General features: G+C 32.3%; 8 protein-coding genes across 10 annotated transcripts; 5 read left to right on the top strand and 3 right to left on the bottom strand.

Moving 5' to 3' along the window:
• The first annotated feature begins 7,634 nt into the window (after positions 1–7,634).
• On the top strand, positions 7,635–8,987 carry LOC106760541. The gene is made up of 3 exons (XM_014643963.1): positions 7,635–7,844; positions 8,123–8,267; positions 8,425–8,987. The coding sequence occupies exons 1-3, from the start codon at positions 7,635–7,637 to the stop codon at positions 8,985–8,987; spliced, it is 918 nt and encodes a 305-aa protein (XP_014499449.1).
• Positions 8,988–9,619: 632 nt separating this feature from the next.
• On the bottom strand, positions 9,620–17,836 carry LOC106762458 (tRNA-dihydrouridine(20/20a) synthase). The gene is made up of 13 exons (XM_014646380.2): positions 17,701–17,836; positions 17,286–17,346; positions 17,076–17,202; positions 16,093–16,220; positions 15,938–16,007; positions 15,736–15,838; positions 13,791–13,908; positions 13,630–13,711; positions 11,734–11,795; positions 11,276–11,348; positions 11,078–11,158; positions 10,618–10,698; positions 9,620–10,134 (listed from the first exon to the last, which is right to left on the bottom strand). The coding sequence occupies exons 2-13, from the start codon at positions 17,318–17,320 to the stop codon at positions 9,976–9,978; spliced, it is 1,119 nt and encodes a 372-aa protein (XP_014501866.1). The 5' UTR covers positions 17,321–17,346; positions 17,701–17,836; the 3' UTR covers positions 9,620–9,975.
• Positions 17,837–20,446: 2,610 nt separating this feature from the next.
• LOC106760889 (protein TAB2 homolog, chloroplastic) lies at positions 20,447–23,462 on the top strand. The gene is made up of 5 exons (XM_014644328.2): positions 20,447–20,975; positions 21,228–21,297; positions 21,788–21,959; positions 22,232–22,372; positions 23,117–23,462. The coding sequence occupies exons 1-5, from the start codon at positions 20,506–20,508 to the stop codon at positions 23,374–23,376; spliced, it is 1,113 nt and encodes a 370-aa protein (XP_014499814.1). The 5' UTR covers positions 20,447–20,505; the 3' UTR covers positions 23,377–23,462.
• A 3,276-nt stretch (positions 23,463–26,738) lies between these two features.
• On the top strand, positions 26,739–27,491 carry LOC106760540 (E3 ubiquitin ligase BIG BROTHER-like). Its single transcript, XM_014643961.1, has one exon. The coding sequence runs from the start codon at positions 26,739–26,741 to the stop codon at positions 27,489–27,491; it is 753 nt and encodes a 250-aa protein (XP_014499447.1).
• A 1,172-nt stretch (positions 27,492–28,663) lies between these two features.
• On the top strand, positions 28,664–32,320 carry LOC106761705 (cation/H(+) antiporter 28). Of its 3 annotated transcripts, XM_022780327.1 has the most exons (5): positions 28,986–29,058; positions 29,321–29,475; positions 29,559–30,319; positions 30,551–31,147; positions 31,546–32,320. In XM_022780327.1, the coding sequence occupies exons 2-5, from the start codon at positions 29,451–29,453 to the stop codon at positions 32,146–32,148; spliced, it is 1,986 nt and encodes a 661-aa protein (XP_022636048.1). In that variant the 5' UTR covers positions 28,986–29,058; positions 29,321–29,450; the 3' UTR covers positions 32,149–32,320. The 3 variants fall into 3 exon arrangements, with proteins under 3 accessions (XP_014500761.1, XP_022636048.1, XP_022636047.1); XM_014645275.2 differs by having other exon boundaries at positions 28,664–29,180; positions 29,321–30,319; XM_022780326.1 differs by having other exon boundaries at positions 29,321–30,319.
• Positions 32,321–32,773: 453 nt separating this feature from the next.
• LOC106762134 (DNA topoisomerase 2) lies at positions 32,774–39,912 on the bottom strand. The gene is made up of 19 exons (XM_014645869.2): positions 39,272–39,912; positions 38,478–38,770; positions 38,327–38,393; positions 37,962–38,232; positions 37,684–37,883; positions 37,166–37,375; positions 36,967–37,080; positions 36,758–36,865; positions 36,492–36,656; positions 36,043–36,384; positions 35,816–35,949; positions 35,379–35,727; positions 35,101–35,287; positions 34,966–35,015; positions 34,435–34,872; positions 34,166–34,349; positions 33,830–33,891; positions 33,672–33,750; positions 32,774–33,587 (listed from the first exon to the last, which is right to left on the bottom strand). The coding sequence occupies exons 1-19, from the start codon at positions 39,827–39,829 to the stop codon at positions 32,920–32,922; spliced, it is 4,479 nt and encodes a 1,492-aa protein (XP_014501355.1). The 5' UTR covers positions 39,830–39,912; the 3' UTR covers positions 32,774–32,919.
• Positions 39,913–43,737: 3,825 nt separating this feature from the next.
• Positions 43,738–46,174, bottom strand: LOC106762656. Its single transcript, XM_014646675.2, has 3 exons — positions 45,968–46,174; positions 45,045–45,539; positions 43,738–44,468 (listed from the first exon to the last, which is right to left on the bottom strand). The coding sequence occupies exons 1-3, from the start codon at positions 46,053–46,055 to the stop codon at positions 43,948–43,950; spliced, it is 1,104 nt and encodes a 367-aa protein (XP_014502161.1). The 5' UTR covers positions 46,056–46,174; the 3' UTR covers positions 43,738–43,947.
• A 14,205-nt stretch (positions 46,175–60,379) lies between these two features.
• Positions 60,380–61,301, top strand: LOC106761572. The gene has a single exon (XM_014645131.2). It carries the CDS (start codon positions 60,586–60,588, stop codon positions 61,210–61,212), a length of 627 nt encoding a protein of 208 aa, XP_014500617.2. The 5' UTR covers positions 60,380–60,585; the 3' UTR covers positions 61,213–61,301.
• Positions 61,302–62,592: the final 1,291 nt, after the last annotated feature.

Genomic DNA, 62,592 nt, shown 5'->3' with positions numbered 1-62,592 from the left:
CAGTGAAAAGGTTGAAGAATGAAAAATTTTTACGGGAAGTCAAAGTGAAAGTGAAAATGGGAAACCTGGTAGGTTAAAAGACATTTTCAAGTCTGTTAAAAAAGCAAAAGACTTAAAAATAATATATTTTTAAGTCTGTTAGAATAATAACATATGTAAAATTAATAGTTTAAGTCCGTTAAAAAAGTAACAGATGTAAAATTACTAATTTAAGTCTATTAGAAAAGTAACAGATGTAAAAATATTACTTTTATTTACAAAATTGCCACCACACATTTTTTAAGTCTGTTTTTCTCTAAACAGACTTAAATTCACAGACTTAAAAAGCATGTTTTATAGTAGTGAATCTTTCCAAATGTTCTCCATTGTCTGAAGACCACTGTCCTCTTCAAAGTTGTTCTTCTCTTCTGTTCTACCTTCACTTCACCATAACTCACATTTGAACCGTTTGTTTATTAATTAGGGAGTTCCTAAACAATCTGCAAGTTGAGAGCAACATTTATCTCCGATTAAGTTTTGTTTTCTTCAAGTGGTAAGTGAAGCCCTTTTTCTGTGCATCTTAGGGTTGTGATGCATGCATCAGATTTTGATTGCATGAACATTCTACTTCTCCTTTGCAATTTCCAACTCTGTCTAGATTCCTAATTCTGTCTCCCACCACCAATTTATGGTCTATAGGTGCTTCTAGAGTTTTTGAGCTGCACCGGGCAGTTAGGGTTCTTATGAGTTGGACTGCTTCAATTCGAGGTAAGGGAAGCTCGGTGATTTTTTATTTTTGTGAAATTTGTAGTGGGTGTGAGTTAGATTTTGTTATGATGGTATGATAATGCATGTTTAGACTGAGTAGTAAATTGTTTTACTGTTTGAACAACAATTTGATGAACCTATGTCCTAGAACATGTGATTAAACCTGTGTGAATCTTGAGTCTGTAAGTTTATGTTGATGGACTTGTATGATCAGAATGTGTGTTGTTGAATTGNAGTGTTTGGATATTGGAAATTTTATGGTGAAGGTTGTGAGATAACAAGTTAAGCTGATTATAGTATTTAAATCAAATTAGGGGAAGTGAGGTAGTGTTTTGAGATCTAGGGGTCATGAGCAGAATTAGACCTTTGGAATAGTTTAGATAGGTGATTTCTGACATATTAGGAGTGTCTAAATGACTAAAAANAGTTCCAAAGTGGTAAAATTTAATTGGAGGCTCTAGGTTGATGAAATAGAAGTTTTAGAGCATAAATTTATGTTTAATCGCTAGATAATGAGGTCAAGAAGTGTTATAATTGATTAGGCAAGTTTAATTCATCATATAAATCAAATTAGGAGTATTAGAAGTTCATCAAACTGCCTAAATCGAGTTTTGAGTGGATGAGTTATGCTAATCTGCAGAATTTCATTCTTCTGATTCTGCAGGTACTCACTATCTGGAGCGATTCGCATAGTGAAACCATGCGTTATGCGAATTGCTGCAAAGGGTTGCCCTTTGTTTGATGAGTTGCTCTGCGAGTCTGCTCGTTTTGCCACTGGTAGAGGTATGGGAATTTGTCCCAATAATTAGAATAGCTCAAGAAGGGCGCTCTACGAGAATGGGAGGCTTGGAGCCTCTGTGAGTAATTCGCATTGTGGGATTTCTCGCTATGCGAATGATTTAGGAGAGTTGCTCTCTGTTTAGAGGGATTCGCATAACGAGTTAGATTCGTTCTACAAAAGCCCTCTGGTCTCCCCTTGCAACCACTATGCGCTAAGCGAATTGTTTCATTGTAGTTGCTTGTTTTTCCTCTTTTGTCCTAAATGATGTATGAAATGTGATGTCTATGGATATAGTATAACCTTGAATATGATTATACATGCATGAGGTGGTATGCTTAGAATAAGAAGAAGGGGAAAACATGGTGATTATGATTTCAATAAAGATCTCTAGGTGATATTGATGTAGTGTTTAAAATGAATATACGATTATTAACTAAGTGGGAGTTTTATAAATTGTCGACATTTAAATGATTCGTGGTACTGTGATTGATTTCTTAATGGCTTACTCTAATGTTTGTTATTTATATGATAAATGCAGGAAGAAGTAGAAATGTTGGTATGAATATATTGGATAGATGAAGAGAAAGAAGTTGATATGAAACGGATTATAAAGTAATTATTGATAGATAGAAAGTTGATGTTATTAAGGAAAAGAGAAAAGGAGATGTTGTTCTATTTCTGACAACAACATTGGTTGCTAATACATTTACAAAGAGTAGCCTTTGGTTGTTGTTTAAGACAGTCTGCCTCAGTTGCACAAAACCTTTTCATGGAAATCCAATCCAATGGACAAATTGGTCCCTTTGATGCCTCATTTTTCTCAATTTCATCATTTCCTGAACACAAAACCAAAGCCATCATCACCAAAACTATCTTCACATTCATCATCTTCAATGCAATAATCTTTTCTTTTTCTTTTCTACACTTCTGTATGAGATAATAATGCAATACCAACAACCCTATTTATACACATTATTAATCTCTCCAACTCAATACCTATTCAATATTTAATTTATTACCACAAGTTTCATTTTCTACTAATATTATAAATTATTGGGTCAAACTTTTCTCCAACTCCTTAAAAATATTTTATTTTCCTCTTTTCATTATTTTCAATATTAAAAGAAAATCGTTATTAATATTTTATTAGAGTAAAAGAAAATTAATACGTTTTACCATAACTTAATAACTAATATCATATATAAGTCTTGAACGTTATATAGAACATGAACGTTAAGTCTTCAAATTATTTTCTAAGTTCAGCATATTTTGTTATTCGTATTATTGCTTTTCACCTAATATTTGACCAGTCTACCCATATGTTTTATTATGATATGTAGAAAGAAAAGGATAAAAATAATTTTTTTATAAATAATTTGTTAAACTGAAAAATAATATTGTATATTTTAGTTTAAAAAACCGATATCGATATGTAAAACTGAAAAGAGTAAACTAGAAAATTATATATATAGTTTAATACATATTCATTATTTTCGTTTTTATTTTTCAGTTTTATTCTTAAAAAATATAATTCTTTATTATATTTTTTATAATGAAATATTAGTTTCATATATTAATATATTTTTTAGACATGGGTTTTTTGTATAATTGTTTTTTTAATTAACATAAAACAAAAATTTAACTGTTTTGTGTTTTTTCATAACCTTTTACAAGTATTATTTAAAAAGTAAACCCTTTTATATCAATAACAAAGAGGGGTGAATTGATATAAAATTTGAAAACTTTTAATGTATAAAATTGTTTTCAATGAATCTTTCAATGCTTCAAAGATTTATCAAGTTAATAAGCAAGAATAATGAAAAAAATCAACAAAGATTTGTACTGATTAACTCTTTAAGAGTTTATATTTAGTCTTTTTCGAATAAACTGAGTTGAAAAGAAATTCACTAATAATAAATTAAGATTACAGAATATAAAATCTTAAGGGTGAGACTACACACATCCACACTAAGAATCAAGATTACACTTCTAAGGATGAGACCACACACACTCACATTAGGAACTTTGTCCACATAGCAAAGGTAATTACAATTTATAGAAAAATAAAACGTGGTACACCTCTAGTGTTATGAAGAAACCATAATTCAGATCATTCCTTAATTTTTTCTTTCACTCTTAGGGCTTTATAACTTGAATTTCCTCAATTGATGTTTGACTTCTTCAATAATTCTCCAAGACTTCTTAAAGAATATTTTTGTTTCACAATTAAAAGCTCTAAGTACTTTTTTGTCACTGAAAATGAATTAGAACACATATATATAGCCTACATGAAAAACTGATGCATTTAATCGATTAAGTTTTACTCATCGTTTTAATCGATTAAGTTTTACTCATCGTTTTAATCGATTAAGTTTTACTCATCGTTTTAATCGATTAAGTTAATTCCTTAATTGATTAAAACAGAAAACATATTCCTAGTGTGTCTCTAACTCATTTTAACTGACTATAGACTGTACTTAATCGATTAAGATATATAATAGCACCACACCAAATTTATGCAGTTTTTCTATTCTATGCAACGAAGAATCTATCTAACATGAATTTAATCTAATCTAACAATTTAATCACCTAAGAAAGAAGACTTAATAAGTTCATCATCAAAAAGCACGCTTTACCAAACTTGAGAAAACGCTTCCTCTCAATAATTTCTTCCTTTTTTATGATGAACAAGATTTCCATTTTAATCACATGTTCTTTTTGAACCTGCATCATTAAACACACACTTTCTCTCCGTTCGAAAATTAACATAAAACAAGGCAAGAGAAAGATAAACTATAAAGTATAGGCATATTAGTTATGTAATTCCTAAAAATATGAACTAACATCATAGGTTTAGGTCATATATGTTTAATACAACCATCCAACAAAAATTGACCATAATTGTTCAACAATTAATCCATCAAATTTGAAACAAAACATAGTAACTAAAAAACAGAATTCAGACACAGGAATTAAAGCACAAAATTTAGTCAGATTCGTCTTCTTCCTCTTTCCTTCATTTTCATCAATATTTTGGGCTTTAAGCATATGGAGTTGATGGTATTAGGTTTATTAATCGATTAGATAAGTGGTCTAATTGATTAGAACAAAGAACAATTGATTTTTGACAGCTTAACATATTAATCAATTATGAGATCAGTTAAAATATGCGGAGCCATGTTATTTCCACTTTTTAGGATGCAAATTCAACATCTAGATCCCTAATTCATTTTTAATAGTGTAAAATCTATCTTTAAGTAATAATTTGTCTGAAATATACTATTTTCTTGTAGTACGATTATGTTATTTTCATAATCGACTAAGTTCTATTAATTGTTTTAATCAGTTAAGTTAATTTCTTAATCACTTAAAATAAAGAACATATACCTAGTGTGTCTCTAATCTATTTTAACTAATTATGGATTATACTTAATCGATTAAGACACTAGCACCACATCTGATTTTTAAGAGTTTGAAAATTAATGATTTTTAAAATTTAAGAGGTTAAAAAGTGATTTTTAAAAATTTAAGAGAGTAAAAAGTGGAAAGCAACACTATTATTTTATGTGATTTTTAATCTCTTAAAATTTTAAAAACTTACTACTATTAATAATATATATGATAATGATATAAATAAATGTAATTATTAATTAAAATTAATAATATTAATGATAAAACCTAATAACAATAATAAAATAAATAATAATATAATACATTTATGTGATAATAATAAAAAATTAATAATATTAATAATATTAAAAAAATAGTTAATAATAATAATAATATAAAACGATTTATATTAATAATACATAGATTAATAATATTAACAATAATAGTAATAATATTTTTTATGAGAAGGTTTAAAGTTGTTGCAATTGTTCATTTTTATGAATGTTGAGAAGCATATCTTACTTTTCTTTTACGGTTTGTAGTGTGAGGGAGCTATTTTTTACCTTTAATTGTTATACATATGTTGATTTTACAATATGATTTTATTTACTACCTGAAATAAAAATGTTTTAATTTTTTATATTTCCATAAGTTTTTCCAATTTTATAAATACAACGTCGAATATTTTGGACTAATGATGAATTTGCGAACGGTGTCATATTAAAAGACGTTAAATTGATGTCTAATTTTAAAAAATTTGACGTTAAAATACTGTCGAATTTTGTCAATATATGACGTTAAATTAACGTTGATTTTTGTCAATATAAGAAGTTAATAATTTTTTTATTTTTTTTAATTAATTGTGATATTTTTTACAACTATGCTAGACTTAAAAAGTAAAAAAACAATAAATTTCAGTTTTTATATTTTATAAAGCATCTAATGGTTGACGACATGATTCGATGGCAGCATCGTGGTGGTCTAGTGTGATTAGGGTTTCTAGTTTGAGGTTAAAGACAATTACATGACTAAGGTTTCTGGTTCATTTATCTGATTAATTTGATTCCACATCATTGTTAACTGAGCAATATTACAATGTTTTTTTGATGTTGTTAAACCAATTTAACGATTGTTAAGCCAACTCAACAATAAAAGTCGCGTTATTTCAATTTAAAATTAAGAATCCAATTAAGAAAAACAAAAATTAAGAAATCGATTTGAGACTTATAAAAATGATCGATTTGAGATGTATATGAATTGGGATAAAATGAAGCATAAAAAGATAGTTATTGATTAGAAGAAAGAAGTAAAAAGGAGATGTTGTATTTATTTATGATGGCAACAACATTGGTGTTTAATACATTTACAAACTGCACCAGCTTGTTGGTGACACTGTGCGTCAGAGTCACAAAACATATCCATGGAAAACCATTCTTGCGGACAAATCTCTCCTTGCTTTGCTACCTTACCACTATTCTTAATTTCATTTCCTGAACACAAAACCAAACCAACCATCATAATAGCCACTAACACTATCTTCAAACCCATTCTACAAAATTCTTCTTTTCTTTTCTACTTCTATACTAATTCTATACATAATCTCATGCAATACCCATCCTATTTATACACTCTTCAATACATTAATTGCAATAACCATTCATCTTTATAACTCACAAAACATTTAATAATACACTATTAAATTCTTCAATTTATTACCACCCGTTTCAACTTTAAACTTATTAAATGTTTTCATTTTAAATTAAAGGTGACAATAACTAATGGATAGAGCAATATTAATGTAATTTACAAAATCATCAATAGACAACTTTTTTTAATAGATAACATTTTCTAAGTATTATCTACTGGAACATGGTTTATTAATATAAAATGTTTCCAAGCAAAAAAATGGTATCTAATGGTCACCAATAAACCACGTTTCTTTGAAAAAAAAATGTTTCCAAAATCAAATTGTGAAATGAAAGACATGAATGAAGCCAATGATTTTAGGTATTAGAATCATAAGGAAGGAAAATAGTATATTACTATCCCAAATACAATACATTAAGAAACTTCTAGAAGTTTGAGTTTTGTGACCTAAAACCAATGAGTATCTCTTATAATGCTAATTCTAAATTAATGAAAAATAAAGGAAAATTTATATCTCAACCTTAGTATGCCCAGATAATTGAGAGCTTACTACACTTGATGGCTTTTCTAGAACTAATATTGTTTATGCAGTACGTAAACTGAGTAGGTACACATAATATCTAAATCAGGAACATTGGGATGTACTTGCTAGACTTATGAGATACTTAAGAGGTTCAATGGATTATGACATTGAATATAGTGGACAAAATCCGCCATTGAATGTAATGGATTATCGCTGTACTAGAAGGGTACGGTTAAAGTTATGTTTTCTGTAACTGCCTTAATTTATTTTAATTTATTAGATATGACTGAGTAAATAAGTGGTTGCTACACTTTAGGAGCAAATCCCGTATTTTATCCACCTGAAAACTGTTAAGTGGATTTTTTTATTTTATTGTTGAATTTTTTGAATCATTATATATGTAATGATGGTATATTGAATAAATTATCTTTTTCCTGAATTCAGAAATTCTCCATCGTCTTCTATCTTTATTTCCCTGTTGCTTCATTTTTCTTCTAAAAACCAACAATTGGTATCGAGAGCTTTTTTCTTACGGGACCTGTGAAAATGAATGCTGAATCAAATTTCTCACAAATTGCACCTCCAGTCTTTGATGGAGAAAGCTACGATCTTTGGGCTGTCAAAATGGAAACTTATCTGGAGGTTCTAGATCTTTGGGAAGCTGTAGAAGAAGAGTATGAAGTTCTTCCGCTGCCGGAAAATCCTACCATGGCCCAGATCAAAATTCACAAGGAGAGAAAAACTAGAAAAGCAAAGGCAAAATAATGCCTATTTGCTGGTGTTTCTCACACCATCTTCACAAGAATTATGACTCTTAAATCAGCAAAAGAAATTTGGGATTATTTAAAGGAAGAGTACGCTGCGGATGAAAGAATAAGAAGCCGGTGCTTAATTTAATGAGGGAATTTGAATTAGAAAGGATGAAAGAGTCTGAAAAAATCAAAGAATACTCAGAAAAATTGTTGGGTATTGCCAACAAGATAAGGTTGCTAGGCAGCAATTTTCCTGATTCCAGAATTGTTGAGAAATTTCAGGTAATAGTGCTAGAAAAGTATGAAGCATTTATTGCTTACTTGGAGAACACAAGAGATTTGTCTAAAATCACATTTGCAGAAGTGCTACATGCATTCCAAGCCCAAGAGCAACGAAGTTTGATGAGGAAAGATCACGCTGTTGAAGGTGCTCTTCTAGTCTAAATCCAACAAGCCAGAAATTACAAGAAGAATCATCCAGCCAACAGTTAGAGCAATACAAATAATTACGATAAAGGAAAGGGTGGAAAGAAAAGTTACCCACCTTGTCAACATTGTGATAAAATGGGTCACCCTCCATTCAGATGTTGGCAAAGACCTGACGGTAAATGCACCAAGTGCAATCAACTTGGACATGAAGTTGTCATATGCAAAAACCAAAATCAACAAAGAGGAAGAAGCTAAGGTTGCTGATCAGGAGGAGGAGGAAGACCTGTTATTTGTAGCTACTTGTCACTTGAGCATTGAATCAAGTGAAAGTTGGCTGATAGATAACGGTTGTACCAACCACATGACCTTCAACAAGGCTCTTTCCAAAGATGTAAGGCCAACTGATGTCACCAAAGCCAGAATAGGTAATGGTGATTATATCTCAGTCAAAGGCAAGGGGACAGTCGCAATTACAAGCTGTGCAGACACAAAGTTTATTCCCGATGCTCTTTTTGTTCCTGAAATTGACCAAAATTTGTTAAGTGTTGGTGAACTGATTGAAAGAGAATTTAGAGTTATTTTTGAAGACAAAAATTGCTTGATTAAAGATGCAGCTGGTCAAGATATGTTCAAGGTAAAAATGAAAGGTAAAAGCTTTCCTCTAAAACAATTGAAGGAGGAGCAAACCATTTTCAAGGAAAATGTGACAGAAATCTAGCACAAGAAGCTAAGTCTGTAAAGAAAGAAAATAGAAAAAAAATTGTCTTATTAATTTTGAATAAAATATAAGAAATATATCCAAAAGAGAGAATCTATAATTATGCTATTTTAACACTATATCCAAAATCACTTTTTAACCTCTTATATTTTAAAAATCACGTAACTTTTAGACTCTTAAAATTTTAAACTAATGATGTTATTTCTTATTTTTAAAATTTTCATTCTAATTTTAAACAAATTCTAACCTAAAATTAAAAATATTTACTAAAATAAGAAATTTTAATATAAATATCAATATAAAAAATTAATTCGATCTCAATTTTAAAAGGAATAAAATTGTTTTATTTTAAAAAAATTAAAATTAAATTAGACAAAAGTAACAAATTTAAAAACTAAATTGAATATAAACCATTAAAAGACGTTTTTTCAATTAAAAAAAATCTGATTAAAAATAAATAAAAAAAACCTTTTCTAATTAAAAGAAAATAAATAAACCTTTTCTAATTAAAAATAAATAAATAAACCAAAAAGTTCACAACCTAAACGTGAAAAAGACTGGTCACTATTAGTTAATTATCTAAATGATATTAATAAAACAAACCAAATTAAATAAAATTGACAAAGTTAACGAAAATAAAGACTAAGTTAATATTTAAACTTAAAATTAGAATAATACATGTAGCAATTATGAGTTGCATGTTCAGAAAACCAACGACATGCGTTATTGGCCTAGAAGTCGAGGATGCTACATGAAATGCTTGCTAATAAGGATCAGAAAAATGACTATTTCCAAGTGCTTGTTTTTTTCTCAAATAATGCCATGTTGGTCTTACCTGTAATATGAACTACCCAACATTCATCTAAAGTGATGATGCTAACACATTACACTATTGATCAAAATCATTAGTAAAAAATCAAATCACAAAGAATTGCAGAATTGCAGTCTCCTAACAAGTTTCTCCATCCTAGATATCAGATCGATTTATTTATATGACATTCTCTTGTCTTGTTGTGTATGGTGGAGGTAGCAAGTTGTGTATGTCAGCAAAGAGATCTCCACGACCATATTGTGGTTCCGCAACAGGTGAATCCAAGACCGAGTCAGGAATTGCTACAAGGGTTTCTTCAAAAAATGATTTAATTGTCTGCATGGTTAAAAACTCAGTTAGTGTTTGAAGGAATGCAACGACTTAAGAATAAAATGTCAGTTACTGTACACAGAGAAGAGAGATGATTTAACCCTATCCAACAAGATCCTAATGAGATGACACAAAAGTACCTTGGATATAAAAGGATAAGAAGGAAGTTTAATACAAGAGTGAGAGATTTATTGCCTATTCCTTCAACAGTTTTGTTGACTCGTGTGCATGTAGACATGACCTATGAGCTAACTAATTACTTCCTAAATTATGGGCGTTTAAGTTTTTTTATAAGATAATTAACACAACAACATCTTTTCTTTCCATGAACGGAAAGCAGGGAAAACAAAAGTAAATTAAGAAGAATATGTAAGATTTGCTTGATGATTGAAGTTTCATTGTCCTGGACATTGACAACTTCATCTAAATACAAAGTAGAATATTGTCTAAGCATTCAAATAATATGAGGGTTTTCATAGTAAATTATACCGTGCAAGTTTGGACTGCTGAATCTGCTTTGCGCTTCCAAAGTCCATTCCCAGCCTCAGAATGGAAAAAACCAAGTAAAGGCTGCAACAAACATGACATTCATACGGTAACAGAAAATTATAAGTGGAGGTAAAAAATATAACTTGCTTCATGCTAATGAATGGGAGGAGGAAGAAAGAGTAAAGGGAAAAAAAAATCCTCCAGTGCATCTCTAGTCTTTTAACTCCCAAATCCCGATGTGAAACAGAACCCATAACTGAGTCAAAGCTATAAACCATGACAAGAAATCAAAAAACAAAAAAACATGTGGGTATAACTATAGTTACAAGCCATGTATATATATAAAAGAATATGGTTTTATTATGCCCCTATGTTAAATAAGTTTATATAATACTATAGAGAAACTCTCCTTAATATTATAAATTTTGCAATCAACTAATGGGTTATTGTCTGTTACCACCTTCACAATATCTCGCACGGTTGGGCCGAGTCCATATTGTCCTAATACTGAGTCCCCATATACTTGATATTTCTCAAGAACCTTTATGAAATAAGAAAAAGAATGAACATAAAAATTAGTATGCTCAATTCGTACCAAAAGTGATGTTAGTAAAATATCAGCTTAATCCATTCTAGTTCAAAATTTCAGTGACTGGACCTGACGACGTGTAAGATCACTACTTGGTGCACCATAAATTGCACTATCAACATGTCCCAAAATATGCCAAGGGCTGTTGAAATTATTAACAACGGTTATTCAAGCAACAAAGTATCCATTTATATAAGCCGCTTTAAGAAAGTTCAAACAACAGAAAAAACATTATTAGAAATAATCATTTCTACTGTCAACCTAATCTAGAAATTAGGATAAGTGGTTCTTTACATGATAACAGAACTGCACAACTCCTCAATATATTCCTGCCATTCCCCATACTTCATTAGAATTAGATCTCCACTGATAACAATTGCATTAACTTCAATGCAAATTTATATTCGTTCATCAGGGAATAAAACTTCTAGGCAGACTAAAATAAAAGACTACTGATGTTTGAAAGCATTTGAGATTTCACAGATGCAAAAGGGGCATTAGATGAATAATTTGTATTTGACACTTACTTATGGTATGCAGCACGTCCAACCATAACACCATGGGCCCCGGCCTTTAGAGCTCCATTGGCCTACAGTTGAATTTCACAAACAGAAGCAAGAGAATAATAAGCACCTTATAATTAGAACACCAATTTCAAAGCTACAAAATGCCTAATGATTCATTACATTCATGTCTACACTTAACCATCTGAAAAACTAGGAAGGAAGAAAAAAATTATTTGGTAGCTTAAACATCAGACATATCAAAACTATAAAATCCAGTTACAAGAATGTTAGCACAAAAAAAGCAGATCAAACTCATAAGAACCCAAATGATAGCTTGATCAATATAATATTGACATTTGTACATGGAATATTATATTGACTTTAAGGAGACATTAGCCTCGTCTCAAATGGCCTTATACTAATAGCAGCAGTCCACAAGTAGAATTCAAGAAGGTATAGCACTGAATTTATACAAGATAGTGACCGTTATAAAGCAACATCAAAGCAAAAGGGAATATAATTAATTATGCATATACTATATGCATCAAGATTTCTTTTTGTAATCATAAGTACCTATCAGACCCAAAGGCAAGTTTTATAATAACGTTATACATATGACTACTAAATTTTACTGATTGTTGAACTGTAAAAGGACAACATGAAAGAAAGATGAGTGTAGTAAAAATGAGCAAGTTCAGATGGATGTAAGTCTCACGAGAAAGAACAAAATATGAAATGTTTGGATTCTCATGCCTCAGCACCAACTAAGAAAAAATGACAGAAAAACTAATTAAAGTTATTTGAGCATGTATAAAGGTGACATGAGGCACTCGATGTACATCAAGACATGGGTGACTGTGTAATAAAGATGCGTGTGAATCAAGGGCTGACATAAGAAAAATCAAAGGAGACCCAGTCAGGCCATGGGCCAGTTGAACAGTGACGAAGTTGCCGATTAAAAGATGGTGACGGCATTAAATTGAAAAGGTCCTCGAGCAGATCCTTAATCATTTCCCATGTTCGCTCTCAAGCAACTTTCACATCCTCACAACCTTAATCCAAGCTTCTACTCATCAATATCTATTGAATATAGTGAAAAATAAGTATAGATTAATCAAGCTTGTGATTGTGTGCTCTAGGATTACTGGCAATGTTATTGATACCAGATAATTGGGACCCAAAATTCTAGTATGAAAATATACAGGAAGCCTAAACGGTTTATGGTGGAAACATCACAGACAAAAAAAATATAATATCTACATATACATAAAACAATATAAAAGAATACAATATATATAGATAACTTTAAAAAATCCAAAAATATAATTGTAATGCAAAAATAATGGAAGATAAGGTCAATGAGATTCAAACAGGGAAAGTGACACAAGTGTGGAAAATGAGACACAAGCATGGAGATGATCTTGACCCTTGATCTAGATCTAGGAATTTAATTTTTGAAATTTCCCTCTCATTTCTCTTTATAATTTTCGGCCAAGCTTATCTGAAGTGGCTGTATATAGCCACTCCCTCTCTTTGTAAATAACTTTTGAATCATAAATGAAAGTTGTCAGTTTGATACACTTGGGAGAATGGTCTTCTACCTTGGAGTCTTATCTTTACTTTTAGAAGTCAATTATTGATTTTTCCCTAGAGCTTATCTTGAAGATGGAGATGCTTCTTCAATGGGTTTATACATCAAGAATGTACAATACTGGTGACGTGTTTTCATATCAAACACATGCCCAACAATATGTGTGTGCAGGTGCCATGTCCTTTAATTTTCAGCGCCCATGCATCATAAAAATGTGAACTTTAAATACAGTGATGTATTTTAAATGATAATACATCGCAGAAAATTTCTCTATAATGAATACCAGCTCTCAGTGAAATAGAATGAACAATTAGATAACAACTCACCTCATCAATACTAGTAATACCCCCATTGATTGTAAATGTTAAGTCAGGGAAGTCTCGTAAGAGGCCATAAAAGTATTCATATCTGCATTAAAAAGTGTGTATCATCTCCAATCCTATATTAAATGACTACAAAAATCAAATCTCAATACTCCGGCACATACTTCAGTGGAGGAATACTCCGATTTTCAGCTGGGCTAAGGCCCTTAAGCAATGCCTTCCTTGAGTGAATTATGAAATGCTTGGCAGGTGACAGAGAAGAAACCTTGTAAATGAAATCACCTGAAAGACAACAAAAGTGATGGTATAAAGGTTAATATGTAACCGCAACAACAAATGCACAATTATTTTATAGATATCATGACCTAACATAAAAGTATTGCTTCTAAATCACATTCGTAGCAATTTGCTTTGAGGACAGTTGTTTCACAAAATGTGACCATCTTACTGAATAGCACTCAAACTCAAAACACAATAAAAAAGGTATAACAACCATTCAACCCTGAGATTCTAAGAGGGGCTTCCTTGTTATAAAAATAGTAAAATTAAAGTAGTATGACTCTTAAGAAAGTGGATTTTAAGTGCAACTCAATCTCAAAACCAATTTGTAAAGTGAGATTTGCACCCACTTATATTCTATAATTTGGATTTAATCTCTAATTGATGTGGACTCTTCAACACACCCCTTCATACTGAGGACGGCACATCTCAAGCTTGAGACTAAGAGGGAACCCTCAATAGTAGGTGACATGAGGCCTAACACATTGCTAGGTTTGATACCATCTTAAGAAAATTGAATTTAAGCCTAACTCAACCTCACAGGATTAGCTTGTAAAGAAAGGTTTGCGTTCACCTATATACTATAATTTGGTCTTATGTCTAGTCGATGTCTTCGACAATGACAAAATCTTAACTTCTCTCTCATAAACAGATTTGGAAGTCAAACACTTGAGCTGGAGTCATGTTTGTAATCTTGATAGATGCATATAACAAACATGACAAGGAAACTACTAACATTTGGCAGATGCAAAGTGGCAAGAGAGCTTAATGGAGGGAAGGATGAGGAACAATGTTAGGAGATATGTCAAAATTGGATCCAAGGATAAGTGCGAGAAAAAAATTTTGGCGGAAGCTCAACATTCCCTATTTTTGGAGGACACTTGGGATGGGTCCAAAAAGTGGAGTGTTATTTCAAGCTCAAGGGGAAGTTTGATGGGGAAAGATTACCAGTGGCGATGGTAGAAATGAATGGTCGAGCATTTTTGTTTTCAATGGTGGGAACTGGACAGAATTTCAAAAGGTTGGCATATGGAGATTCCAACTCTCAGATATGTACATCAAGAATGAGTAGACGTAGGGGTCAAAACATATTTTATCAAGAACTACTGCTGGCAATTTGATAACTAAACAATTTTTTTACCAAACACAAAACCAAAGTACCTTGGATATTTTCTTCAATGGGAAGAAATCCAGACCAAACTGAAGTTGAAAAGTTGTACCCCTATAGAATATTTAACTTAGAGAGTGGATTGTGCTCACTAACCAAATCAATAAGAATCCTCCAGCATCAAACAAAAGATGGTATTGCTAAGAAAAGTGATGGTGGGGTAACATAAAGGAGCTATCCATCCATCTTCCTAAACATTTCTATATGGAGATGGGTGTAGCCTACCTGTGCGGACTAACCAACCAATGGAAAACAGATTGATGAAAACGACTAGCTCAATGTCATTTTTAGAACCAAAGGAGGGTGATTCAAAATCCTTTCCTGTGCAGAATTATAGGAGAAAATCAAAGACCATCTTAAGGTATAATGAGAAATAGAATCCAGATCACTTATGCATATACAAGCAAAGAAGATGCTGGGCGACTAGAAGATCATGGCAGAAGGAGAATTTTACTAAATTTCACTCAGATTCCTGTCAGTGATTCCTAATGGTAGTGGTGGGTCATTTGAAAATACCACTACAAGCCCTATGGCCAAGGCTTGTGGTGTGCCATGATCTTTAAATCCTGCAAGCTTCCTCCTCAGGTATGAACACGATACAAAAGAATTTTTCATCGTTTAATTGTGAATAGACAAAAAATGTTGTTGAAAAAGGACCTTACACAATTCATTGTAGGAATCATGATCATCCACACCAATTCGACATTTAACAGTAACAGGTACATTTGTATTGGCAAAAATCAATGAAATAGCCTCTGCAACAAACTTTCCTTGTAAACATTAGAGTTCCACATCAGTGCATATATATTAAGAAAGTCTACATATTCAATCTGCTTTCACATCAAGTATGGATGATGTCCTAACCTTTGGATCAAGCATAAGACGTGCACCAAAGCATCCACGTCCAGCTACTCTAGGACTTGGGCATCCACAGCTGGTATAACTCAAAAATTAAATCTACCAGATAGTAATATAAAAATGAAACATTATGAATGAAGCTGATAAGAAAATAAACAAACTTGAAGTTGATCTCATCATAGCAATACGCATTTGCCAGTTCAGTTGCTTTTGCCAAATTATCTAAATTACTTCCACCAATTTGAAGCACAATAGGATGTTGATCTGGACAATATGCCAAGAATCTGTCCTGAGCAAAATTGACAAGAAGAATCAATAGTTTTTTGGAGACAAATTATCCAGAAATGGCTCCACCCACAAATTTGTGCTTTTCTGCACACACACAGATATACCTACTGCAATGAGATAATTAACAAAAATATATGAACCAAAGTTGAAGAACAACCTGTTAATCATTCAAAAACTGCACTTTGAATTTTATTGAGAAAGATTGTTTCTCTCAACCTTTCAAATAATATGAATCAAAAGCACGTAGATCCAATAAGACTAACGGAAACATCCCTATAGATCTAACAAACTTCAAAATAAAAATAAAAAAACCTCAGCAGTGACTAGCTGAGAACCATTTCACCACAGATATCTATGAAGACAATATTAGTTGTGCTAGAAATATAAAGCTATAGTCCCTACTTATAAGTTTAAACTTTTAGGAGGCTCCAACATGTGAAATGACTAGACTATGCATAATCCAAACTTAAAGCCAAAAGGATTCTTCCATTAAAAGTGTGCTAGATCTCTGATGACATAAATAGGTAGATAAACTACAACTGAACCAGAATATATCCACATAATACTGTGCATATTCACTGATGTTCGTGACTGACATCAGCATGATATCAATACAACGGTAGGTATATACAATACTCAAAAAGTAAAACCTTCTTCACTCCCTCCATACAACTTAGTTACTGTAGCATGAGCTGTGAGCTTACTAACAATAAATAACACTCTACCTAGAAGCTTAAGGTTTTAGCAGAACCGGTCCTTGACAAATTGCAACCATGAAATTATTATTCATAGCCATTCCTCCCAAATTATTTTCACCCTTTTCTTTCAATAAGAAGAAATACGTTTACAAGCTTACCAGATTTCCCTTTTGATAAACAATTGTTTCAGCAGCAAGCATCTCCGTGTAGAGCCATGTGTGCTTTGACAAGAGACGTGCAAGAGTCCTATAGTGATGATCTGTCCAGTCCATCATTGGGGCCACACTGAAAATCCAAGCGAACAGTAAATCGGATTGATGAAATATCACTAGTGCATATGCAGAAAGCAGAGATACACAGCTAAACACCTGAACAAAGGAGGAAAATAGCCATTTGCAACCATCACAGCTGTTCTTAGTGATTCTTCCCCTGAGAAAATGCAGAAAACAACCCGAATCAGCACAAATTCATCTATGATTTACCCTCACAATGATATTAGAACTTATGTGACTAAATGTTACAACTTACATCGAAAAAGTAAAAATGGTAGTTTTTACTCAAAGATACTATCACTTACAACAATAAAAACTTCGATCAAGAAAGAAACTTTGTTTTTTTTTTAATCATGGAACAGAACAAAATTTCTACTAAAACAAATAATTAAAAATAAAATGATCGGGACAAATTATTATGGTAACAATTCTGTATCAAGCGAAAGCGCTTTCGGACCAAAAAGAATGTGAAATAGGAAGGTTTAAAGGGAAGCACATAAGGGTTTATAACCTGTGCAATAAGGACGAAAAGTGGTGGAAGCGACAGGTCGCAGAATTCGGAGACAAATTAGTCTATATTCTCCGAAAGTATCGAAAATCCGAAAGTTCGTATGCTGTGCCCCCGCTTTTCCCCCTTTATGCTCGAAAGTATTTATACACACGAAATTAAGTTAATTTATCTAATGGGTTCAATACGAAATTAAAGATTTGAAGTGTAATGGGGAAATACGATTTCCGTTTTTTTTTTTTTTTATGTAAAATCTTTTTGTTTTTTTCGGCTTAATCCCCTGCTCTTGTTATCGTCCTCACATTTTTAGTTCTTGAGAGTGCCTTCATGTTTTGCAAAAATAGTATAAATTAGTCCTTTTTTTCTTTAGGGTGTTAGCAAAAATAGTTTAAGTTAGTCTTTTTTTTTTTTTTTTAAGGTGTTAAAAACTTTAACAATGTAATATCTCCTTTAGTCAATAATAAAATATCACAAGTTGTCATAATACTACAAGTTGTCACATCATCACATTTTTCCACGTCATCATCATCTTCCACTAGAAACCCTAATTTTCCTTGCCTTCCTCTTCTACCATCTTAGTTGACCACCACCTTTTTCACGGTTAGCCTTGCACCACTAACGTCCAACCTCACACCAGTAACCTCTTGCCATCACTTTCATTGTAGGGACTCAACTTCTCCACCCATTAGTCATCAGTCTTCGTCCACTTTCATATCACCACGAGTCTCGTCGTCAACCGTTGTTTCCACCATGGCCATGATCTCCATGTTCAACAAGTACCATGGTCTCATGTCTTCTTTTCCTTAAGCGACCACCACCAATCTTCTCGCGCAGCCATGGAAAACCCAGAAACCATCATCATTCCCTTCATCAAGAGCTCCACCGCGAAACATCCATGGCTACGACTTGCAAACCAGAAACACAGTGTTACCCAAAACACCATCGTAGACCACCTTCTTCCAAGTCAAGAAATCCCTTCTCGTGCTCCTTCGTCAAACCAAACCTCCACATCAAATCCTAAACCACAAAGAAATAGAAATCCCTAATTCGTTCAGAACCTTAATAGCGAAAAACCCCTAAAATCGCTAGTTCATCTTATCCTTTGCATAGAGTCCCTAAAACCTGAGGTTGCCATGTAATTCACACATGTAATGAAGGTCATTCAATATTGACTAAGGTGGATATTTCATTGTTAGTTTCAGCAAAAAGGACTAACTTGAACAATTTTTACAAAACATGATACTACTTGAACAACTCAAGAATAAGAGGACCACTTTGAACACAACTAACAAAATTATGAACCAAAATTAATATTAAGCATTTTTTTTTACTTAAAATCTTTATAGGAGTGACAACTTTTATGGTAAATTTTTTTGTCATTTTTAAAATTTTTATTTTATTATATTTTAATGATATTTATTTTTATTTTTTTTAATATAATATTTAAAATTAATTTGATTAATTAAGTTTATCATTTATTTTGAAATCATTTTTTCAGAATAGGAGTTATTAATTTTATTTTGTAACTCTTTTGTTGAAATTTCTTTCAAAACTTCCTTTGGAAGAGCATACAAAAAACAATGTATATTTGATAGTGTATTTAAAATAGTGTGACTTGATTATTTTAATAATAAAAATTTTAAAAATATAAATAAAATTTTTATAAATGAGTTTTATTATTTAAAAATACACATTCTCTCGTCAAGATCAACCAATCTGTTTCTTTAATATGATAAGTTGGTTTGTTTTTCCTTCCATGTGGCTTTTTTGGCTCACTTGTATTTATGTTTCTTTTGTTAGTTCTTGTTGATTAGTAGTCCTAATGAAGTGTCCTAATCGTGTTTGTGTTAAGTGTCCTAATTGTGTTTGTGTTGTTCAATGAGTGTTTAAACCTAAATTGGATTGTGTGGTTTGAGGATTGAATTGATTTTGTTTGTTGTTTTGGACTATTATGATAGAGTGAGCTGAAGAGTTGAACAATTAGGCAAATTAGTATAAGTTTTAAGATATAAAAACTATGTTAAATCAACTCTTTGAAAAGGAATACCATTTTTAGCAATTGACTAGGTCAAAGTTCACTTAAATCACAAACCAAGTTTTATAGCGTCGAGCGATATTTGTGGGTGTTGAGCAAAAGCTTAATTGTGCATGTCTAAAGTATGTTATTGAGAGTTTCAATGTGAAAATTTGTGTGGTAGTGATGTATAGTGTATGCATTGACATATGGAAGTTTAGAAATGAGGTATCATGATATTTTACTAACCATTCAACTCATACAGAGAGGAATGGGAAAAGAATTATAGGAGGTCCTAGCCATTGGACATTCGGTTCTAGGCGTAAAGAGGACTAATCTTGTGAGTAATAGCGTGATAACTCATATGTTAATGGGTCTACAAAATATAAATACTATTACAAGTGCATGACTATAATAAAATCCTATGTTAAAGGTGTATATTCGGATAATCAAGTCCAATGTCGATTAATTTTTATGTGTTTATTTTAGTAATTGTATTTTATCAATGTTTAGTTGATATTTAATATGATTTAATTATCTTATAAAATGATGATATGTCTTTAATAAACAAATGTGAGTTAAGTGATGATATGTCTTTAATAAATTTTGAGTAAATTTTTAATAAGGGTAAAATGGAGATATAAAATTTATGGGGGTGGAGGAAGATATGCCATGAATGACCCGTTACCGAAGGCCCATGGTGTCCGAATAAGATCATCGTGGCAGGATAACTACCTCAACAACCACACATAAACCTCTGTCTGAAACAACATCACTTTACACACATCACAGCCATGGCTACTCTGAACTTCAACCCCGCCAGAATAAGAACCTCATCTTTCAAACATTCCAAATTCACTTCTCCATCCAAACCCATCAGAATCCCATGCACCACTTTTCCCTTCCACAGCCACCCCAAACTGATCCACTTTCGAACCCATTCCGTGTCGGAGAGTACCCAGAAAGAAGCACCGGAAGCAATTCTCCAAGAAGAAGATGACCCAACTGCGGAACTCAGATACCTTGACCCAGAAACCGACCCTGCCACCATAACAGACTGGGAACTTGACTTCTGCTCCAGGCCCATTCTCGACGCCAGAGGGAAGAAGATTTGGGAGCTCGTTGTGTGCGACAAAACGCTGTCGTTGCAGTACACCAAATATTTTCCAAACAATGTCATTAACAGCATTACCTTGAAGGATGGTATTGTTGCTGTTAGCGATGAATTGGGTGTCCCGTTGCCCAGAAACATTCGCTTCTTCAGGTAGTTCACGAGTGAGTTTCGTTGTAGGAAAAATAGCAAAAGTGAAGCAACTTTCTAAATAAGCTTAAATTAGCTTATGCATGAATTGATATTAGATTTTTTAGAAGTTAATGAGAAATGAATTCTAATTTCAATTCACAAAAAAACTGATTTCACTTTTTTTTTCTTATTTTTCTATATAGTATATGAAGATGTTTCTCCAATTAGAAGTTGGAGTATGGAATGTTGGTTTAAGTGTTTGTTGCTTTGCAGGTCGCAGATGCAGACAATTATTACAAATGCATGTAATGAGCTTCGCATAAGGCCTGTTCCTAGCAAACGGGTATCTATGGAGAAATTACTTTATGCGTTTTAGACCATGTTAATGATCTTGCCTAATCTTCTTTACATGACATCTAGTGAAGTTTTATTAGCTTTCTTTTTGTAAATTCAAAAACTTGGTTGGTTACGAGTCATATGATTGACGAGAATTATATACCTGTGGTGGTCACTGACCCTACAAGAGTTTGTTTTTGCTTGTATGGTTTCAAATTCAACTTTTACTGTGGTGGCTGTGAAAAGAAATTTCTCTGCTTTCGATTTTCCCTTTCGATTTTCTTCTCACTCCCGTTTTGTGATTGATAATTCATTCAAATGGTTCAAAATAGTCCAGTATGGTCTGTGTGCAAGTTTTCCAATATCAATAGCACCCTTATGTCATATGTAGGTTCATAACAGAGAAATTTCATGGTATATTTAGCATCATATATTTGTATATTCTTGTCATTGGTGAACTGGCCTATATTTTATGTGGTTCATCTTATTCTTTTCAGTGTGTGTCAATTATTCTATGGCTAGAGGAGCGGTATGAGACCATATATAGGAGGCACCCTGGATTTCAAGAAGCATCCAAAACTCTTTTGGCACTAGATAATCCTTTTCCCACGGAACTTCCAGATATTCTTTATGGGCAAAGATGGGCTTTTGTCCAATTACCTTACTCAGGTATAGAGATAGAAGATTTCATGCAATTAGTTTCACAATTGCTTGACAAATGATGTCTGTCCCTTTTGCTTGACAAATGGGTCTGAAGCATATGTTTTTCATTTATCAATGTTCTTACTACTATGTTAAACTTTAACTGCTACCAACGTTACATGGATTATAATGGTCTCTTTTCTTTTTCTTTTGACACAAAATGATTAACAAGTAAGTTTAATGCTTTAAATTATTCTCCTAGAATATACATCTCTAACCTTGAATAACCTGTTTTAAAGCTGTCCGAGAAGAGGTGTCGAACTTTGAGAAAGGATTTTGTGGTTCTGGGCTAGATCTTGATTTGTTGGGTCTTGAAATTGATGACAACACATTAATCCCAGGACTGGCTGTTGCATCTTCTAGTGCTATGGCATTGGCAGGTACAAAACTGCAAATTTCATGTTTTCTGCTACTATATTTCATTTTTTGTCCCTCACAACAAACTCTTTTTATGCTTGGGATCAATTATTTAAATAGATGGTGACAATGTGTTTGATATCAGATCAAACAATTTGATTTGCTGCCCCTATATATTACAAAGCAACAGTGAAGTTGAGTTTTGACTTCTCCATAAACAATTAAAAGGAAATAAAAAGATCAAATTCATTAAGTTTTCCTCGGATGTTAAATTAACTCTTGCACTTCTACTTTTTATAGGAGTCCTCTTCTCTTACCTAGCTTCTCCCAAAACAAATGTAACAGAAGAAACTTTATTCATTTTACTTTTTATTTTCTTCTATACAAGTATTCCCTTTATGCTTAAAAAAAAGCAGAAGTATCAAATTTATGCAAGATAGTTGGTTAACATCATTTAATTTTTACTAATCTCATTTCAAGAAAATAAATTATCCTTTAGTGGAACTTAATTGATCATGCATCTTATATTCTAATTATGTTGATACTCTTAAATAAATGGATAGCAGAATGACAACTTGATTCACCAAGTGATTTTGAGACCTAAAACCTGGTTTCTTCTTTTGGTGTCTTGATTCTGAAAAGCTTTTGCATAATGCTTGTGATGTGCTGTATCATCAACAATAGCGTGCTTTGTCTGATTGTGAATATCTTTTATCCAATAAATTTGTTCTCTAAATTCTGAAAGCTTTCACCATTTATTGCCACAGCTGGTTTAAGTGGATTGGAGGTCTGTGCTGTCGAAGCAGATGCTGCTCGTGCTCGTCTGATTCTTTCTGTTGGAATTTCTACTCGATACATATTTTCCACCTTTAAGAAAACTCCCCAGACATCTAGTGAAGCTGAAGCTTGGGAAGCTGCTAAGAAAGCTTGTGGAGGTTTGCATTTCCTTGCAATCCAACCAGACTTGGATTCTGAAGATTGTGCTGGCTTCAATCTGTTGCTAGACTTGCCATTTCCACCTGTGTAATTGTACATATATTATGGATGATTTGAGTCTTCACCGAACAAATAATACTATAAAAGAATATATTAGAGATAAGACGATTGATAATATACAAATGAGCATAAATTTTATCTTACAATCTAGTTTTTTAAAGATAAACTAAACTTAAGTCCACTTCTCACTCTTTAACACTAACTGTGATTGAGCATAACACTTCAAAAGTTATAACTTTTCTTAATTTTCTTTCTGTTGAAGATCTGTGAGCATGTGCCGCTGCTGCAGCATGCAGAATTGAGTACTAATACCATTATCAAGCCTCGATTGGTTGTAATAATGAATTAAGCAATAAAAGAGGAAGAAAAAAGAGCAAAGAAACGTTTGGTGAGAGATTCTCATAAGGAGGATAACAAAAGTGTGTTTACCAGAGTCAAGAGACCTCGTTTATACAACAGAATAAAAAGAGAGCACCAAGTGCATTATGCAGATTTTGAATTTTGAGAACTTCGAAAAGGATGAATTTATCTATACATTTATCACTTACACTTACTCCAAACTAGATAATGACTTATAGATTACAGAAAACCCTTAACACAACCAGAAAAGGGTTATAACATGTTGGAATTTTGTGACACAAACAACATGATTGAAACAGTTAAATAAAAATATATTCTTATAATTTATACATTATTTAATTAATTAGTTTATGCGATATTTCTGTGAATTACAAATTTTGTAGTATAAATATTTATTGTTTATGTTTAATAAAAGATATCAGTTTTTCTTTTTCTTTTTGTCTCTTATATACTTTAAAACCTATAAAATCCAACATAACAAGAGAAGTAGTGAAATTATAAAAGATCCTTTGCACAAAAAGTAGAAGGTTATAACAAGAGAAACAATGAGGTTATAGAACACCTTTTGTACAAAACTGAAGATTATATAAAGAGAAGCAATGAGATTATAGAAGGCACTTTACACAAAACTGGAAGAAGGCTATAGCAAGGGAAACTATGATATTATAGATAGGACAATGATATTTTGGAAACACTTTTTGATAACTTTTTTGACAACAGGACATGTGTCATCATTTTATTGGTCTATTTGAACTTATGTATAAAAAATATTTAAAACGGACCAATCACAAACTGTCACGTATGCGTTGTCAAATAGTTATTAAAAAAGTGTTGTTAAAAGAAGTTTTTCTTTGTAGATATTGAAGACCCTTTACAACAAACTAGAAGATGGTTATAACAAGAGAAACAATGAGATTATAGGAGATCGTTTACACAAAACTATAAGATTGTAACAAGGGAAGCAATGAGATTATAGAAAATCTTTTACACAAAAACTAGAAAAGGTTTATAGCAAGGGAAACAATTATAGAAGACCGTTTTCTCATAACTAAGTAATTAAATTAAGTAAAGGTATACCTTTTAAATATGACTAAATTATTATGTTGTATATTTTATGTAAAAAAAAATAGATATTGATGTTGTTTGACATGTATTTTTTATATTCATTTGATATTATTTTATTTCTTTTAAAAGAATATAAATATTAGTTTTTATATTATTAATATTTTTTAATATGTATCAAATAAATATAAATATGTATTATTTTATCATTAATTTTGTCTTAATAAAAAAGATAGGTTATGGAGACCTAAATACTATACTATCCAAATTGAGATCTTTTTTTCATAAAAAAATAAATAAAACATATATTTTTAAAATGATTAGAAAAAAATAATTTAAGTTCCAACTTAACCTTTGCTATGTATGTTTATTCACTTTTCCTTATTATAACAATAATGTATTATTATAATTCTATAAAAATATAAGTAATTTATTTTTTCTTTATAATAATATAGATATAGATTATTATTATTATTATTATATTAGTTTTCAATCATCCACTATAAAGATTAACCAATTTCAAAACTTAATATTCGAAATAGTGATGATATCTTAAAGTATTGGTCCTTTTTTTTATATAAATTATAATTTTTATTTATAAAAAATATATTTCAATCATCTTAAATTTATAGTGTTACCGTGATCATGTTCTCTCGTAATTATATCCTTAAAAATACAAAATATATTTCATTTAAAAAAACTGATTTAAAATCTGTTTTATTTTGTAGCTTTCTTTTGTCAATCCTATATCTATAAATAATATAACAAATTTTGTTATAATTGTTGTCCTAAAATATTAACAAATTTTATGTTTACCCTCTTTTTTTTCTTAAAATTTAGACATAAAATTTATATTGTTTTGTATTTCGATATCATTATATCACTTGTATCCACACATCATCTTATTATATGAGAAAAAATGTAAAATTTATTTTGACAATAAATTAAAAATTTAAGAAAATATTTCAAAATCGTTTAAAGTGCCAACACTATCGTTGAAACAAAATATAAATAATAAATTTTATGAACCAAATATAAAATCTTTAAACATTCCATTAACAAAAGATAAAAACAAAATATATTGATCTAAATGTGAAATTCCTTTTGTATAAATATATCATTGAAAACATATATAATAAAATATAATAAATTTTTATTTATAAAAGAATATAAATATTTTTTATATTTTATTATAAATAACAATTATTTATTTAGTAGATAATATTTTATTAACAAATTTTATGTTTACCGTTTTTTGTTAAAATTTAGACCTAAAATTTATTTTGTCTTGTATTTCGATATATCGTTATATCACTTACTTCTATCCACATATCATCTTATTATATGAGGGGAAAAATATAATTTATTATGATAAAAAATTAAAAATTTTAAAAAATATTTCAAAAATCGTTTGAAGAGCCAACACAATGGTTGAAACCAAATATAAATAATAAATTTTACGAACCAAATATAAAATCTTCAAATATTCCATTAAAAAAAGATGAAAACAAAATATCTTGATCTAAATTCCTTTTATTTAAATATATCAGTGAAAACATATATAACAGAATATAATAAATTTATATTTATAAAAAAATATAAGTATTATTTATATTTTATCATAAATAACAATTACTTATTTGTAGGTAATATTTTATTATAAATAATTATATTAAATTTATAAAACGATTAAATTTAAAAAGTACTAAATTAAAAAAGATGGTTAAATTTAAAAAAGTATAATTATTTAAAGAATAAAATTGTTAAACAATTATTATAAATAGATAAATAGATATAGATATATTAATAAGTATTCCCCAATTCTTATAAATGCCAAAACCCTAGTGTAATTATTTTATATTATTTGGTGTTTCACTTTCTAATATTGTTGTTTCTTCTTCCTTCTTCCGCAGTTAGTCTCCATTATACCTTGTTTTTCTTTCTGATCATTCTTCTTTTCAAATGAATTCTATGGATGAATGCTACTGTAAAGCATACCCACTAGTGTCGTCAGAATCTCGACTTTGGCCCAATGATCAACAACACTTCAGTGTAGATTTTCAGTACTCAAACATGCAGGTTTTGAATGGAAGCAAATTAGAAGAAGCCTTTGACAACGGTTTACTCCACAACTTTCAAAACATTCCGAAGAATGAAATGTTGAATGAAACAACCATCGTGTCCTGTCTTTCCGACGTGGGTGTGCCTCAAAATGCTCACGGTGTCGTGGTCGCAGAAGTGTTACGGTGTGCACGTGACATGATTGGTGACACAGCTCACACACATACACCTGTTCTTCGTATGCGTGTGGAAATCGCCATTGCTCGTGCAAACCAAGATGAAATAAGTGTCAGTGGAAACCAAGATGGAATAACTGTCACTGAAATAAGTGTCAATGAAATTAGTGTCAGTGGAAACCAAGATGGAATAAGTGTGAGTGTTATCGACAGCGTTAGCGATGATGATAATTTTGAGGAAGCTCAGGAATATGGTTTCGACGAAGACGATGAGGATTATGGATTAATGCCTGCTGACAAGGCATTTGTTGAAGGTTTGGAGGATGTTCAACAAAAGGGTTCGTGTGCCATTTGTTTCGAGGATTTTCTTTTTGGTGTTCGTATGCCTTGCTTGCATGCGTTTCACAAAAGCTGCATCAGTGAGTGGTTGCACATAGGCAATTCTTGCCCTTTGTGTCGCTTTTATTTTCCTACTCAGAGTGATTGAATTCTTTATCCATGGAGGACTTCATCGATTTTATTTTATTCTTATTTGTATTCTTTGCAGTAATCTGCATAGATTGTAATTTTTCCAGTAATATTGCAATTTTTGGGTATGATTTACATTGATAATGTGCTTTTTTTTTTTTTAAATATAAAAGTGGTTTACAAAAACAATTTCCTGTCAGTTGCCGATCTGCGTCAGAATTCTCGTTCAAGATCTTAGAATTCTTTTTATTGTTGTGATTCTATGTTCATGTATTGACTGAGTTACTTAACAGTAAAGACAATGTCTAGTATACTGTGAAATGCTTAAGTATATTATGAATTGTTTTGTATCACTAGCTTATTCCTTTTTACGTGTTTTGTTGATATGTTTTTGTATATTGTTGTCTTGTTTACGATTATCCGGTAAGTGTGAATAGAGGAAGATGAGGTATTAATGGAAAAAGCTTTGGATAGAGAAAAGACAAATACTTAGTTTTATCTAAACTAGTCAGATGTATATAATTTTGTTCTAACGGACCTCTATAAAGTTAAATTTGTAGTTATATTTTGTATAACTAATGAAACTTTTATTTCCAATTTATTGTTCTATTTTATTAATTATTTGATAGTTTCATTATAGTTTAATACTATGTTAGAATTTAATACTACATAATTTAGATATTACACTTTTAAATAATTTTTTACTTAATTTTGTAAAATATTTTTCGTATGTTTCGATACCATGTCAGGAGTCATATTATTTATAATATTAATCATCTTACAAAATTATATTCGAAAAATGTATAACCACATTTAATCTATGGTGATGTTTATGTGTAATTATTGAAGATTACTTAAACTATAATGATCCGAAACAGTAGGATAATTTATTCATAAGAATGTTTTGCATGACGTTTGGAATTATTATAAATCTACTCACCAATCTCTTTCAACATTTTTATTGGATTTATACAATGATTAAGAAAGGCAAAACTCATGCAAGCAGTTGGTCAAATACTAACATGTAAACAAGTATCATAATTTTAACTAATGTGTTGGATTCAGAAGAATGATATATATAAATGGACTCACTGTATCTAAATTAATTTGGTTCATGTTATCATTTTTGTTTGCACAAAAAGATTTAAATAAAAGGGAGAAAATTGCAATTGGGTGTTGAGAAGGGGTGAAAGATGACATTTTTAAGATTTAAAGATGTATATGGAAGCATTTGTAAAATGAGGAGAATATTTGTGATTTATCCATGTTGTTCGGTTCATAATTCACAAGCCATATATGCCTTGTTATCCTAACAGTGCTCCTATATTGTCTCTATTTTCTCCTGAAAGAAAGCTACGAATCACAGCCACTGGTGTTAATCATTCATTAACAAAACAAAACTACGAACAAAAAATGTTGTTCTTGGTCATCAAGGCAAAGAAGAAGAAGAACAGGAAGAAGAAAAAGAAAGAAAAAGGAAGATAAGCAATCTATAGAAAAAGAGGGTGGAAATTTTTGGGTTGTAAAAATGGCTTTTGGCTTGCCAATGAAGTCCATGGAGCCAACTATCTGTGGAGACAAGTTAGGTAACCTCATAATGGAAGTAGCTAAAAACTTTGTTGTATATATTGGGATGGTGCTTGCCTGCAATGGTTTACATTTTCTACTAAAGCCTTATAAACAACCACGCATTACTTCAGACATAATTGTGAGCTTCTTTCTCCACGGCTAATGAATAGAGTAGATGTTTGGTTTGATTATTTGGAATCTCAGATCTTTATTCATATGGATGTGAATCATGGAAAATGTGAAAAATGAAATGATGTTGTTTTTGATGATGTTCTGCAGGTAGGACTGTTGGTGGGCAACATAGGGTTTGTACGTGAGCTGTTTGAGAAATTTAACTTGACGCTTGGATTCATCATTGATTTTGGAATGACATGTTACATGTTTACCCTGGGAATAGAGATGGATCCTCATGCACTATTTGCAAAACCAAATAGGTACACTAAAACTGCTTTAGCAGGAATCATATGCTCCTTCATTATGGGAGGTCTTGTAACCCCAATGTTCAGATATTTCCCAGATGAAAACAAGCTGCTGGAGTTCACCCTAGCCTTCTCCACAATGATTTCTAGCACGGACTCACCACTCTTGACCCGTTTAATAACCCATCTGAAAATAGGAAAATCAGATATTGGGAAGCTCATCATTGGAGCAGGGATGCACACAGATTTTGTGTGCTGTTTGATGCTTTCCATTGGCTACATAGTTGTGCCAATGCCAGCATATTGTCAAAATTTGCTAGGAAGGTTTGAGATTAAGAAGACTGTAAATGTAGTGTTTGCAGTGGTGGTGCAGGTAGGGTTTACGGCCATGGTGTCACCAATGCTCCTGAAATGGGTTAGCAATGAGAACCCTGAGGGTAGACCCATGAAAGGTCCACACTTGGTACTGTCCATTGCCTTCATGGTCTTAATGTGTGCCTCCACCACTATGTATAATTATAATCCAATTTTAAGTGCTTTTCTGGTAGGGCTTTGTGTTCCCAGGGAGGGTAGAGTTTCCAGATGGTTTATCACCAGAATCAACTACATGTTGACCACAATTTTCTTTCCCATCTTTTTCTTGTGGATGGGATATGAATCTAATTTCAGGCAGTTTGAACTACACCATCCTGCAACATGGGTAAGACTTAGTGTGGTTTTAGTAGTGGCAGTAGCTGGAAAAGTTGTTGGAGTAGTCGTCTATGGGGCCATGTCTGGCGTTCACTGGCCTGAATCGGTTGCAATAGGAATGCTCCTTGTCACTAAGGGCCATTTGCAGATCTACTTAGCTATGAAAGTGGTCAGTCTTCTAAATTCAAACTCTTGATTTTCTCACTTTGGCTTTATCACAGCACACATTCTTGGCTAACTTGACTCTTGTGCTTAAAAATTTTGAAAATTCAGTGTAACTTGAAGTAATTTCTATAATGAGACCATTTTACTGTCATAACACACATAGTAACTTAAATCATGTTTTTCATTGGGTTACTTGAAGCTCTTAGGCTCATATTGTTGTTTTGCTATTTACCAGATAGGTTGTGGTGGTGTAACTACTAGCACAGGCATTGTGTTGGTACTTGGAACCTTTTTAACAGCTTTACCTGCATCAAGAATTGTAGCAAGCATCATTAGACGAGCAAAGAAAAGAGCACCTACTCATCGTTTGGCACTTCAAATGCTTGACCCCTCAAGTGAGCTTAGGATCCTGCTGTGTGTTCAAGGGCCTCAAAATGCTCCTGCTTCCATCAACTTGGTGGAGATCACAAAAGGGACTGCTGACACCGGCATTGTGGTGTATGTCACTGACATGATTGAACTCACTGCTGAATTATCAGACTCATTGGAGAGGGATGAAGCATTGCAGACAGCAACAGTGAAAGACAGGGCAGTCATGGAGAGGAGAGACCAAGTAACCAACTCATTCCAAGCCTATGTGGCAGACAATGATGATGGCATTACGCTTAAAAGAACCATGACACTCTCAACAATCACTAACATGCCACAAGACATTTTCATTTTAGCAGAGGACTTGATGATTGCCCTCATCATATTGCCTTTCCACAGGAGCCAACGTGAAGATAAAAGATTGGATAGTGGTAATCCAGGATTCAGATACATGAACCGAAAGGTAACAATGTCTGCACAACTAGAACCTCAATACACCTTTGATACTGTTAACAAAAAGAAGACGGAAGATTGTCTTAACTCTGGGATAGGTCATTCCAATAAGCATCAAATTCTCATTAAGTTACACTGGCCTGACATTTTCTCATATTACATCCCCATTCTCAGTGTTCTGAAATTTCGACAAAGCTCAAACTTTTCTTAAGAACAGTGTATGTTCACTCATTTTTGTCCCTGACCCTTGAATTTTAAAAACATTACACTTACATCCCTTGATATAGAACACCATTGTAATATAGAAAAAACAAGATTGTAAGTATAACTTGATAAAAACTCAGAAGGTGTTCATTGTAATTTTCTCAACTTTTTCAACAGCAGTCAAACACATTTTTTGTTGAACAGGTTCTGAGAAGTGCCCCTTGTTCTGTTGGGATTCTAGTAGATAGAGGCCTTGGATCATTTGAAGGTATAACAAGATGTGAAGCAACAATAAATGTGGCAGTGATATTCATTGGTGGAAAAGATGATAGAGAAGCCCTTGCCTACGCTAGCCGTGTTGCGCAGCATTCACAAGTTAAGCTGACGGTTCTAAGATTCCTAGTAGATAACAGTGTGGAGTCTGCAGCATTGTACAGGATAATCTCTCCGGAGCAGGAGAAAGAGATGCAATTGGATGATGAATGCTTTACACATTTCTACGAAAGGCATGTGATTGGGGGTCGGATTTCCTACATGGAGAAACATTTTGCAAATGCTGCTGAGACATTCTCCACTCTGAGATCCTTTGAAGGGCAATACTCATTGGTGATTGTTGGAAGGGAAGGAGGAATGAACTCAGTTTTGACAAGGGGCATGAATGATTGGCAACAGTGCCCAGAATTGGGACCAATAGGGGATGTTCTTTCTGGAACAGACTTCTCAATGACAGTTTCTGTTTTGATCATCCAACAACATAGACTTAGAGGAGAAATAGATGGGTTGGATGAAGATTTCTCTATCATATAAGCTGAGTTAGGTAGATAGATGGATAGGTAGGGTAGAAGTAGATACTAATTGTAGCAAGGAAACAGATAACTACTAGAGTTACTTAGTCAAAACTGTAAAGATAACATCTTGTTTTTCCATTTAGCAATAGGAATGTACTATTTTTCATGTTTGCTCAGGCTTCTAAACCACATAACTTTCTTCTCCTTACACCTTGAATGTACATCATTAGTCCTTGAAAAGTTCATCATCTTGGTCTGCAATTCAATGTTTTCTTATAGTTATATAATTGGTAGGAATAATCCACTTACTTCATTGATGATTAATATCCACTAGACAACCTTGCTGGTCACCTCTGGTGGTAGTCAACATGATCGTTTTGAATAAGGTCTTAGGTTCAAACCTTTTGGATGAAAAAAAAAAAAAAACATTAGGAGACACCTTACTAGAAATGGTTAATCAGATTTTTCAACAAAGATTAATCATTGAGAAAGTGGGTAGACAGTTTGTAAAAATATCATGATTATATATATATATATATATATATATATATATATATATATATATATGCAGTTTGTAAAAATATCATGATTACTTGATCGGAGGATTTTAGACTTATTACGCAACTATGTCAGGTCAGGTGATATTGAGTGATAAACTCTTCTAAATCGAAAATCTTACACATAATTACGAATCCATTAATGAAGTAAGAAAGTCAAATTCACAATTATTCACTAACGAATCCACAAGACGCAGATCATGTTACTTCCTAGTAGTTAATAAGCACAAGGCCTAGTCCTCCTCCTGCTCCTCTTCCTCAAAATCAGAATAATCTTCATTTTGATCAGAATCGTTGTCACTTTCAGAATCACTTAGTACATACGTCATTGGCTTACGAATGACCCTTTGAGGTCTAGTTCTTGATGGAGGTGCTGCAACCTCAACCACCTCATCCTCTGCGGTGCCTGGAGAAGGGTTTGAACCAGCAGAACCACCACCAGACAAGTCTTCACTTACACTTTCTTCTATGTTGGCAGCAGCAGCAACCCTGCCCAACACGGAACTGCTTTTCTTGTTAAATGGAGAAGCCCTCATCTTCCTCACTTTCTTCTCAGGTGATATTCCTGTTTTCTCCATCATATCGGTTATGAGCTTTTGACCCAAAACCTGAGATTGCTTGCCACCTACGTTTCTCTTCCTGGTAGCAGCAGGTGCCTTTTTCGCATTTTGAGCGGCAGGTGCCTTTTTCGCATTTTGAGCAGCAGGTTTTCTCCCTCCTTTCTTTTTTCCTGATCCTGCGGACGGCTGCGTGATTTCAAAGTCATTGTCATTCGTATCATCATTATCATTATCACTATCTGTCTCATCCAACACTATGGCAGTTGACTTTTTTGCAGCAGGACCCCTTCTTTTTGGTGCTGTCTTCCCAGCAGGCGCAGGACGCTCTTCAGTTTCCATGCCTGTGCAGGTCAAGAAGTGCTCACATCAATGCTGCATGGGACTTAATCGGGGAGGATTCAGAATTGTGGTGCTAAAATGCTTACCTGTTGATTGATCACTAGATGGTGCAAAATTATATGCGGCTAGCCGTTCTTGAAGTGATGCAATTTCATCATCCCCAACCTGATAACAAAAATATTCAGTGCTCAACAAACATGCACCAAACAAACGGTACTCAAAGAAGATTTGGCAACTGGCATACCGTCTGAGTATTCTCAGAACCTGCTGCTCTGCCTTTTGGTTTAGTAACTTCCGCAACATTCTCTGATAAGAGACACAGGAAATAGGAATAGGAGATGTTACAACATTTTCAAAATTGGAAAGCCGTGTAATTATTTATGATCATAGTATTTTCAAAATAAATGTTACATAATAGACTATTTTCAAAATTCTCTTCGTTTGATTATATTTTATTATTAACAATAAAAGTAATCAGGAAATATAGATTTTCTTAAAATAAAATTAATATTAATACATAAAGGTAAATATTTTTTTGAATCCCAACGAAATGGTGATAAGTAACGTAATTCAGACTTACCGACTTCCATTGAAGAATTATCATTATCTGGCTCGACATTCTTGGCCTTCTTAGTATATTTCCGTGGTTGTGGTGGCGGCTTCTTAGCTGCTTTTGTTGCTGCTGAAACACCACGATTGGATGCCTTCCTAGTTGCCTGACTTGATCTTTTTAGTTCTTCCTCTGCCTCTTTGCTATCTATTTCCTGAAAAACGCGATACATGAGAATTAAAAGATAAGTAAACATACTATCATTATTCCAATACAGTAAATTAGTAAATTTCTCCTACATCAAGTTTCTTCTCGAGCTCATCTAGATCCTTCAACCACATAGACTTTGATGGCGTTGCTTTCAAAATCTCGAACTCCTTTTCCTTTTCAGCTTTCTCTGCTAGAAGCTTCTGAACACTTTCGAAGGTCAAAGTCCGAATAGACATGGCTAACAGATACTCATAGTCACCTCGTTTTGCTGCTTCAACACTTCCTGTTTCCTGTTCCGTAGAGTTGTCATCTTCCTGCTCTTCTTCATCATTGGCCCCAGCAACTACAGGTTCTGCAGATTTACCTTTCCTTGGCATGGGAGTGAAACCTTTCTGCTGCAGCTCTATCACCAAATCCGCATTCTTCCTGTTGTTCACGATAATTTCTCCACTCACAACCCCTAATATAAACCTAACTTTGTTGTCCAGCACCAGCAAAAGTCGTTCAAGGTTGTTCAGAATGTGATTCTGCATGCATACCCAAATTGCATTTCAGTTCTCACTAGTATAGGATTTTTTTGAGATTTAAAGACCCTCCCATTGCAAACACAACAAACTCACCTTTCTTCTTTCGTAATAATCAAGCCGAAGTGGGAAGAACTCTTCGAGAACTGCACAAAAAATCAAATATAAAAGGTTTGACACATTATCAGATAATAGATAGTATTGGGAACTTCGCTGAATAAAGGTGTATACTTTCTTCGGGACTGTCATATTTCTTAATTTTCCCTTCTGCATCAAAGAGATGCATGTTGTTTGTGCTTAAAGAGGTGGTCAGTTTAAACTTCTTAAGCAGACCCTCTTGCATGATGCCCGCTATTTTGTCTAGCTTCATCCTGACTTCTATGTCTACAATTGCATCATCACCGTTCTGTCGGAAATCCTGCAGAAAAAAAGAAATCACATGAAAAATTGACAGCCTGATAATAATTTATTGTACATATAGTAAAGAACTTAGGTTCGTGTTATATTACATCAATTAAAGGATCCTTCACATTAGGAGACCCATCAGTTATAGACTCAAGGAACTGCTTGTAATCTTGGGTCCATTTACGGACTGGCAGCTCAGAGATTCTGAATGTTTGTTCATCTATTTCTTCCGCTAAACCATTGACTACGTATCCACCTTCCTTTGGACTTCTCTCAATTGTCCCTTTGAATCCTTTGTACCATGGATTCATTGGCACCAGCGCCTCCCCACTCAACAAACGCCTAATGTTGGCAATTATCTCCCTTGGATTATAATTGGGAATGAATGAACTCCAGCCTGTCCCAATTCCCTCACTACCATTGACAAGAACCAACGGTATAACCGGCATGTACCTGTGAGGTAGGACAGAAATAATTTGAGAAAACCCCTTTACAGGTCATAAACTAAAGGGTCTAAAATGAAGGAATAAACAAAAAATACCAGTTGGGCTCAATGGACTTCCCATCCTCGCTCAAGTATTCAAGAAGCTTGTCATCATCTTCATGGAAGATGCACCGCGTAATATTGTTTAGTTCGGTGTAAATGTATCTGGCACTAGCATGATCTTTGCCTCCCTGTTGAAAGAACAAGTTACACGGTTAATATAAGTTTCAAAGCACAACAAACACAAATGATGAACCTCAAAGTCATGTACAGATTCGTCTCACCAGGTTACGAGTACCAAATTGACCATTTGGTTTAAGAAGATTGATGTTGTTGCTACCCACAAAATCTTGTGCCATATTAATAATTGTGCTAGATAAACTTTGCTCACCATGATGGTAAGCAGAATGCTCAGACACATAACCAATAAACTGGGCTACTTTTATTTCTTTGAACAATTTCTTCTTAAATGAACAGAACAGAATCTTCCTTTGACCAGGCTTGAGGCCATCAACCATGGAGGGAATAGACCTCTGAAGATCCGCCCTAGAGAACAATATTAGCTCTTTGTTAACAAAATCCCTGTAGTTTATATATCTGGCTGAATGATCCCGATAAGTGCCAGGCTGCAAGAACAGATGGTAGAATTTTATTAGCAAGCATCCTAAATAAAAATTAATTGCAACTCGTCATATTTCTCAATAAAATGGACACCAATGTCTGATCTTAACACCTCAAAATTACGGATCCAAGTCTTCCTATCTTCAGCCTTTTTCTTACTAAATGCCATCTCAATTGCACTTCCATCTTGCTCATCGTCCCAAACAAAGTCCTTCTTATGCTTACCAAGATCTCCAAAGTACTCTCGCCCTTCCTGGGGAGTACTTGTACCCAAACCCTGTATGTGCCAGGAAAATGTATACGAAGTAAACACTCTAACTGAAAGCAGAATGAACTTTAAAGCAACTATCAAGGTTCTCCATCCTTACAGCAACAAACCTTATAGTACTTTATCTTCCAACCACTTGCATTCCCCAATCTTTCTCTCCATGATTCATACTCGGGCATGGAATAAAAAGATAATTTTGTGCCATTTGAATGAAAAGCCTGCAGAAACAGGAAATTCAAAATATGAAATGTATGACATGCTACATAACTAGCGTGCGAGAATAAATATTTTCTCTCATTTAGTACAAAACCATACTAACCCTTATTATGGGAGTGGTAAACTCAACCATAAAAGTTGGAACTTTTAGCAGCGATGGCCAGAACGAATGAATGAAGTTTATCAGTAACCCTTTGATGTGGGAACCATCATGATCCTGAAACACCAAGAAAGTTGAACCATTATAATCTCCGTCAAAGCAATAGACAAAGCAACACAACTGTAATATCTAAAAAACCCACCTGATCAGCCATAATCATCAAATGACCATATCTCAAAGACTTCACGTTTGTGTACTCCTTGTTTTGCTGCAGTCCAAGAATCTTCTTTATATTTTGAATTTCTTCATTATCCATGATCTGTTTGCTGCTGGCTTCCCGTACATTGAGTAACTTACCCCTCAAAGGAAACACCCCATAATGGTCTCGACCCACAACAGAGAGGCCAGCCATCTTCATAAATAATAAATAATGTCACAACTCCTAATTCTTGATTAAACCTATAGTATATGCAAATTGTGTAAAAAGGGTATTGAGCCCATGACTGTAAAGAAGAAAATTAAATCGGTTCACAACTACTTTTGAAAAAGGCTATTTAAAGAAAAATCGTACGACAGTAATTTCAAAGTTGAAATTCTGTGTGTTCTTTGAAAGATCATTTGGCTTCTATGTTTTCAAATTGAAGTTGAGCATTTTATTCAGGTTTGTAAAAATAACTTTTGGCAAAGATTGAAATTACTTCTTTCTAATTACAAACTTACAGCAAGGGCCTTGGCAGAATCTCCCTCGGTCAATATCAAGGTACACTTCTCGGAGTTCCTGCTACCTGCATCGTTGGCGTCTTCTAGCTTCACAATTCCTCGAAGCCTCTGAGTCTTTGTCCCATCAGTTTTCTTAAGATCTTTGCTTTGCTTAAAATCTGCCCATGATAAGAGGGTGTCCACTATACCAGAATTTGCGACTGCAAACAATGCAACATGTATGTGTAAGAGACCAATTCTTATGGTTGAATTATGTTAGATTATTGAGAAAAACAAACCTTCCTTCAGCATTGAATCTGGAACATCACATTTAGAACCAAAACTAGCCTGTCTAGTTGTGAGAGTTTCCTTAGTTTGAGAATCAAAGGCAGGATTGTCAATAAGTGCATTGACAAAAACCCACAAATGATTCTTCACGTTATGAGCTTTCACACTGGCATCCTTTTTCTTCTTATTTACTTTAGCCATCACAAAGTTTGTAATCTGATTGGTGACATAATCAACATGAGTTCCGCCCTTGATTGTGGCAATGGAGTTAACAAAGCTGACCTGGTAAAATCAAATTAGCAGAGTATAAGATACAAAGATAACATCAATGAACTATCAAGCAGTAGCAACTTTGCTTCATAAGCTCACTAGTCACCTGCTGAAACTGGCCATCACTTAGACTCACGCAAATCTCCCACCTTTCACCTACTTTTGCATGAATCCTATAGTCAACAACATAACCAAGTTACTACAGCAAAAACAGGAAAGGATAAAAATATTGTCTTCTCAAACTGTGTTTCAAAGACCTTGGAAGTGGCACTGGTTTGGATTTCTCTGCTGATTTGAGGTAAAGATCAGCATAGTCGCGAAATGATTTCATGCGGATCACCTGTCCGTTTAGTTCAACCTTAACTGTCTTACCAAGGCACCCAGCCATGTCCACCACCCTCTTTTTCATCAAAGCCACAACGTCTTCTTCAAGATGGTCCATCTTAAACTTTGCCAGGTCAGGCTTGAAGGTTACCTTGGTCCAATTCTCACCACCCTTGCATTTTGTTATCACCGGCTCAGACTTCTTCCCCATGTTGTTGGAGAAAACCTTTCAACCACAATCAGAAAACTCCATCAGCAACACCCATAGAAATTACCATATCCAGCTTCAAATACCAATTTCCACTCAAAAAATAAAATTCTCAATCCCCAAAACATTACACAGTGATTTAAGTCAAATTATCACAAAACCCGGAGCAGAATCCTACATCCACAAATTTATCTCCAATTCAAGTAAATGAAGAAAAAACAAGCTACAGATACAACTTTTGCCTTCAGCATGAGATTTATCAATTCCCAAAAATAAACCAGCGAAAAACACTTAAACCAAAGTAAAATCATACATAAAACCCCAAATTTACAAAATTCCTCCAATTAAAGTAAAAGTGTAACAACAAATTTACAACGAAAAACCCAATGCACGCTACTTAAGCAATATAACCACTTGAATTATCACTAAACAAACGTTTCGGGCCTAAAAACCCTAGGACTGTTCAATGATAGATGAGACCCAGAAAATGGAGGGAAACTGAAGGGCCGAAAAGAATACCTGCTTATACTTCTTCTGGCGCTTTCCGTCGGCGGTTTCGATGACGAACTCGGTGGAGAAGATGTTGGTGAGCTTGGCACCGTAGCCGTTGCGTCCACCGGTGGTCTTCTTGACGTTGTCGTCGTAGTTGCTGCTAGTGAGCAAGTGGCCGAAGATGAGTTCGGGGACGTAGACTTTCTCCTCCTGGTGGATCTCGACGGGTACGCCATCGCCGTTGTTGTAGACGGATACGGTGTTCTGCTCGGCGTCGATGGTGACCTTGAGGGCATCCATGGAGGGATCTCGCTGCTTGTTGTCGGCGGCGTTGACGAGGATCTCGTCGAAGATCTTGTAGAGGCCAGGGACGTAGGAGACGGGGCGTTGCACCATCTCGCCATTCTGATAGACCCACAGCGTCTGCGTGTGCTTCTCGATGGACCCAACGTAGGTGTCGGGTCGGAGCAGGATGTGCTCCAGCTGCGTCTTCTTCTGGTAGACTTCCTCGATGGTCTTCCCCGCTGCGGCGGCCACGTTGGCGGCGCTGCTGCTCTGGAGGGGGCGCTTAGTCTGGGGCTCCATGACACGGAGGGAGTGTCTAGAGAGAGAAAGAGAAATGAAGAGAATCGAAAGAGGGTTTGCGTTTGCAAATGAAGAGAAATGGAGAAACAGGGTTTTATTTTAAATGGAACTTGGGGCAACGGTCATATAGATTTGAATTTGAAATGTTGTAAGCTTTGAATTTGAGCGGGACTTTTACATCATATGGGATCCGTCTGAAGGAGCACCTTTACTATGGTATTCTGACACACATGCGACTATTACTTGCACTTTGCTAGGGTGTGGTCAAAGACAAAAAAGCCCCTGTTAATTAATATTATATAAATTTTAACTATCCTTTCTTCCTTTCTTTTCGTACACCCTAATTACATTTGCAACCCATTTTATATTTGCAATTCAAAATGTTCCTTACTTTTTCTGTTTGCTAAGCTAAGTTTATTCGTCATTTTCTTTGTTTTAATTTTTTAGAATTCATTGATTTTTAAAATTTCTATATTATATTTTTAGCATGTGTTACACTTGTTATTATAATCATTATCAGGCATATGCAGATTAATCATGCACACGTTTCAAAGAATGATGATCCTGATCACATGGTACAAACACCTAAATATGTCATTTCTCACATTTTTTACATAAATAATAATATATTTTATTTATCTCATTTATTGTAAATTTTTCACCATAATGTTTTCTAATGAATTTCTTCTATATTAAATCTTATTTCATGATATCAAAAATTTCATCATATGGATCAACATATAAACCTCATAAAATATTTGACTTTAAAATTAATCATCTATTTTGTTAAACATAATCATAGTTAAAACTTCAAAATACATAATCATTTATCTCAAATAGATATTTTCTTAATGAAATATTCTATAATTTAAATCATAAAAAAAATACAAATTAGTCATCTTATTTGTATAATTTAAAACTCTTGATAAAATATTATAAAATTATGTGATTATATATACTATGTGATTAAAAAATCGAGATCATATAATTGATCCTGGTGACAAGCATTATATTTTAGACCGGTCAATTTTTTAGATCGATTAAGTTGGTTTTTTATTCCTCTTTTAGTTTGTTTTATCTTTCATTACATGCGAGTTTATGTGAATACATGTGGCATTTGAGTCTTCTATAAGACTCCTTGTTGATTAATGGTCTTATAGGTGTACCTTGATCGTGTTTCTGTGATTCGCAGGAGCATATAGGACTTCTTGTGCATTAGAGCTATTTTAAGCATTCTATAACGGTTTGGTCATCTGTTAGGTAAGAGAAGCTAAATACCTTGGTTCTACAATTTTTGTAGCTTGATAATATGAGTTTGTATGTGGTAATTGTATGGATTAATTATTGAAATTTGTTCTGAATTCTACGATGGTGGATGGTCTACCATGTTGAAATTGTTGATTTGGTATTGTGAATTCTTGTTATAGACAACTTGTGAAGTTGTAATAAGTTTATGATGATTTGTGAGTGATGTAATTTTTGTTTGAGATTGGTCATTGGCTGTTGAACTTTAGTTTGGTAATAAGTCTTTAAAGCTAGAAAGAAACTAGTCTAGAATTAATGGTCTGACAGGTGAATTTCAGTTGGGATTGTTTATTGAAGGAGCTTGATATTAGGAGTATGTGTTTGTGTCATTTAAGACTTGGATATATTCTTGTTTTACTGAAATTTGGTCTTTAATATGCTAAGTTGTTATTTGGAGTTGTGACGGTTACTGGTTTGATCTGATGGACTAAGTTTTTAGCCAATTGAGCAAAGTGGTATTCAATCTAATGTTTAAACATGTTTTAGAATCAATTTTAGTGTTAAGAGTACCATTTGATCATTTGAATAGATCTTGAGTGCAACTAGATTAAGATTCAAAGTTGTTGGTTTCTGGTGTGGCGTTGAGCGACCTTGTGTGGCACTGAGCGCTACAAAGTTAGAGAGTCACTAGGCTCTAAGGCGTTGAGCAGCACTTTCGGCCGCTAAGTGTTGCCCAAGTTAATGAGCTTATGCTTTCTCGGCATTGGGCGTTGAGTGTTGAGTGATGTTTGGTGGTGCTGATCATTACTCTTTCCTAGTAAATTTGATCCATAATTCATTGGGCAAGAGGATAGGCTCGTTAGGCGAGCATGTTTGTTTGAGCTTGGCATTGTGCGCTAGAAATGGACACTGAGCGTTAGAAATGGGCATTGAGCACACCTTGTTTCCAAGCCTTTATATATTTCTGTGTTTTCTGATTCTTGCTCTATTTGCATTATGTTATTTGGTATCCTGTGCATGTTTATTATTAGACCGGTGATGCTTGATGGATTGTGATCTAAATGTGAGCATGTTTGGTATTTATTTCATACACGATGTGGTGGTTATGATGAGCGTTATCGGTTATGTGCATGGCATGTGTGGTTGGCGTAATTCCATGAATCTAGTAAAGATATTCTATAGTGGTGTTCAGTGTAATGTATTGATGTAGGATGCTCTGGAATGGGGAGTGATCGTGACATTCTTAATATCCACTCAGTCTCAAGTAGAGAGGAATGAGTATATATGTAATGGATTGAAATACATATTTTCTTTCAATTATCAGTTCTCTCATTCCTCGTATGTAATATTTTTCTTAATAATTGTATACTATTAAATTTGAGATGTTACAAAATATAATGAAAATAAACTATTATTTTATTTAAGTTATAAGTCGGTTAATTTTATAAATTAATTTTATAGTCTTTTTAAACAAATTAAAAATAATTTTTATAAATTATTTCATACACTTACAATATTTATATTATAAATGGTAACTATGCAATAGGTCTCCAAATGGGTTGTGCTAAAACATTCTTCCAAAATATTTTATTAGGTTAATCCCTTTAAAATCTAAACATTACTTTTTGGCTTCAATTTTTACCTCTACTAATGTTTTTTTTTTTAGTACTGTCGTTTTTTCTTCTTCTAAACTATGTCTTTGATTAAGCCACATATTTATTTCTCATATTTAGAGTATTTTAAGTTAGAGTGAACAAACCTTAATATTTTTCCTTTTTGAGATATTACCATTTGAAGTGAAATGGGTTTACACTAATCAAAACTTCGGTCACAATAAAACACCCAAAAAAATATAATTTTGAATTATGTTTCGTATTTAATAATATTTTATTTGAGTTTTAGCATTTATTTTAAATTTTCTTTTAAAAAGTATTTAGGTTTATTATATTTTAAACTAATATGATTTATTAATAGAAATAAAAATAGAAATAGTGGAATATTATATTTGCACATTGGGACAAATTCTTAACCATCTACAAGTAAATGTAATTTAAAATGTAATACTTAGGGTGTTATTTTTTTTAAGAGATTTAAAGATAATAGTAAATGAATTTAAAATAAAATTTAAGTGATTTAACTTATATAATAGATTAAAAAATATTTTAATAGAAAAAAATTGAGATTATTAAATTATCCTTGGTGTTAAAAAAAACACCAATAAAGTGGAAATGGTTCCAACATTATGGGAACAATTCCCTTCTCATTTGCCCTCTCATTGGAATAAGTTCCAAGTCTATAGGAATCGATTCTCTTAACTTTTGCACTTCACATGGAATCAGTTCTAGCTTAAGAGAAATTGCTTTCCTTTTCTTCATCTTCAACCACAAACTCTACTCTATCTCTCAATGCAGTGTTCATCCTTCACCACCACCAATTAAGAGAAATTAAAAAAATCTATGAATTTCGCTTCTCTTGCACTCAAATCCGCCAATCCAAACGTCACACTCACCAACAAATCCTTCGGCGCCATTTACTGACAACAGGAACACACCCACAAGCAAACACAGCACTAGATTAGATTCCTTCCATGCATATATATATACTTCATGAGATCTTTCAAATTGAACTTGTTTAATATCATCTTTTTAATGGTTTCGACCATATTTTACGATGAAAAATTAAAAATACATTAAAACTGGTCTCTCAAATTGGAATGCATCCCTGTAAAAGGAGAATAGAAATTTACAAGACCAAACAACAGTTGAGAATATCTTTCATCTTCTTGCAATTATAGAAAATACAGACTCAAGGGATAGCAAAAATCTCTCAATTACTACATATTTTAGCAAAGGTAAAGTAGAAGGAACTCATGTTTAGGCAACAGGGAACACTATAACTTGATCAATAACAGGGCCACAAAGAGAACCATAATCATCAATTCTGGTATGATAAAAGGAGCTGTAGAAAGTGAGTCTGGTTCTGGGTGCAATAGCTTTGAACTTGAAACTCACAGTACTGAATGTGCCCTTCCCTTCAGATTTGAAGGGAACTTTGAAGGTATCTTTAGCAGCAAATGCTTCAACCAGCATGGATCCGTGGCACCCATTTTTGGCATCTCCAACTGAAAATGTGATGTTGTAGACTTTGTTGGTGACTGTTCTGATGACTTGTGCAATGGCACTTTCTCTGCCTGCCACAAGCTCCACTGCTCCTAGCCCAAATGGGATATTGAAATGCTTTGAGTCAATGAACTTCACAGCCTTGAGGGACTCAATGATCCAACCAGGTAGTGGGGAGAACCTATCTTGTTGTTGAGGAGGGAGCAGAACACCGTTTGTAGAGTTGAAAATGGGGAATGGACCCTCCTCAAAGCCAGGATTTTTTACCAAGTTAACTGCAACATACCATATAATGGTTTTATCAGAAAGTGCCACTTCTACGGTACACATTCTCACATGAGGCTTAGTAAAATCAGATAGTTCATATTCCGCATCAAAATAACAGTAATTATATTTTCACAACCACTTTTTGTAAATTGAGTTTCTCTCTCCTTGTTACCACAAAAGATAAGGGAAAGGTAATGGGAAAACAATTTTGTTTCTAATGTGCTATCAGGCTCCACCCATGTGCCTGGCTAAGGTAAAGATCCAACTTTTATGTCATATAAATGTGATTAAGTATTCATTTTTGACAAAACATGACCAAGTAGGGACACACTGAAAATATGATGGCATCATGCGAGACCAGAGAGCATGGAGGTACTAATCACCCGGAAACTCAGCAAACGGTTTCCTACAACTTTCTGATGTGTTAAAAACCGCAGAAAGATCAATGTTGCATATAGATTTGAAATTGTAACATCTATTCAGAGCCAACAAAGATTCCCATAACATACCCAAGTGGTACTTGATAAAATTAAAATGTTAGGTTCTAAGAGTAGAGTAGAATAGCATGGTCTATGTTTCATTACCTCTAGTAGGCATTGGAGGGTAGAACTCCCTGATAGCAATGGCATCCAGAAGTGGCCCACAAGCTGGATCTTCTTGAACTCCAGGGTTGTGGAAGGTCACTTTGACAACATTAGAAGTGGCCTTAAACCCCCAAGCAATAACATCACCGTTGAGGCTATACAGGGTCTGCAAAGGAACATCGCCAGTCTGTGGAGGCACAGAGATTCTCAAAACTTCATCTTGTGCACAAGTCCTTGAGGCTCCAAGAATTAGAGCATACAGTTGACCCTGTTTGACCTTGATAGTTTGGGAGATTGAAGCCTCATTGCCAAGTCTCACAGCATGAATTCCATGAGTAACAGGGAAGAACATGCCACCAGGTTGGGGTCCCCCAGAGACATACTCAACCAGACCATTGATCTCCCATTTAGGCAAAGCAAATTTCCCAACGAGCTTTGATTTCTTGAGATATTTGGGGTTCGGCTGCTCCTCAAAGTTTCCATTTTGAAGGTAAGCTATGAAGTTAAAAATTACAAAGAGAAAAAAAAAACACAACTTCAGAATCAGGGAGTGCACATTGCCAGATCCATGTGTTTAAAACGAGACAGTGATGATATGATGTATTCACTTATCACTTGAATCAAAACATTTCATAAACTTTATGTGTTTTTGTTACAGTCAGTTTCTCAAAGGAGCTAAATCTCAAGATAACGAACAGATCTAAAGGCTAGCCTGAAAAAACGTTCAAGCAAGTAACCCATAGAGGCATTCCATGAAGCAAATCACAGTAAAAGTAGACAATGCAGAACAAGGGTTTGAAGTAAACACAGACAAAATGAACATAAACCTTGCGTTAAACAAGAAACAGATCAAGTGTTTTTTGTGTTTTCTTTTCACATTACTACGTATGCAAATGAAAGGGTCTCAGATGTTATCAAAATACCTTCTGGTACTCTTGGCTCAATGGCAGAAACAGCCGAAGCAGCACACAGCAGAGCCAAAAGCAGTGCTGAAGAAAGAATCTGTGCCATTTTCAGTGCAAAACAGAGGCTAGAAGAAGAGAAGGGAACAGGGTTTACGCGTTGCTCTGAAAGAGCAGAACTTGGTGTGGAAGTGAAGTGGATGAAGCTTCGCTTGATTTTATAATGGAAAGAGAAAATGGAAGGTACTTAGCAAAAATCACGTAGAAAAGTGCATTAGGGGGGAACACACATGATTTGTCTTTAAAGTTTTGATTTTTAATTTTTTTTTCTCCACCCGCTTTTTTCTCCACGATTCATGCTATGACACCTTTGAATTGAGATTACAATTTCTTCCTAGAAGCATAAGAGAATGTGTTATTTACGTAATAATTTAATTTAAGGGTTAAATATGTTTTTAAGTCGGCGATTTTGGTTTTAGTCCTTTTTCAAACTCTAAAATATAATTTAGTCTTTTAATTTTAGAAAACTTTGGTTTTAGTATTTTTTTATCAAATTTTTTTAACTTTATTTATTTAAGTAAGAATTATCAAACAATGTAAACAATCTAAATGTTATAATGAAATGTGTTTGAATCAGATAAAGTAAAAAAAAATCTGATAAAAAGAATTAAAATCAGAATTTTCTAAAATTGAAGGACTAAATTGTACCTTAATTTAAAAAAGGGACTAAAACCAAAATCATTTCAAAGTATAGGGACTAAAAGCATATTTAACCTACTATTTAAAAAAACTAGAGACAGAATTTATACTGTTTTATTTATCAAAGTTGAAGAAAGAGCTAATTTAATTTTTGAAAGGAAGAAAAGTTATTTATATTATATTACACACATTTTTTACAACCAAAATGAGTTATCAATAAAGTTTGTATATTTTATATTAATTAGTGTAAAAAAGTTGATATTTTATATTATGATAACAAATGATAAAATTATTATTGTTATAATTATAAAAATTAGTTTAAATAGCTTTTACAATTTTATTGTAGGTAACTTTTAGTTTTTTAAATAATTTTGTAATTTATATTTCATTATTTTCAAATTATGGAATTTGTTTCTTTAATTAAAAACATAATGATGTAAAACATATCGTGTTTCATTAACAATTTGGTTTTATGATATGATGTCGGTGATCATGTTTTCTTTTGACAAGTTTTCAGTTTCAATCTGAGATAAGAATCCGAAATTGTTTGGAGACAGTTCTAGATCTATATTTTTAGTCTTCCTTGGTTTTGTAAGTGAATTTATTATTATTATTATTTTTCTTATCATTTTTGATTTATTGTTTTGTGATCCACGTGATGTGTTTGGTTTTTTCCTTATAGAAACTATTATATTATGATTTGGATAAAATATAAAATAAAATTATATATATATATATATATATATATATATATATATATATATATATATATATATATATATATATAGCAATAACTTGTCCAATACTTTAGGACTATGTAAAATAAAAATTGAGCATGACTATCTATTTAGCTTGTATAAATTCTGAGGAATAAATTATGACAAAATCTATACTCATATTTTTATTTTATATTGAGTTAGGTGAGTTGGTGGTTGTAAATTCTTTAATATGAGTTTAATTGTTACACCAATATTTCTATTTTATGATTTTTATACAATTTTTTAATAATATTTTAATATTATTTATGTGTATTTTATTGTTGATCTAAAATTATTTCAAAATCAATAATAATAACTATAAATATCAATATAAATCCATCATAATAAATGATATTAAAATATTGTCAAAAAATATTGACAACTAAATTATAGACTCGATTTTTAATTTTTAATTTTCTTCAACTAAATTATATTTGTATTAATAATTCTTACTTAGTTAAATAAGGTTTGTTTGTTCGATTGCTAATTTCTTTGACTGATTGGTGTATTATTAGTTGGACAATATAACAAGTGACATTTACATAATTATACTTCTAGTTATTATGACATTAAATCTTTACTTGTAAATGTTTTTACAAACTTACACTTTTGCAAGGATTTATTAGATTTTTATTTTACCTTTTTAATCATATAAAATTTTAAAATTAAAATCTAATTTTGACTAAATATAATTTTATTGATCAACCATGTAACTGTAAATCTGGTTAATAAGATAAAACCTAGGTCAATATGTTTCATGTTCTATTGCTCTCGTTGGGCCACGTGTCTCTTACTCTATGGGTAAACTTTAAGTGGGTCCATTCTAGATTTTGCTGCCGCCAAGTGTCGAGGAGCGCACTGATCTTAATAAATAAAAATAAAAACTTAAATGTTGTCTTTATCTATCTAAGTTTAAGTTAATTTTATTTTTATTTATCAAATTTAAAAGAATAATATGAATAACTTTTTTAATAAATTTTTGAAAATAAATTATATGTTACTGTTTCAATGGTGTGTATATTTAAAATAAATCAATGACCAATTATCACATAAACAGTTATAAAAAATTATTAAAAAAACATTTTCCAATTTAAAATTAGTTTTTAGTATCTATAATAAAATAGTTTTTTACTTTTTTGTCCAATTGTTTTTATGTAAATATTATCAAAATGAGTATTTGAATATATATATATATATATATAAAGTTAAATATGTGTCTATAAGAATGTAAAAATAAAGGGGATGTTCTTGTCAGATAAACGAATTTATTTATTTTCATACAAGTATAGTTTTTAACAATATCTTGATCATAAAGATTAATAAAATCAAAACATTTCAAAAGATTTAAACTTGAAATAATTTAATATATTAATCATTTTTATTTATTAAACTAGAAGTATTTAACTAATTCATTAAAAATTTAAAAATATTTATATGATTGAGTATATTAAATAAAAATGATAAAATAAAAAAAATAAATAGTTTGTATAAATATCTATTAACTCTTTTTTTTTTCATATTACAAATTATTATTATGCGATTAACCTTAAAAAATTTGCAAAATTACAAATTTTGAAAATCCTTTTACAAATGCGTTTCCTTAAAGTTGCGTTAGAGAAAACTTTGCGTTTTTTTTTCTCTATTAATATTCTTGAAGTATCTAAGTAATCAAAAACATTGATGAGATCTACTAATGAAAAGTCTTCCTTAACATGTTCATTTATTCAAAATTTATTTATAAAACTCAAATAAAATAACTTTTAATATAAAAAATTAAAACTAAAGAACTTTTATTAGGTAGAAAACGACGGGGAAGCCACTAATTTCTAATTTATTCATTCTTCATTCATTCATTGAACAAAATCTATATTCAACACATCAAGCTTCTTTTCCTTTCAAAGTTCAAATCCAAACTCGATCTACCGGGGACCACATATATGGACTAAGAAGATAAAAATATTTGCATTTCCATGTATTTATGAATAAATTTTACAACGAAGAGTTAGTATTAACCAGTATTTATTTGTATTAGATGTTTTAGTTAAAATAAAATATATATTTATATTTTAATTTAATTTATAATATATACTATATATTTATTTTGTAATTAGTTACACCACACATTCAATTAATTTGTATATATATTAATATTCTAATGTCATATATGTAGTGTGTGTAGCAACATGGAATAGAGTTGCATGTATCAAATAATTTGGAGGATTCACTGCGACATTGGTAGATGTTGCTATAACTATAGGGACAGAATCAACGACGATTACTTGGATGATGTAAGTTAATTTTTAAAGTTTTTTTCATTCATTACCTTATTACATATGTTTTACTAATGTATCAAATTCACTACAAGAAAAACTACATCACTAATTCCATAATACAATGAAAGAAACAAGTTTACCTTGCTCCATATATAAATAAATAAGTGTATCCTTATTTTTTATTTCATAGTTTATAGTTTTTTACCATTGAGTATTTTAATCTGAGTGCTTTTAATAAACATAATATATTGAATGGTAAATAAACTTACTACACTAAAAAGTTCACATGTATTTTATAAAACATCTACTTCTACATTTACCTTTACTATGAAATATCATGTTTTCTAACATATCATGTTTTTTAACATTGAATATTTTAATCTAAGTGCTTAAATAGTCACATAAATTTTCCTCAAAGTATTTTATATTATATCATTCATTTAATATATATATATATATATATATATATATATATATATATATATAAAAGATGGAAAAAGTTTTTTTAGTCAAATTCTCATTAATTTATTTTTGATATTATTTTAAAAAACTTTTTATTAAGAAATGTATCGTATGTTTACTCCTAACCAAGTAAGACCGGTCTTGAATAAATGGAAACATTTAAGTAGTGATTAAACGTGGTAGAAACATCATGAAACGTTTGATTTTAGTTGATAAACAGATTTTTATATAAAAAATTAAGATAAATAATAATTAGAAATATTTAGTTGAAATTGAATCGTGATTAAGTTTTCACTAATTTTAAGTTTATATTAAAATTATAAATATAAGTTAAAAATAAGAGATTTATTTTCGAACGATAAGACGAAGACTGAAGCCAAAGAAACAATTACCAAAAAACACTCGAAAAAAAATTATGTAAATATTTAAAGTAGTCTGACCAAAGATATTTTATATATATATATATATATATATATATATATATATATATAATTTTTGTTGTGTTATTTAATGTGAAACTTTATTTATATTTTAACATCCATAACTTTTTGTCCTTTCTAATAAACACTGAATATTTAGAAAGTAGATAGCAGCACTTACTGTTCAACTAATTTTGGTAAAGTATTTAACTCATTCCCTTATTGGTAACATCATTAACTACTGAGTTATTGTTCACTTACGAATTTAAACAAGTCACGATTCTTTATTGAGCTTTTTCAAAATATATTGAAATAAAGAATCTTGACTTGACTTGACAAGTAAAGAGTTATTGTTCACTTACTAAATTTTCAAAATATAGATATACTGAAATATTAAAAAAATATATTATATTTTAAAACATCAAAATTAATATACATCAATATATTTTAAAAATTCAATAGAAGGAAATTATTATAAAAATCAACAGAGAAACCAAATTCCGTTTATAAAGAAATCATATGGAAACCAGATTTTGGCTGTATTTTGTAATTAAATCTTAATTAAGATACTAAACCCACATGAAGTGTAAGAACTATAATTAACCATGATTGGTTTTACAGCCTAAAAAGTTAAAAACTAAATTCATGCAGGCAGAGAAATGGAAGAAAAAACATGAGCATGTGCAAGTGGTTCTGCAGATTAGGATAATGTTCATATATATATATATATATATATATATATATATATATATATATATATATATATATATATATATATATATATTATAATCAATTTACTTGCTATTTTCATTATTGATATTTTCAAAATCTAATATGAATAACAAAAGATTAATAATTAGATTAAAAAATAATACATCGACAGGAAGGGATTCATTTAGATTGATTTCTTTAAAATCGGTTTTTTTTTTTGGAATTAGTTTTTCTCCACTCTATCAAAGAATTATTAGTACGCTTTATTTATCTAAAAGAGTTAAATTATGAATCAATAAGAAATTGTTTTTAAATCACCAATCATTTTAAGATAATTGTTATAAAAAATAAAAAAGTTATATCACGAATAATTTAATATAGGTAATTATTCTAATATTTATGTACACGTTACATAATAAATAATAAGTAATTATATTATATAAGCATTTAATACACGTTACATATTTAATTTTAGATAAATGATACGTATTTCAGTATTTTTAATATCTAGTTATCATATTGAAACATCAATATATTTTCATTAGTTTTTAAATATATTAATTTATAGATTTTCTTATTATATTAATTTATTCACAAAATTTTCAAACTACTTAATTTTTCTTATATTACTTTGATAGAAAGTTCTATATTTTTCTTTACTTCTTTTATCGAAATAAAGGCTAAAGATGGCATGTGGAGGGATGTGAGTGACGTTTTCTTATTCTGTTTGAAGGAGACAAGTCAGATGTTCTCCATTTCGTATGATAAAGAGAGATTTCCATAATTTTATTAAAACATGTTTCTTATTTATCATCTAAATTTTGCAAATTTGATTTCATCTTTTATAAAATCATGTCTTTACCTTTTATTTTTATGGAGAAAATAAAATAGTTTAACTAATGCATGAATAACTAAAATTGGTATATTTTAAAGAGTTAAATATGTTTTTATCTTTAAATTATCATATGCGATTTTGATTTTGATTCGTTTTGTTTTTCTTTTTTAACTTTGATCTATTTTTATCTTTCATCTCTTAAAAAGTTTTAGATATGATTCTTTATGATTAATTGCGTTATTTTTTTTTACGTAACTGATAATATGTCATATCCTCGTGTAATGGTAACTAATGAACATGGAAAATGAAATTGGTGATAAGTTAATTAGGTGGCATCATCATAAACACATAAAGTTCAACCAATGATAGACCATCATGCCATCATCTTCTCTACCAGAAACCTTAACACCATGAACCACCTCAGTCACCAACCATTGACGTGAGCAACTACTTCATGAACCATCGCGAATCATCAGCCATGGTGAATCACGGCTACAACCTACTGACGCTAGCGACACACTAGATCTTCGCACAAACCTTGCATCCTCAATTGTTCAACAATCTCCATCGCGAGCAACCAGAACCGAGCATCTACTTGAGTCTTGCCAGAGTAGCAACAAACAAAAACTTTAAATTCTGACAACAACCACCACCATTGAACCCTACGGGCAAAAAACGAACACATGCACCAAACTACTTTGCGTCAGCCTCGCACCACCCCATAACCATCAACCTAACATCAATCATAATGTCCACCATAGAATCACACCATTGTTCTCCAACAAAAATCCAAATTTGTTCATCCATCATACTGCCATCTTAGATAACCCTCAAATCGAAACCCTAATCACGAATGCTACTTCGTATCTCCATCATCTTCAACATCACACCAATTGTAAACCAAGTCGCACCACCTAAATCACAAATTGCACAATTAGAGTGAACCTGTAAATCAAATTAGAATCCACACGAAGATGAAACCCCAAATCATATCTCCTCGAATCTAAAACAGAATCATGAAAAGCCATCAGCCACTATCGGACAACCCTTGACCACTCTCCTTTGTAAGCATGGAAACCTTAATCTTAGGTGAATGAAGGAAACTACAACGTGGTAGTCCTTCATTGGGCAATCCTCACCTCATAAAAAGTTAATTTTAATTCAAAAAAATAAAATTAAATACGAGACAACCACCTATTATTATGTTTAGCAAGTTATATGACACACTGGTAATCATGTCGGAAAAAGACTAACATGGCAAGAAGGACTATATATGAGACTTTTTAAAAGAAGAATAATGAAAAAGATAAAGAAAGGAAAATATAAATCATAAGTATAGACTTAGACATTTAACTCTACTTTTGGAAGACACGTGAATTAAGTAAACTCATAAATTTTGTATTTCTCATGTCATCTCAAACTTCCAAAGAGTTTGCTCTCACAAATCAATATAGTAAAACCAATATTCCACTTAAGAATCACATAATAAGTTCTTTATATTTGTTTGATTCGATAATGTTTAATATTGAACCACTAAATTATAGAAAGTTTCCTTCACTCCCACAACTAAATATATTTTTATATGTGAGTTAAATTTTAGCAAAGTCCAAATTCCTTTTCAATACCCTAAACTCAACTAAGTGATGTATTTTCTCCTAGAAAAGTCATTACACTCTCATCTGCATCATATTTGAGGCCATCTCTTCCTGCTCTCAAAATATCAGTCCTGCTTATAATCAACTATAAAATATGTAGAGATGAAATCAGTTCATAAACTTCAATTTGTTAAATAAATCTTACTTTTATCTAAATTCTCCCCATAATTATAATAAAAGAGAATAACAACAGATGAATATTTTTATATTTAGAGATTGCTAGAAAAATGAAATTATAAATAAAGTAGTACAAAATCAATCTGTAAACCCACTTAAAAACCTTTTATTATTTATTTATTTTAAAAATAAGCTAAAAAAATCAAATAATTGGATAGGGTGGTCCCATGTGATCCATTTATGATCAAACGTGAAAGGTTTTCCTTGGGACCACTTTCTGACACACTATTATAAAATATGTAGTGGGTTTTGGGTCCATGCACATGAGTTTCTATTATATTTCTATTTCTAAGCATTGCTTTATTTTATAGAAAACTTGTGTTTTTTGGTTGAAATGCTGAACCAAGGGTCTTCTTTAATTGAGCTTTTCTTTTCCCGCGCCTCCATTATTACTAACTACACTCCCATATTAAGAATACAAAGACTAAAATATCCCTTCTCATTGTATTACGTCACCTCTGTGTTATCACCAACATAGGTTAACCACAAACGCTAAGTCAAATGAAATAAACCACAGGAAAATAAGAAGAGTGGCAAGGTAACCCTCAATGGAATGGACAATGGTTATTACATGCAGGATGACGAAAGGGGTGTATAATGGAGAATAAAGGTGGAGGAAGAAGAAAAATAATTACATTGAAGAAAATGACATATACTCTCACCTTCCAAACGGACAATTTAATTAACAAAGTCACTACATTAATTTCTCATTGAAAGTTTTCAATTCAAACATTATAAAAAACAATAATCTATTAACTAAAAGTCTAAATAAAATCAAATTTTAAGCATTCAAATAATTTTGAAACAAAAACATCATCCTTACATAAAATCCAAATTATTATGAGATTGGAATTTCTTGAGTTCTCATAGACTCAAAATAATTAGAAATAGGATTGGAGTAATTTTATGAGTTGATTTTTACTTGAATATGGAATTGAGATGATTGTGTATGTATGAGAATAAAATGGATGAAATCTAATATTGACAATCGTGTATTTTTGAATATAAATTAATTTTAAAATATTATTTTTTAATTTTAATATATTTTTTATATATTTTTTGTACTTTTAAATTTTTAAACGTTTATATAAAAATTGACATTTTTAAAATATGTGTTGAAGATCCATCGTTAATTACATTGATTACATCTGTGTAATATTCTCATAAAATTTTATCCACCTTCGTGTAATTCATTATAATCATTGGTCTTGTAATATGGACGTAAAAGACATGCATATCTTATCAAGAGTGTTTCTTCCTCTTCTCCATAATTTTAACTTGTACCTTAGTCGTGTGAAGGAAAAATTTTTGGGTTAAGTTTCTAATTAGGTTTAAACCCTCCCTTGGTCCTAATATTTGTATGAAAATCTCAATTCGATCCTCATGTTTTCAACTGTCTCAATTGGGTCCTTTTTTTGTAAAAATAAACATATTTTACCCCAACCGTTAACTGGTCTCAGACGACGTTAAATTAAGCTGAGTTGTATTTTATCTTTTATCCACGTGGCATTGTGCACTAAAATTGAATGGCTCTTGTGTTTTATCCAGGTGAACAACCAAGCCCTAACATTTAAGGGCATCCCTTCTCATCCAAACTATATTTTCGTGTTGGGGAAGAGGTTTTTTTTCATCTTGGGGAAGAAGAGGTCACCAAGCAGTGTGGTGTTGAGGTGTTGGTAAATAAATGTCTCGTTTATCAACCTCTTGTAAATGTTTGGATTTGGCCATGCAACATAGTAGTGGGAGTCTTAGGAGGTTGGGTACAAAAACCAACATGCTTTTGTGGTAAGAATGCAGTGTTCCGTATTGCGAGAACCCCTAAAAACAAGGGAAAAAAATTCTGGGGTTGCCCTAACTTCAATGTGAGTTTTACATAAGCATAAATCTTTGTTTATTTATTTGGGTTTTCACGAAGGAGTGTGTGTTCTTGTTGAACATGGTGGGAGTGAAGAATTGATTGGCTGCAACTTCTTTCAGTGGTGCATTGAAGAAGGAAATGAAGGAGTGGTAGAAGAAAGGAGTGGTAGTGTAAGAAACGAAGAAGTGGGTGTGATGAGCATGGAATATAGTGTGCTGCAGATGGAAGAAACATATGGTGAAAAGATCAGAATGGGTTTTATAGAGAAAAGTTTAGTTAAGTTGGAAAAGTGATTGAAATTCTTAGTGGGGATGTTCTTTGTGATATTTGTTTTGAATGTAATTTTATTAGCAATGTTGCTGAAACTTGGCTGAAACTTGTATTAGCAATGTTATTTGACTTTAGTAATGAAACTTGGCTTTTATGTAATGTGTCTTTTATTTATGAAGGTTAATGATTATAGTGATAATGTGTCTGATTTAATTTAATTTAATTATATTGGTAATTTAAGTGGAAAACAAACATGATAAAGCAATGAGCAATAAAGATCATGACTGATATCGAAATTGGGCAATAATCACTTTGCCATAACCCAAAATCATTGTCTTACCTCATAACAAAATGTGTTCAAAATGATATTATCATTGTCTTACATATCCAAAATACATCAACTTTCATATCCAAAATACATGAAGATTACATCATAAAAGTGTGTGTTCAAAATGATAGAACAAACATTTGCTACAAAATATAATTAAGTTCAATACATCAGATACATGCATAATTGTTTCGTGAGTAATAGGAGCATGTGTTGTTGAAGGTTGGTTTCTGGTTGTTGAGGACCAAGGTCAGTACCAAGCACAATAGATTCTTGAGTTATTGGAACATCTGTTGGTGGAGCTTGGATGACTTCTGTTTGTTCAGCAGATTGGGTAGTAGGTCTTTGTGGACAACCTTTTTGTTGTGTCCAAGTTCTTTGCAGATGGCACATCTTTTTCTTTGCCCACCCTTTCTTAATTCACTATCATTCTTCTTCAACTCCCAATCCTCTAATCTTCGTTTCTTCTTGGGCCTTCCTGGCATTGTCCTCTTCTTTGGTGGTAATATATCTGAATAGGGTGTAACATCCCAGATATGTTGACCATTGATAGGGTTAATAATGGTGTTGTAAGTCTCTTCATAGGTAGACTTGCTAAACCAGTGCCCAATGTAATCTTCTACATTTATATTCAAAAATTTCATTGCAGTTATGACATGACTACAAGGAATGCCAGTAATTGCCCATTTTCTACATGTGTAGTCCATGGTGTCAACATTCACAACAAATTGCTGACAAAATTGTGAAATATGTTTCACTTCAAATAATTTTTCCCTTGACCACCTGTATTTAACACACAATTGACAACACAGTTAGCTGGATCAGTATAAATGCCTAAAATGAATGGAAACAAACTTAACATGAATGGAAACAGAGTTTATAAAAGTTACCTTGGTAACCAATATCTACTTAACCATGACTCCTTCTGAAATCTGTTCAAAACCTTAGGGCATATTGAACCTTGATATGATGTCATCTTTGTCCTGTTGACAGCCCATCTCTTAATAATGTAAACCCTAATGTCTTCTAACATGTTAATAATAGGCTTAGACCTACTATCAACTAGCACATTATTAAAGGCCTCACACATGTTGTTCACAAGAGTGTCACAACAGCATATGCTATGGGTAACATTTGGTCATTTCCATCTCTTCCCACTGTTGTTAGTAACTCCCCTCCATATTTGCCTTTCAAAAAGCATTCAACGAACCCAATAATAGGTCTACAACAAATGAAGTTATCCTTGCATGCCTTAAAGCATGCATAAAATCTTTCGAATATTACCTATCATTACTGTTATCAACTTTAATTTGTACTGTTGTACCTAGATTTGTTTTCAGGAGCTCATGACCATAATCATAAAGTCTTCTAAATCGTTCATTGAATGATCCTTCAACATTATCTTTTGCCATGGCTTTTGCCCTAAAAGCCATATTTCTTGAAATTCCTACATTCCATTTCCTAGCCACTTTCTCCCTAATGTCCATGACCTTCATAGTAGGGTTTTCTCTCTCAGTTTTCTCCATCCTTTGACTCAACCATTTTGTAGTCATCAACTTTACATTGAAATCTCTACTACAGCTGTGAGCATCAAACACTTTTCTTAGTTGTCATGCATTGACATCACTCCTAAAGGAACAATAGACATACCATTTACAATTTCCTTTTCCACCCAAGCACTTCATAGAAATCCTTTTCTTGTCATTCTTAATAAATTTTAAACTTCTCCCATTACTTAGTGCGTAAGTCCTAATGACATCTGTGTGAATTCCTTTTTCTCAGCGAAATAGGTTCCTACTTCCATTTATAAGCCTCCAAACTTTTAGGCATACAAAAAGTGCGAAACCTTATCTGAGTGGACCCATCATCATCCTCACTTTCTGATCCACTAATTAACTCCTTTGATAGCCATTCATTGTCAGACAACCCACGGACATCATGAATACAAACATTGTCCGTTCATCGTGAAGACTCAAGTACTGGACTGAAAGGTTCTTATCTAACATTTCCTTTAGAAGTCCCAATGTCACACTAGACGCTGACATCAATTAGACTTTCTTCACTGACATCAACTTCTTCATCATCTACATCTTCCACCATGTTTGTTCCAAGTTCAGTACCTCACCATCACCCTTATGGGCATCACCCTCACCCTCCACCATTTCTGTTCCAAGTTCAGTATTGACGTCACCATCACCCTCCACCATTTTTGATCCAAGTTCTGTATGGACCTCATCATCACCCTCATGGGCATTCCCCTCACCCTCTACTTGTGTTGCAACATCATCTTCATCATCAAGATGACCACCAACCCAATCAATCATTTCTATTATTTCGGTTCCATCATATTATGAACCACATACAAATGAACTTCATTTAACCTAGCAATGTTCAACATATGCATGACACCCCTATCATCAGTTAATAATTCTAACCTATCTGGGTCCACAGACTAACTTCCTAAACTGTACCATAATTCTTTGACATCCATATGACCTAATTCTTTGACTGAGGCTACTATGTCAAAACAGCTCAACAAGTCTGGATCACAAGACCATTCTACTCTCTCTCCATCAAATTTTAACTGTCCATTATCATCACTGACAAAGTGTCCACTATGGTGGACCACAGTTTTAATACGTCCTCATCCATATCAACAACTTGCTTTTATAACATGTACATTATGGGGATGAAAAAAATTATTTCTATTATAATCCTACCACTATGGGAATACTCACTCATTAACTAAACACTCATATCGACACAAACAGGGGACAAGGAACAAATTAACATTCCCACTAACCAAACACTCACAGATAGGGGACCACTACAGTTGATAAACAATTCAACAAAGCATATTCGAGATCACAATGTCTAAAGTACAATGTAACAATTGAACATGCAAAATGGGGACCACAAATCATTATCAATAGTTACAGAACAAAACAAAAACCCAATTATCGAACACGCACATGTTTGTAAAAGCAAAAAGACATTTATAGGTTCCAACACAAAACCAAAGATGAAACGAAATACCTTACCTTTGTTTGCGTCAACTATCAACTGGATTCTCTTCGTCTTGTCCAAGATTGCAGTTAGTGATCGTCTTCCGCTTTGTCTTGCAACGAGGAAATGAAATCCCCAATTCCAATTTCAAATCCCTAATTTTGATATCCCTAAGGTGAATTAAATGGAGTAAATAATGTCACATCACTAATGTTTATTTAATCAAAACAATCCACGTAAATGAGGAACACACATCAGCACATTCTCTCTGCACCACGTGATCTTAATTTAATGCAATCTGAAACCAATTAACGATTGAAGTAAAATGTGTTATTTAAAAAAAAAAAAGATTTTTATAAAAATATTAAGGATTTAAACCTTTCTAATTATCTATCTAAAGAATTCAACATTTTTTTTCATTATTTAATTAAGTGGAAATAGATCTCTTAAGTTACTAAAGTGTGTAAGTCGTACTTTTTAGAAAAGACAAAAGAAAAAAAAAAGTTGTTAGTATATGCATTGAGCCATTGTAAAATTAAAATTTTCACTTTATTCACATTTGGGTTTCTCTTTCTTTGAGTATTATTGTTATTTTTTATTTTTTATTTTTATTATTGTAGTTTTCTTTTTGTTGTTGCTTTTTATATATTCTTGCAAGTTTAAAAAAGTTATTTCCATTACATGTTTTGATATTCTTTATTGTTGATACGTTGTTTCCTCATCCAAAATACTATATCTTTATTTTCTCTACTTATAAGTTCCTGAGAGTTTCATATGTAGAGATGCTTTTATCTCTCTCCAAAAGTAAATTTTGTCACGAACTTATTAAAGTCAACAACCTCTCCCACCAATTATTTCTCCATCGTTTGAGTTGTGTTTTTTTTTTTTTCAGAAATTCACCTCATTAAAAACATATATTTTAAATTGTACAATTAAAATTGTATATTTTTTAATTGGAATGTGGGCACAAAATCCAGTAGAAGATTTGATTTGAGCATTAGAAAAGCAAGAGAATCTAATGTGGCCTTTCTAGGAAATTAGAAAAGTATGTTTGGTAATTTTTGCATGAACCAATAAGGTTTTTAGGTGCAACTTTTGATGAGACTAATTGGGCCTGGTGGGCTTGAAAGGCCCAAGAGAGAGTAAAATTCGGGGAAGACAGTTAAAACTTTAGCACAGGAAAGCAAGATGACACGGAGCATCAGAGTCAACATCACATGTTCTCCACTTCACATATTTTCATCGCATCATCATCATCACCGTCATCTCATGCACAACCCATGTGGAGGCACATCGCATCCACCACCACCACCACCACATATACCAACCAAAAACGACGTCGTTTACCTCCCGCTTCTTCAACCATACCGCCGCGCCCATGATCCCGCGCCCACCCCCCATATGCTGACCAACGCCGCCGTCGCCGTCTCCTCCTGGCTCCGCCGCCGCCGGATCCGCTACTTTTTCCTCTTCCTCTGCTCCCCGCTTCTCCTCCTTCTCCTCTGCGCCGCCCTCCCCTTCCTCTGCGCAGCCGAGCTCTGCCTCCGCCTCCGCCTCTGGGGGAAGCTCCTCCGCCGCGACTCCGCCGCCGCCGATCGTCTCCGCCGCTGCGAGGAAGGGTTCTGCGAGGAGCAGCAGCGGGAGAAGGGCCTCTTGCATCGGTACCTGGAAGATCAACTTTTTCTCGTGGGATCCATGTACGAGTGCGGCGACGATGACGATAACGACGGCAACGACGAAGTAGAAGGTTCTAGAAGCGTTGAAGATGTTGAAAGGATAGGTAGTTCCACTGCTAGAAACCCTCTCTTGAGATGATATCACACAGTGAAACAAAGGAAAGAAAAAAAATAAACTTTTTATTTTTTACATTTTGTGTGTATATAAATGTCTAATATTATTCATTATTTTTACTTTTTATAGGAAAAAATTTGATTGAGAATCTGGAAACGAATTTTTTATTTTCTTTTCAATGTTTTATCATTTTTCTATTTTTCTTTCATAATTTTCCATCAATTTAATCTCTAAAAAGGATATTTTTGAAGATTGAAAGAATCTGGTGCCACCTGTGTTCAAATTTGTGGTTTTCCTTAATTAACAAAAAATTAATCAATATGAAATAGCATATTTTATTTTTACCCTTTATAATAATTTGTCTTACACTTTCCAGCACATTAAACAGAAGTCGTGAATATTTTTTTAATAAACAATTAAATGGGAAAATAAAATAAAATGATTTAATTTTGTCAACAAGATAAAATATATGAATATAATTCCAGCATTAATTTTGATCTAGGAATACATAGAAAAAATTAATAATTAAGTCCATCCATGTTCAATAATTTTACCCTTACCTTAATCATAAATCATTTATATGTAAATAAATTGAAAATATATATCCAAAAAATATTTCATCTCTTTGTCTTTGTTTTCCAGATTTTGGCCATAATTTTTTTTTTTTATTTGGTGGAGGGATAATGCAAAGAAACAACAAGCTCAGGAATAATTTGTAATATAAATTGAGAAAAGAAATAAAATCTGAGGTATAATTTTACATGTGAACGCAATTGTGTAATGAATTATAAGATTAAAAAGTGTTATTAATTTCATTGTCTTTCCCATCTTTTCCGATGAACAATCTTCAATTCGAATTTGCTTCAGCACTCCCATAGTTACTAACTGCACACTCGTACTAATGAAAAAGACTACACTATCCTTTAATCCCATCTTCCATCATTGCTGTTTCTGCAAAGTAAAAATAAGAGTGAGAACCTCTAAGAAAGAAAAAAGAAAGAGAATATGAAAAAAAAAAAATTGTAGGATCGAAATATTTTGCCTGTTAATTTGGTTTTCCTCACATGATTTATTTAGTGCAACGCATTTTTTTTATCTGTTAATTTGGTTTTTCTCACATAATTTAGTTCTGATTTACATAAATTAGGATTACAAAAATTTGTAGGACTGAACAATCCTTAATCAAAAAGTTAAAATATTTACAAAAATGATATGGGACTAGAACAAATTCATGAGTTTTTTTTTTTAAAAAAAACATTCATTTTAAATAAACAAATACAATTAACTTTTAATAGGTCACAAATTAAAATATTTTTAATAAATAGATTATAATCAATAATTATATTAAATTATATAATATATATATATATTTTTTATTTATTAATATAATAATAAGTATGATAT

This window comes from Vigna radiata, chromosome 5, assembly GCF_000741045.1.
Source record: "Vigna radiata var. radiata cultivar VC1973A chromosome 5, Vradiata_ver6, whole genome shotgun sequence".
Classification (NCBI taxonomy): domain Eukaryota; kingdom Viridiplantae; phylum Streptophyta; class Magnoliopsida; order Fabales; family Fabaceae; genus Vigna; species Vigna radiata.
Note: the sequence above shows the minus strand (reverse complement) of the source record. Positions and strands in the feature narration are given on the sequence as shown.

Bases quoted from the DNA above. Each gene is read 5' to 3' on its own strand.
- LOC106760541 (XM_014643963.1), top strand. From the start codon at position 7,635: ATGAATGCTGAATCAAATTTCTCACAAATTGCACCTCCAGTCTTTGAT. The intron at 7,845-8,122 runs GCAAAATAATGC...GAGAAATTTCAG, and splicing joins GAAAAACTAGAAAAGCAAAG to GTAATAGTGCTAGAAAAGTA. The intron at 8,268-8,424 runs GTGCTCTTCTAG...CCCTCCATTCAG, and splicing joins GAAAGATCACGCTGTTGAAG to ATGTTGGCAAAGACCTGACG.
- LOC106762458 (XM_014646380.2), bottom strand. From the start codon at position 17,320: ATGGTTGCAAATGGCTATTTTCCTCCTTTGTTCAG. The intron at 17,203-17,285 runs GTGTTTAGCTGT...TTGGATTTTCAG, and splicing joins TATTTTCCTCCTTTGTTCAG to TGTGGCCCCAATGATGGACT. The intron at 13,712-13,790 runs GTATGTGCCGGA...TTTTTAATGCAG, and splicing joins CGGAGTATTCCTCCACTGAA to ATATGAATACTTTTATGGCC.
- LOC106760889 (XM_014644328.2), top strand. From the start codon at position 20,506: ATGGCTACTCTGAACTTCAACCCCGCCAGAATAAGAACCTCATCTTTC. The intron at 20,976-21,227 runs GTAGTTCACGAG...GTTGCTTTGCAG, and splicing joins AGAAACATTCGCTTCTTCAG to GTCGCAGATGCAGACAATTA. The intron at 22,373-23,116 runs GTACAAAACTGC...TTATTGCCACAG, and splicing joins TAGTGCTATGGCATTGGCAG to CTGGTTTAAGTGGATTGGAG.
- LOC106760540 (XM_014643961.1), top strand. From the start codon at position 26,739: ATGGATGAATGCTACTGTAAAGCATACCCACTAGTGTCGTCAGAATCT.
- LOC106761705 (XM_014645275.2), top strand. From the start codon at position 29,001: ATGGCTTTTGGCTTGCCAATGAAGTCCATGGAGCCAACTATCTGTGGA. The intron at 29,181-29,320 runs GTGAGCTTCTTT...GATGTTCTGCAG, and splicing joins GCATTACTTCAGACATAATT to GTAGGACTGTTGGTGGGCAA. The intron at 31,148-31,545 runs GTAACAATGTCT...TTTGTTGAACAG, and splicing joins TCAGATACATGAACCGAAAG to GTTCTGAGAAGTGCCCCTTG.
- LOC106762134 (XM_014645869.2), bottom strand. From the start codon at position 39,829: ATGGAGCCCCAGACTAAGCGCCCCCTCCAGAGCAGCAGCGCCGCCAAC. The intron at 37,081-37,165 runs GTGGGTTTTTTA...TTGGTGTTTCAG, and splicing joins TGATGATTATGGCTGATCAG to GATCATGATGGTTCCCACAT. The intron at 35,016-35,100 runs GTATACACCTTT...TTTTTTGTGCAG, and splicing joins ATATGACAGTCCCGAAGAAA to TTCTCGAAGAGTTCTTCCCA.
- LOC106762656 (XM_014646675.2), bottom strand. From the start codon at position 46,055: ATGGCACAGATTCTTTCTTCAGCACTGCTTTTGGCTCTGCTGTGTGCT. The intron at 45,540-45,967 runs GTATTTTGATAA...TTAACTTCATAG, and splicing joins TGAGCCAAGAGTACCAGAAG to CTTACCTTCAAAATGGAAAC. The intron at 44,469-45,044 runs GTAATGAAACAT...GGTATGTTGCAG, and splicing joins CCCTCCAATGCCTACTAGAG to TTAACTTGGTAAAAAATCCT.
- LOC106761572 (XM_014645131.2), top strand. From the start codon at position 60,586: ATGACACGGAGCATCAGAGTCAACATCACATGTTCTCCACTTCACATA.